The sequence below is a fragment of the Hibiscus syriacus genome, unplaced genomic scaffold (genome assembly GCF_006381635.1).
Source record: "Hibiscus syriacus cultivar Baekdansim isolate YM2019G1 unplaced genomic scaffold, ASM638163v2 tig00110847_pilon, whole genome shotgun sequence".
Taxonomy (NCBI): domain Eukaryota; kingdom Viridiplantae; phylum Streptophyta; class Magnoliopsida; order Malvales; family Malvaceae; genus Hibiscus; species Hibiscus syriacus.
The window spans coordinates 184,482-256,570 of record NW_024062888.1 but is presented as its reverse complement, the minus strand read 5'-3'; the positions used below and the strand labels follow the sequence as shown (position 1 = coordinate 256,570).

The following is a 72,089-nucleotide window of genomic DNA, read 5'->3' as shown; positions in this document are numbered from 1 at the left end:
AATATACCTTTAATGACACACGAACGATTACACACGATAATTTATGACTTGCAAAACATGTGTGTCATAAAAAAATGTAATGTTTCTTAAAATCTGAATGATTTATGACTTACAATAATGTGTGTCATATTTAATAGTCATAATCCAAAAAATTTGCAAAAACACGGAGTACACTTTTATTTGTGTGTCATCTGTAAAATTCGTCTTTTAATTTTTCCCCCCAATAATTTTAATCATTTCCCGCTTCTTCCCCCTCAATCATCAGTTCACACTTTTGCATTCATGTTACCAAGAAACAGAATATTGAGAGATCAGATGGAGAATGCTTCTTCCCCAAACCCTACCCCTCCAAAATCCAATCGAAAACACCCAAAATCATCTAAGGAGGACCAATTGGCTCGCTTCAAAGGGGTCAGTACTCTTTCTTGTCTTTTTAATTTGATGGTATTTCAACGAAATACTGGAAATTCTTTGGTGTCCTGACTTTGCTTGGAGAAAACCGCAACATTGTGGAGATAAGTAAAAAGAAGATGAGTTGTTTCCCTTGCTTTAATCCTAATTCTAAAGATTCAAGGATCGACATTGACAATGGAAGTCGAACCACTTTTCGCCATTTCGCTGATTCCTCAGGTTTCCTTTTCATTTCCCTTTTTCTCATTACTTTTTCGTACAATCTTGCTTATCTATAAAATCTTTCTTCATTTTTGTAACCAGTTTCCTACGCTAAGAGAAGAAAGGCAATTCTAGAAGGTAATGCTAAGTATTCTAACACCAAATTTCTCGGGAAACTTTCTTCTTTCCCAGTGGTTTTGATTATTAGTTTGTTCGAAATTTTGGTAACAGAGCATAAGAAAGGAAATGATCAGGGACATGGCTCCAAAGACAATAGGGCGCGTAGAAGAATGCTTCTTCTCCAAACCCTACCCCTCCAAAATCCAATCGAAAACACCCAAAATCATCTAAGGAGGACCAATTGGCTCGCTTCAAAGGGGTCAATACTCTTTCTCGTCTTTTTAATTTGATGATATTTCAATGAAATACTGGAAATTCTTTGGTGTCCTGACTTTGCTTGGAGAAAACTGCAACATTGTGGAGATAAACAAAAAGAAGATGAGTTGTTTCCCTTGCTTTAATCCTCCTTCTAAAGATTCAAGGATCGACATTGACAATGGAAGTCGAACCACTTATCGCCATTCCGCTGATTCCTCAGGTTTCCTTTTCATTTCCCTTTTTCTCATTACTTTTCCGTACAATCTTGCTTATCTATAAAATCTTTCTTCATTTTTGTAACCAGTTTCCTACGCTACGAGAAGAAAGGCATTTCTAGAAGGTAATGCTAAGTATTCTAACACCAAATTTCTCGGGAAACTTTCTTCTTTCCCAGTGGTTTTGATTATTAGTTTGTTCGAAATTTTGTTAATAGAGCATAAGAAAGGAAATGATCAGGGACATGGCTCCAAAGGCAATAGGGCGCGTAGTTTCACATTCCGGGAGTTAGCAACGGCAACAAGGAATTTCAGGGAAACTAATTTGCTTGGGGACGGAGGATTCAGAAGAGTTTTCAAAGGAGAGATCTAATTATTTTGATATTTACGGACCTCAAGTACACTTTTTTTTGGCTCTTTCTTTTCATATTTTCTGTAGGGATTATATTGATCTGTTTTAGTATAATGGGGGAATGTGATGAAACTTAAAGCCTTCCCTTTGCACGCAAAACCAGAACTTGTTTTCAAGACGCCAGAAGCTGACAATACTTTGAATTTGCAAGTAAGTTTTTGGAAATCGACTTTATGTCAAAAGAAAAGAAAAAGAAACATAATTGAAGTTTGGGTCTTTTTTTGTTTTGGTACCAGGATGTTCAAGGTCTTGTTACTTGTGTTCTTTCCGATGGATTCATGCCTTCCTGGGTTTTTATTAAGGTATATAATTAGTATAATTTTATGTATTGAACTTTATACTGGTTTCCTTATTAATGTGTGGAACAAAGTCTTTGATTGTTTGGTTTTTTATAAGTTATATAAGAAAACGTTCTTATTTTATATTGTTTGCAGAATAAACCACTGATTCCAAAAGTTGTAATGCTTTATGCCCCTGGCTTGGATACAGCTTTGTACTTGGCACAATCCATGAAACTTTTTGGTTTGAAACAAAGTTATGGCAATCCTCGGCCGCTTTTAGCTTTTAGGTTTGTAATGACCTTGTTTCTGCATTCCTTGTCTATCGAAAATATGCTCGGTGTGAATTGCAATGCGGTGTGTTTATAAATATATTTTTTTATTGTAGTTGTGTATCCGATGGGATGCAGACAATAGACGCACTCCTGACGTGCAAGGTGAAGAGAAAGAGAAATGTGATCGATTCGGTGAAGGAAATAAGCCAGCCTGCTGAACAATGTGCAAAATCTATCTTTGAAGTTGAACGGTCCGCTTCTTTGCTTGCATGAGTTTCTTACTTGTATGGTGGAATTAGATTCTTTACAGGGTTAGTTGGTTTTCATTAGAGGATTGTCAGTCCCAACTTGTGTGACTAGAAAAGAAAAGCTTTGGGGACAGTAATAATGTGACATTTACTCATCTGGCGGTCTTAACTAACTTTCATGAGACAGAACAAAAGTATTTTAGCTGTTTTGCACTTGTTTATAGTGGTGTTATCAAATGGTTAAGATTCATATCCACTTTCGTACTCTGCATAGCTTAACCATTAGATTAACAAATTTTTCATCGTCACTCATTCTCATCCTTGTACCAGACTTTGCCTAAGTGTTGTACGGAATAAATCTTGCCAGAGCTTTCGGCATCCTTCAGTGGGATTCAATCTAGTTGATTCCTTTCAAGGGTGTTTTGAAGCTTGGGCTGTGTGTTATAGTGCAATATATAATATAATCTTTTACTTTGTAACATGCCCTAACTTGATTCCAACTGTTGTGCCCAAAAAAATATTAAATGATGGTACATTATATACTCTTGTATGATTTTTGGAAAGTTCTAGATCTGATATCATGCATTTGCTTTAGCCTGTAATGTGCTGTGGCCCTTTCCTTTCAAATGATGTAATTCGATGTTCTAGTCACCCCACTCAGTCTTTCAACTTGCAAAAATAACTTGAAGTAGTTGGAGTTACTCAGAAAAAGGCATATACGTTTATTCAAAAATAAGTCTATTGCCACTCTTACAATTATGGGGTCAAAGCTATCTTTTAATCAAAACAAGTGTTTTGAAATTTGGTTCAGAGCTTTTTGTATTTGCATGTCTCAGTCTATATGCTCATCTCTCTCATTTTTAGGAGAGCATGGAAAATAAAACGAATGGCAGCCTCTTTTTATTGCTTGCTTATTTCCATTGGCATTTGTTGATATTGTTTTCTTCCCTCTCAACCTTGATGCTTCTAAACCCTATAGACAACTATTGTTAAAGATGGTAGCTAAATTTAGGTGCACTAATGACTTCTAAACTTTTGCAGACAACATCTGAAACAAAGTTGAAGGTTGAACTAGTCTTTGGTTGATCAAACTTTTGTCCTCCCGAATTGCACAAGGCAGAGTTTGCAGTTCTAGTATGACTGGTTTTGACTTTCACTGTTGGTGCTTTCCCCTTAGTCCAAATCATCTATTTCATCAGTTGTGTTGATATTTGATTCTCAAGGATATTGTGTGGTCCCTTTGTTTCCAGCACAAGAAGTGGGAAAAGCATTAGGCACTGACCTGGGCATAATTAAGACACATAACCTTAGTTTCTGTTGTACTTTAGTAAATGTTTTGTGCAACAATTACATTTTTGCCGATTGCACTGCTTGCTCATATGTACTACATATATCACAACCCACCGCGTTTTCTTTAGTTTTTTTTTTCTGTTGGTATGCTATAGTCTGAACTATAGTTGTAGGTTAGCAATTAGAATTAGAGACCTCAGCAGCCCTCCTCTCCTCTCCCCCTGGATATTCTTGATGATTCCATGTAAGAGTAGTAGTTAAAAACATTATGTTGTTGTATTTGATATGAGGTAGCTTTTCAGTTTTCTCTATATATCAGTATGACATTTCTTTTTTGTGCTTTGTTTGCACTAATCTTGCCACACCATCTTCATGGTAAGTTGGGATTGTAGATGTTTGATATAGGACCAATGTTAACATTTCATATGGTGATGTGTTCTGCAAATTGCTTATATGATATGGAGCTTATTATGTACTGGTTGTGCAAAATTTTGACATCTTTGTTTTATTTTGCTTACCATTTATTGATATTGTTTTTGCATATTCTAAGCATCCTCATTTTGTTGTTGTCAATACAGGTTTGACAACACTGCCTATTTGCACATATCTGTGGCTTTTATCCAGATGCTCAAAGCTCTAAGTATGTGGAAACAAAGTGCATTATTGTATATATATAATCGTTATATGTTCTTTCTCAATGTCATATTTTCTTTGTTTTCTTTGACTAATCGTTTATTGTAAACTATTTGTAGTGTGAATATATTGTATACAAATGTATTGCTTATATATAATATGATATATATATTTAGTATTACGAGGCATTAAATGTGATTTAGTTTGATTATTTTTCAATCTACAATATATATAAATATATATATATAATTCACGAAATACAATCACGACACACGAATGTGTGTCATTTTCATTTATGACGGGGGCTTCAATGACACGCAATGTAAGTCATAAATGCGTGTCATAAATTTATGACACACAAATGTGTGTCATCTTCATTTATGATGGGGGCTTCAATGACGCGCAATGTAAGTCATAAATGCGTGTCATAAATGCACGTCATAAATTTATGACGCACAGTTGCGCGTCATCTTAAATTCATGTCGGTGGCTTCAATGACGGGCAAATGTGTGTCATCCGCACCCATAGATGACGCGCAATGTGCGTCATTAAAGGGGGTTTTTCTACTAGTGTCCTCCATATCCAAAGGTGAGTTTTCTTCAAATTGGTTTTTCCTTTAATTTATGGACTAGTTTTAAAACCTTAAGTGATGTGGAAGCTTAAGGAAGGTTTAAAGAGGATTAAAACTAAGTGATTTGTGAATTATTAGAGTTTGAAGAAAATGAGTTTTTGAGTGATAAGATGAAATATGAGTTTTTATTAAAGTTTAAAGGTATATTTTACTTGCCAAAGAGGTAAATAAGATATTACAAGCCTTGAAAGTGACTAAAAACATGTTTGAGATTTGGGTGTGATTTTAGTTTTTAAAGGGTTCTTTGGAGTTATTGGATGTTATAGAGGTATTTATGAATGTAAAACAATTGGTTTGAATGATGATGAGTTTAAGTTTATGTTTGGTGATAAAATTAAGGGATTTAGATGAAAATATGGTAAAAATCGAAGTGAAATGTGAAAAATCTGGGTAAGGTTATCGGTACTAGAAGAACAATATTAATACTATAGGTTTAAATTTGGGGAAATATGATGAACAATATCGATACTTATGCAAGTAGTATCGATACTGATGTGGGTATCGATACTATGGATTCCAAAATGCAAAAATGGTATCGATACTGAAAGGAAGTATCGGTACCATAATATAGAAGTATCGATACCAATATAGGGGTACCGATACTATTGAACCTGGAATTGTAAGATATGATGAATTTTAATAGAATTTGAGAATAATAATACTTTTAAGTATTATTAAAAGAATAAATGTTAGAATGTATACTAAGATTTGGATAATATGTGTAATAATGGATGTTTGTGTAGATCATAATCAAACTCTAGAGTCAAGAAAGAAAAAGGGTAATGATAAAGTTGCCGAATAGCTGGGCATATTAGGTGAGTGCATTTATTGTACTTATAAAAATTGAGGAAGACTCGTGATGAGTTAACCTTGAATGTTTTGTTAAATGTATTTTTACTGTATTTTGTTATATTGCTATAATGTGTATGTAAATGATATTATGAATACGTTTTAGAGTATTAACTGCTATAAAATTAACTAATGAAAGTTAAATGCATAACGGTGCAATTTGGCATAAAAGGTGTCACAAATGAAAGTTAAATGCATAACGGTGCATTTTCGGCATAAAATGTGCTACTCATGGTATTTATAAAAGATGAATAACCATTTCGGCACTTCGGTGCAATACATGTACATTACTTTCTCATTTAACATACAATGGGCAAAACAAAAGATAAATGGGAAAAATACGGATAAATAGATATGTTGGGCATACTAATAATAGTTTTGATGACTATATGAAAGAATTTGGTTTAACTAAGATGGTTTTAAATGATTCTTATGAAAAATATACGATTTATTTCGTATTGTTGATAGTCGTGCTATACATGTATATGAATTACAATTCCTTTACATTATTATGCCTTACTAAGTATATACTTAGCATGTGTTGATTTCACATATAGGAAAAAAGCAACGACTAGCCGAGTAAGGAGTGCATCAGAGATCATCAATCCAAGGTTGTCTCATCAGTAACTATTAGAGAATTATGTCTACTTTTGATAATTAGATGACATGTATTTTAAATTATGAAAATGCTCTGAAATGTAATAAAGTTAAAATCTTTGTAATATGTTACAAAGAATGTTTTATTATTATATTAAAATGTTTTGTTTTATTTTCAAAACAAAACTTAATGGTATTTACCAATAAGTAAATGTTTTTAAAAGTCATGTGACACCTATAACTTGTGTACGGAAACATATACGGGAAATAGGTTTTACATGTAACATGTTAGATTTATGAAGCTCAAATGACAACCAAAAAAGTTTGCCAAGAGGGGGGAATTGGCTTTTTGAGAATTTTAGGGACTAAGGAGAATTAAAGGGATAGAAAATTATTGCACAAGCATTTATAGTGGTTCGACTTTCTCAACCAAAGTCTACATCCACTACCTAAGCTCATCACTTAGGATTTTCTAATAAATCTACTAATTTGTTCTTTCTTTTTCAAAGATCAAGAGTAACCTTTACAACTCCCTAGCTTTTCAAAGGCTTAACTAGAACCAAAACCCCTTTACAAAAGAAAAAAAATGTAAACAAAGAAACCTCTAAAAAGGAAGGTGTTTACAAATTAAAGCTCACAAAAACACAAATATTTATAAAAGAAAGGAAATAAATAGTGAAATGCTCTTCTCTTGCGTTTGATTGCTTGGATAGGTGTTCTAACCCTTCTTCAAGTGTCTTGAACTTGTATTTATATGTTGGAATAAGGTTGTGGTTGTTTCTAGCCATTGGGGATGATTTGGAGTCGTTGAGGATGGAATTTCATGCAAAATAAAGTTACCCAATACAGGGAGTATCAGTACTCCTTTTGTGGGTATCGATACTTCCTTTGTTATTTTTAAATAAAACTAGCCGTTGGGCCTGAAGATATCAATACTATCCTTTGTGGTATCGATACTACTATGTAAAGTAGTATTGTTACCCCTTTGGGTATCGATACCTTTTTGCATTATGGAATTTGAGCATGCTAGTAGTATCGATACTACCTAGAGAGTATCAATACTTCTCTTACCTTTGGTATCGGTACCATATGAATAAATGTTGGTACTTTGTACGTGAAAATCAGTTTTGTACTCAAATTCTAGTTTATTTGACTTTGAATTATTTTTAAAAGCTTTTGAAAACTTTGAACAAATTCAATTAAGACCAAAAACATTTTGTTTTAATTTGTTCTATCAAAATATTATAAAACATGGTTCAACAATCTCCCACTTTTTGATATAACAAAACATTTGAATTTTTTTGGCAAACCCCCCCTTAGTAAAACATTTAATGAAAAAGAGACATATTTTAGAAAATGTTAAATCTCCCCTGTTTTCATAGAGAAATTGAATTTTTCAAACCATATTTCTCCCTCTTTTTGTTATATAAAAAATAATTCATCTTTAAAGTTCAAAAATAATAATAGAGAGTAAGTGGTAAATTTAACATTAAAATTATTTGAAAAATCAAAGATCCCCTTAATGAAAGCATTCCAAACAAATATTTGACTTTTAAAAGCTTGACTCTTAAAAAAAATTAAATTTTAACAAATATGAACAAACATGTTAGTAGCATAAGAAATTCAATATATCCAAGTATAATAAACTTTATGCAATATCAATTGTTGAAATTAAGTGCATATGCATAAAGTTATCCAAAAATGTTATGCATTAGAAAAAAATGATATCAATTGTTAGAGAGATATCATTTTAAATAAGTTACATGCATAAACATTTAAAATTAAGGTCAAAAATTAAAATTTGAAAAGGCAAAGCATTTGAAAAATTGATATCAATTGTTAGAGAGATATCTTTTGCATTTAAAACCAATTTTGACCAAAGTTCATTATGATGGACTAAAAATTATGAAAAATAATTAAAACTTTAAAATATTCATCATAACATATTTTCAACATACATGAGATGAAAAAAAATTATTTAAAATCAAAGCTCATGCATGCTTAAACCTAAATGAGCAACCAATTAATCAAAGCAAAAGCGTTAAGCTTAGAGGTTACCCATTCATTTTCAAGTATGGCTAGAGCATTTGAATATCTTCATTTTTATCACCATTGCTCACACACTCCTATAAGAGACATTTAAGTAGATTTTGGTATCCAAATTTCTTTGGATCCTTGAACGTTAGTTTCAATGCCTCTTGTTCCTTTTGAAACCCATACTTGTCTAATTTTAAAAGATTTGCTTTTCTTTATAGGACAAACATGTTCCATATGACCATGAAAATGACAATGTGAGCATGTTGCCATTTTTAAACATAATGAGTTGTTTTTAGAAATTAATTCTTTTTCTTTTGTTAGCTCTCAAGCTTAACTTTCAAATCAAAATTTTCTTTTTTCTAAATCATTGATTTTGACTTTCGAAAGATCTAAATCATTTTTCAAAGATTCATTTTGTTTTTTAAAATTAACTTTTTCTTTCAAAACCAAATCATTTTCAACTTTACGTTTTGAAATTAATTTCTTATATTTGGAATTCATGGTCTCAAATTCCAAATAAAACTCATCATAGGCAACTTGTAACTCATCAAATGAATAATAATTTAATTCACTAGAGTTCGAACTTACTATTGAATCTTTATTGATGGCCATAAAGCATAGGTTGGTTACTTCATCTTCATCATTGGAGTTATCTACATCACTCCAAGTCGCCACAAATGCCTTCTTCTTAATTGATCCCTTATTCTTTAGGAGGGGACAATCATACTTGACATGCCCCATTCTTTGACATTCGAAGCACATCGGGGGACCCTTATTTTTGCTTGATTTATATTTCAGTTCTTTGGATGTCATGAATCTCTTGAAGAGCTTGGTCATCATTTCTTCTTCTTCATCATCATCATCCACCTCTTCATTTGTATCTTGATAGCTTTCATTGATGGATTTGAAGACAATGCATACCTCATTCTTCTTGTTATTCTTTTCTTCATCATCTTATTCTTCCTTTACCATCAACTCATAAGTGAGAAGAGAACCGATAAGCTTATTAAGAGTGAGTGACTTGAGGTTTTAGCTTTGATAATCACTGTCTTTTTTGATTGCCAAGACTTTGGAAGAGAGTATATCATCTTCCTTACAAGCTTCTCACTAGGGATTACTTCTCCAAATCCCTTGAGATCGTTGACAATTACGAAAAATCTATCCATCATAGCTTTGATGTTTTCATCCAATTTCATCTTAAAATTCTCATAGCTATGATTGAGAAGACTGATTTAGGTTTCCCTCACTTCATTGGTTCCTTCATAAGTGACTTGGAGCTTGTCCCAAATCTCCTTGGCATTTGAAAAAAAGAAGACTTTTCCATATTCATTCGGGCCTAATGCACAAAAGAGGATGTGCATAGCCTTAGCATTGAGTTGGAATTTCTTCTTCTCTCCATCACTCCAATAATCCATCTGACTGGTTGGAATGGAGTCTAGATCGTTGGCTTGAATGAAGAGCATCATCCTATTCTTCCAATAAGCATAGTTTGCTCCATTAAAATAAGGTTGCTTGTTGACCGTTTGAGAGTCTTTAATGTAGTAAGAGCCAGATGTCGAATCCATCTTCTCGGTTGCATCGGGAATTGATCGAGCTTCTTCTCGGATCGTCTCAAGGTTGTGAAGCCTTCTAATGAGTCAAGATCTGATACTAATTGTTAGGATTTATGAAACTCAAATGACAACAGAAAAAGTTTGCCAAGATGGGTGAATTGGTTTTTTAAGAATTTTAGGGAGTAGAGAGAATTAAAGGGATAGAAAATTGTTGCACAAGGATTTATAGTGGTTCGAAACCAAAGTCAACATCCACTACCTAAGCTCTTCACTTAGGATTTTTCAACAAATCCACTAATTTGTTCTTTCTTTTTCAAGGATCAAGAGTAATCTCCTAGCTTTTCAAAGGCTTAACTAGAACCAAAACCCTTTACAAAAGAAAAAAGTTGTAAACAAAGAAACCTCTAAAAAGGAAGGTGTTTACAAATAAAGCTCACAAAAACACAAATATTTACAAGAGAAAGAGTGAAAAGCTCTTCTCTTGTGTTTGATTGCTTGGATAAGTGTTCTAACCCTTCTTCAAGTGTCTTGAACTTGTATTTATATTGGAATAAGGTCATGGCCATTTCTAATCATTGGGGATTATTTGGAGCCATTGGGGATGAAATTTTGTGCAAAATAAAATTGTCCAGTTTAGGGAGTATCGGTACTACTTTTATGGGTATCGATACTTCCTTTGTTATTTTTAAATAAAACTAGTTTTTACTAGCCATTGGGCCTGACAGTATCGATATTATCCTTCATGGTATTGATGCTACTATGTAAAGTAGTATCGATACCCATTTGGGTATCGGTACCTATTTTGCATTCTGGAATTTGAGCAAGCTGGTAGTATTGATACTACCTAAAGAGTATCGATAATTCTCTTACCTTTGGTATTAGTACCATATGAACAATATCAGTATTATTCATATAGTACCGATACTGTAAGAACAATATCGATACTTTGTACGTGAAAATCAGTTTTGTGCTCAAATTCTAGTTTCTTGGACTTTGAATTATTTTTGAAAGCTTTTGAAAGCTTTGAACAAATTCAATTAAGTCTAAAAACATTTTGTCTTAATTTGTTATATCAAAATATTAAAAACATGGTTCAACATAACATCTTTTAATTATTATTTTATTAATATATGATTGGAATAAAAAAGAAAGGGGTAACACTGGTGACAATGTGTGGCTGTAAAGAAAGGGATGGATTGAAGAGACCAGTAAGAGTAAGGTCATGAGGGTGGGGTGAGAGATTTGTGATTTAGGGTTTATAAAATAATTTTTTGGGTATACTTTTAAATTTAATTTTATATTTTAATTATATGTTAATAAAATAATAATAAATATCATGTAAAAATTAATAAAACAACTTAGAGTGATTAAAACATTAGTAATTTGAAAGTTAAATAGTTAAATTGATTTTTTTAATTTTGGTGATCAAAATAAGAGTGAGAAGATAACTGAGTGACAAATAATGTAATTTACCCTTAAAATGCAATGATACCGAAACCTAAACTAAACATCATGTATGATTTTGAAAAAAATAAAGTTTAGATACCAAAAAGGAACATAAGTAATAGTTTAGGTATTAAACATGTAGTTTACCCTTATTGTTGTTATTATTATTCACTTTTTCCCCATAAAATGTTAGCCATTTAGGGGCTTTTCGTCGTCGTCTTCAAGTTTTTACTTCCCAGTATGAGTGAGCAAAACTCGACTCAACCAGAAAATTCGATTTTTTTTTTTCAATTTCGAGTTATTCGAGTCAACTCAAAATTTTTATTAGGTTTTCGAGTTTGAGTCGAGTTGAGATTTTGCCAACTCGAATAACCAAAATTTGACTTTTTATCTTTATTTTAGTGGCAAAGCCCTCATTAACACGAGTTAAAATCGAATTTAATATTAGATAATGAAAAAATATTTAATATATTTACAATAACCTTAATTAGTATAGTTACAAAATAAATCAGAGCATTTGCGATTTAAACATTTATAGTACATGCCAACAAAATTTCAAAATAACAAAATCACATAATGTTCAAATCGGTCTGATCTGATCTTCTTCAAAGGTATGTTGTCCTGACCTAGCTTTACTCTGCTGACTTCTTTGAACCTACGTGTGAAAACACTCACACGCTAAATCTTTGACTTAGTGAGGCATAAATGAGTATGATAAAACATTAAAACATTTGCTTAAATGTTTCAGGAGAAACATTGAATACGGAAAATAAGATACATTTCGTAAAAATAATATATATTGTTATGCATTGTTCAATTCATATTAACTTGTTTAACTAGCCCAACGCATATCACTGAGAACTCAAGGTATATGAGTGTTTTGAGGTTGTGCAATGTAATTGCAGTCGAAACTGCCGCGTAGAATTTGCACCAAAGTGCCACGTAGATTTGTCCCGAAGGACCACATAGAATTGTCCCGAAGGACCACATAGAATTGTCCCGAAGGACCACATAGAATTGTCCCGAATGACCACGTAGAATTATCCTGAAGGACCACATAGAATTGTCCCGAAGGACCACATAGAATCCCTCGACTCTTGGCATGTCAATTATACCTCTAATTCTCATAGCATATACTTTGGGCTTTAACCATATAAGTATTTCACACAAAATTATTCAAATTATCATTTATACATAGAACATATACTCATAGTAATTAAATCAAAACAGTGCTTTTGAAATACGATTTAAGTAAAACCATAAAAATTAATATAAATAACTATTCAAAATTCTATTCTAGTTAAACATCATTGGAAGTTGACTTATCACAAGTCTTCTTCCCTTGTATTAATACATTAAAGTAGTATACACTCACCTTTGTCTCACTTAAGCCCTAATCAAAAATCATTTTCACTTTCGCCCAATCTCTTTATTACGTCGATTCGTTCGGTACTTGCTTTTGATCGAAATCTACACATTAACATGACTAAGATGAAAACCGAAGCTCAATTAATTGTTAACCAATCAACATTTAAATAAACTAAATAAAACACCTAATTCACAATTTCAGGCTGAACAATATCGATACTCTACATCTAGTACAAATATTTCCCTTCTATGGTACTGATACCTACCTCAGTATCGATACCAAATTGCATTATGAAATTTCCTCTTCAATTAAAGTATTAGTACCTTAATATTGGTATCGATACCCCCAGTATCGATACCACCCCTTTAGTATCGATTATGTTCATCCAATTCATATAGTATCGATTGTTCTTCTAGTACCGATACCCTTGCCCATAATTCACTTATTTCATTTCAAATTTGACCAAAAACTCACCTAAATCTCATACTTTTAACTCCATTCATGCCCTTAAATTCAATAATACTTATCACAACCATCTTACATCAATAACATTCCCTTTAACATCCAAAATTTTCACTAGAACACTTAAAACAAAAATCACACCCATTCTTCAAACATGTTTTCAATCCTTTCTAATACCTCAAACACCTTATTCAGACCTTTGACAAGTCAAATATATCTTGAAAATCCAAATACTACTCAATTTTCATCAACTCCTTTAAAAACCCATTTTACAAAATACCATTAACTCATCAATCCCATAATTTCTAATTATCTTTAAGCTTTCTTAAGCTTCTATACCACCCAAAAACTCAAAATCAATTCAAAAATGTAAGAAACAACCAACTTCAAGATTACTCACCTTAGCAATTGAGTTCACAGTGGAAATGAAGAAGAAAAGATGAAGAAAACTTCTAGGCTTTTCTTTTCTTTTTCTCCTATTTCTTCACATGTTATAATAACATAAAAATGAATTTTAAATTCATTTCACCCCAAAAGACCATTTTGCCCTTCTATCATTCAATCTTTGATAATATATTCTAAACAAAAATTCCAAATCAATTCTTGAACATTTCAATTTATCAAAATCAAACCAATAAATTTAGAATTCTTACACTTTAGTCACTGACCCGATGTTTTGAGATATTACAATACAACCTTTGATAGATTTTCAGGTTTTGTTCTTATTCGAATTGCCTTTTTGTTATTTGCAAATGCTGACCACTAGTGTTTGTGCCAGTTCACCACGTCTATTTTCCGTTATGATCATTTTCCATGCTAAAATTCTTGGTGCGTTCTTCTAATATTCATATGATATCATTTGTTTTGTGATAATATTCTGTTATGGTTTTGAACAGGGACTCGATTAAAGTTGCAAATTAAGTGCAATGATCGCTTTAGCGCTGTCAGAATTTGTCTGCAAGTTAAGCCAATCGGCCTCGGCTTGGAATTACAGCCTGTTGTTGGAATAAGCAGGAAGCAATTTTCTCTTTTATATGTGCTGCCGCAGTTGCTATGGTAAGCTTGTTATGCCTTGTAATGAGGCACAAATCAGTTTGTTTAAAGAAGAAACATGGGAATGGGCGAAAGAATGCATTTAGAGTGTGTTTATCTTTGATCAGTATCAAATTCAAAACTATGTGTGTGTGTTCTACTAGCATAAACAGATACACATCCCGAAATAGATTTAGTGGAAGAGATCAAAACCTGTACCGGCTCTTCCCTTGTCTTCAATGGTTAAGTGCTTTGTCACTCAACTTTGACAATCGAGAGCGTTGGTAGGCAAAAGACATCAAAGGGAAAAAAATATCAAAACTTGTTTGAAAATGATTATATGTTTATGTGTCTGTGTTCTTCTACAAGCATAAACAGATATAAATCCTGAAATAGATTTAGTGAAAGAGATCAAAACCTGTACCGGTCCTTCCCTTGTCTTCACTGATTAACTGTTTTGTCACTCAACTTTGACAAGGTTTGAGAGGGTTGGTAGGCAAAAGAAATCAAAGGGAAAAAAGATCAAAACTTGTGTCTGAAAATCTAATCTGTTTATGTTTGTGTTCGGCTGTTCGCTTCTTTAAACATGCTAAAAGTTGGTGTTTGGATGAAGTTGGTACTGAATTTTTTATTTCCTTTTTCTGCAGAGTGCAACATGTAGCGCATCTGGGCAAACTCAGACTGTTAGGCACCAACAATCACCCAAGCTCCTGTCCATTGTAATAACTAACACACAAATTTTCAATACTTTGCTTAAAGTTCATTAGATGTATTCCTTTTTGTGTTTTTCAAGTGGACCTATAGCCACCAACCTTAAGCTGAATGATGGTTAAGAAAGTTATGGAGGGCTAGGTGCTTTTGTTGGAATAATAGAAGACATGGACCACATGGTGATAGGCATTGATCATTCTCGTTCTTTTTGACACTTGGTCATTCTACAATCTGCATCCAAACTTGCATGATCATATGCTCCGTCTACATTTGTAGGATAGGATGATTGTTATTTTAGTACTTGAGAATTCGTATGCTACCCTTTACTAGTAGCATTGAACAACGTTCCATTTAAGTTTTACTAGCTTCACATGGTGTCCCATGATTATTCAGGATCACTGTGAGTTCCAAGCAACTTTATGCTATCTTTTAAATATCTGTAATTTTATGTACTATTTTAGTTGATAAATACAAAGCCGCAGCGGCTAGGGATAGAATCCTGGCTCTGGCGCTGTGTAACTAATTTACTTTCGGTGAGATATAACTATAAGCTGCTCACCGGAAGTTCATGGATTCGGCACACTCTTTTCTTGTTCGAGTATAAGTCTGTAATTTTACCAGAAAATGTACCATTTAAGATTGCTTACATGGCTTATAAAAATTGCAGCTAAGGAGAAGTCACCAGAACTGGATGACGGCGGTTCTGGATTTCCTCCCCGTGAAGATGATGGTGGTGGAGGCGATGGAGGTGGTGGAGGAGGCAACTGGTCCGGTGGATTCTTCCTTTTTTGGATTTCTTGCATTTCTAGGATTCTTAAAGGATAAAGAAAGCGAAGAAGATTATCGGGACAGTCGAAGGAGATGGAGAGACTGCAAATTGATAATGTTGTGGAACCATTTGCATATAGATTTTAATTTGTTTTCCTTTTGATAATGAATAATCTAATTCATCTTGAAATAGAATTTGTAGTTAACTAGCCTTCTTCTCCTTTTTAGGTAGAACATATGAAAAGGGTAATAAGAATAGAAAATTTGTTCATCAAATGATTTACATTTCATAAATCACTTTCTGATATAATATATGTACCAAAGTAGGGCTTTGTATTTAAAACCTAATTTTCCTTTTAATGAAATATATTTTTTATTTTGATATTAACTTATATATGATTAGGGTTCTAAATGAGTACAGTTTAGCTCGAGTATTGTTGAGTTTGATTTGACTCAAAAAGTTTTTGTAAACCTGTAAATTTTCTCCCTTTATTAAAAGATTTACAGCAATCCGGAGACGTAGGCATAATTGGCTGAACTCCGTTATCAATTTCGGGTATTATTTTTCCATTTGTATTTCACATTCTCACTAATCTGGTTATAGGGAAATTACTCGTACTCGGTTATTTCCCAACAACTGGTATCATGAGCTTTTGGTTGTGAATTTTGTCAATTTTTCTGTGAGGTTACTATTCATGTGAATAGTGAATTTTGAATAGTGAAATTTGGTCGGCGATACGAATTTGTCGACGGAGGTGTTCTAATAACAGTGGTTCGCGGAAATTGTCACAAACGATCCAAAAGAAGCCAGATTCGAGTGGGAGCGATGGCTTTGAGAAACGAAGTTGATGAGCTTAAGAGGGAGTTGCTCATATGCAAGGGAGATGCTCATATGCAAGGGAGCAATGAGTGAATGGGATGCGCTCAAGACCTTCTTGGAAGGACTTAGACCAGGGACGATGCTCGGGAGAGAGCAAGGAGATGCCCAGAGACTTTCGAAGGCCATAACTGTAGCCGGAAAGCTGACTGAGCTTGCAGGTGACAAGCCAAGTAGCGATGTGTTGTCTAGGCCCATGCCCAGAGATAGTGACAACAAAGGGGGAGACCAGGAAAAGGTGCAGCAGGGAGATGGTAGAGAAAGTGTTGAAAACATTTTGATGTTTCAATATAACAAATTAAGTATAAATGAATTTTAAGATTATACACATGATTTTTTAAGTATTATCGATTTAATTACTCGAATATCAAATTATTACTCCAAGTCTTCAAGATCAATTTCAAACCTTACTAAATGTGTAAAATTGAGTTTTATACTTAATATATTTTTGAAACAATTTTCACAGTATTTTGAACCAAAATCAAGCCTAAAATTAATTTTTCAGAGTGATGCACCGATGCACCAATCCATGCATCGATGCACCATGGAAAAAATCGAACATCGAATGCATTTCATGCACGATGCACATACTATGCATCGATGCACTCAGAGTTTTATGAAAACATCGAATGCATTTGATGCATCGATGCACCAGCCATGCATCGATGCACTCAGGCTATTTTGAAACATCGAATGCATTTTATGCATCGATGCACTCTTAGTGCACCGATGCACTAAGGGTTCAACGGTCAAAATATTTGAATTTTACACTTGATGCACAGATGCACCTAGTGTATGCATCGATGCACTGATGCTCCCAACTGATTTTATTAATTGTTTTCACACTTAAACAGCTATATTGACTCCACTAATCATCCCCAACGTTCAGAATCGATTCAAGGAGTATTTAAACAAGCTTAGAAGCCATTGATCAACAAGAGAAAACAATAAGAAAGCACAAGAAACAAGAATCAAGAGAGAATCAAAGAGAAAATATCAAACCTCAAGTTTGAGCATTTCAAACCTATTTTTTATTCAATATTCATTTTTCTTTCAAGAACACTAATTGTACTCAATTGTATTCATTTTTTTTGTGTTCTTTTCTTTGTTCTAAGAATTGTACAAACAATCTACCTTGTGAGGATTTCCTTGTAAGTTTGCAAATTTGTAATATTTTTCTTTGAGAAAGAGTGTTCTCAAGAATTGGGGTATATTCTTGAGAGAGTTGTAAGGTTATCTCTTTGGCCCCAAAAGAAAGAACAAATTAGTGAATTTGTTGGAAAATCCTTAGTGTGGATAGCTAAGGTAGTGGACGTAGACTTTGGTTGAGAAAGTCAAACCACTCTAAATCGTTGTGCAAATCTTTTCAATTTTCTACAAAAGCTTCCACCAAAATTTTAATTGTCAATTCACCCCCTCTTGGTCGATTCCGTCGATCGATTAACTTAACAATTGGTATCAGAGCCTCACTCATTTGAAGGTTTAATCACCTCTTGAGTTGATTCGGGAAGAGTTACATCAATTATGAAGTCATCAATGTCCTCTACTTTAAATGTCGACTCCGGTCTCGATTCGATGCCCGTCAACAAGCCTCATTTCTTCAATGGAGCTAACTATGCCTATTGGAAGAATATGACGATGTATTTCATTCAAGCAAGTGACATGGGAGCATGGAATGTTGTAGAAGACGGATATATCAAGCCTCTCACTCATCCAAGATTGTGGAGTGAAAGAAAGACAAGAATGTTCCAGCTCAATTCCAAAGCCATCCATATCATATTTTGTGTTCTTGGACCAGATGAATATGAAAGAGTCTCATCTTGTACAACCGCCAAAGAAATATGGGATAAACTACAAGTCACTCATGAAGGTACCGACAAGGTAAAAGAATATAAAATTAGTCTTCTAACACATAGCTATGAAAATTTCAGGATGAAACTAAATGAAGATATCAAAGCTATGACGAATAGTTTCTCAACAATTGTCAATGGTCTCAAATCATATGGAGAGATAATTTCAAACGAAAAGCTTGTGAGGAAGTTAGTTTATTCACTTCCAAAATTGTGGCAATCCAAGGAGACGGAAATCATCGAGGATAAGAACCTAAAGTCCTTAACTCTTGAAGAGCTAATCGGTTCCCTCCTCACTCATGAAATGATGCTTGAAGATGAGGTGTACCTCGATAAGATTGACGAGACACCAAAAGAGAAGGAGAAGAATAAAAACATTGGAGTTGCTCTCAAATCCGTAAAAGATGAGAGTGATTCGGATGAAGATGAAGATGACGAGGAAATGACATTGTTTGCCAAACGGTTCAGAAAAATGATGAGACCTTACCGAGGAAGAAAATTCAAACGAAATGAAGGCCTAAAAAATGAACCAAAAGAGAAGGACCCTATCATTTTCTATGAATGCAAAAAACCGAGGCATGTCAAATATGATTGCCCATAATTGAAGAGAAAGGGTCAATCAAAGAATAAGCACAAAGCTCATGTAGCTACATGGAGCGATGAAGAAGGTTCCGATGAAGAGGAACAAGAAGTAGCAAACTTGTTCTTGATGGCATTCGGGGAAGATTCTAAGGTAACCTCTAACTCATTTGAATTAGATGATTTATCTGATGATGAGTTATTAGAGGAATATAATGGGTTGACTTCGGATTATGAGAAGTTGTTTTCAAAATATAAAAATGATGTCTCAAAATTGAAAAATGAAAATAAGCTCATATCCAAGACCAACAATGATTTTGAAAGTAAAATCAAAGATTTGCAAATCAAACTAGAAGAGTTTGAAAAGAAAAATTCGGATTTGCAAAATTTACTTTCAAAGGTCAATGATGATCATCAAAAGAAAATTGATGATCTTAAAGCTTCTTTTGATAAAGTTGGAACAAAACGTTTTGAAAATGGATAAAATTCAAAATCCAACTTTGTTAGAAAAAGTTTTAAAAACTACAATCATAGAGGTCCCCGAAGAACCTCTAATAAAAAAAATTGTTAGAAGTATATGGGTTCCTAAAGGACTCATTACTACTAAAGATAAGGATATCCTACACAAATGGATACCTAAGGGGACTAGGATTTTGGAAACTAATGAATATGGACCCAAAAGAATTTGGGTACAAAAAATTAGAAATTAATCTATGTTTATAGGAAAAGGAGTATTGCTATAAGACACGGGAAACAAATTCAAACTCATGGTACCTTGATAGTGGATGATCAAGACACATGACCGGTGACAAAAGCCGGTTCATAGAGCTTAACGCCAAAAATGGAGGAGAAGTGACTTTTGGTGATAATTCAAAAGGTCACATTGAAGGTATAGGTACAATAGGCAATACCTCTTCCATACAAATTAAGAATGTTTTATATGTGAATGGATTAAAGCATAATCTCTTGAGTATTAGTCAATTATGTGATAAGGGATTCAATGTCATATTTGAAACTAATGGTTGTAAAGTTATTGACATTTCATATAATCGGATTATGCTTGTTGGTCATAGAATAGGAAACATTTACATGGTGCATTTAGATTCTATTGATATGACTAATTTATGCCTAGTTGCTAAGGATGAGCATGATAGTTGGTTATGGCATAGGAGACTAGGACATGCTAGTATGAGCGTTTTGCAACGGCTAATTCAAGGTGATTTAGTTCGAGGGTTGCCTAAACTAAAATTTGATAATGATAAAATCTGTGATGCTTGTGCTAAAGGAAAACAGAAGCGAGTTTCTTTTAAATCCATTAACGATGTAGCAACTAGTAGAGTATTACAATTGATCCACTTAGATCTTTTTGGCCATCTAGAACTACTAGCTTGGGTGGAAAACAATATGCATTTGTCTTGGTAGATGACTATTCTAGATATACTTGGGTTCTATTCTTAAGTACTAAAGATGAAGCATTAGAAAAATTCATCACGTTTTCAAAAGTAATCCAAAACAAAAAAGGTTACCCTATAACTAGTGTTAAGATTGATCATGGAACTGAATTTAAAAATCTTGGATTTACTGAATTTTGTAATTCAAATGGTATTAGCCATAATTTTTCAGCACCTAGAACCCCTCAACAAAATGGAGTTGTTGAGAGGAAAAATCGAACTTTAGAAGAAATGGCTAGAACCATGCTTTGTGAAAACAATTTTCCAAAATAATTTTGGGCGGAAGCCACAAATACCGCTTGTTATGTTATTAATCGAGTAATGATTAAGCCTATTTTAAAGAAAACTCCATATGAACTTTTTAAAAATAAAAAGCCTAACATTAGCTATTTTCATCCTTTTGGATGTAAATGTTTTGTTTTAAACAACGTAAAGACAATCTTGGCAAATTTGATGCTAAAAGTGATGAAGGAATTTTTCTGGGTTATTCCTTAAATTCTAAAGCTTACGAGTATTTAATAAAAGAACTTTGGTTGTAGAAGAGTCTATACATGTTGTTTTCGATGATAATCTCCTTCGAGGAAGGATTCTTGTTTGAATGATGATGTAGGTGTTATAAATACAAATGACGTTAGACATGGCGTTAGAGAACCATCATCAAATGAAGAAATGAAAGATGAGAAAACTCATGATCCTCTCGAGAATCCAACCATTGAAGAAATGGAAGTATCTTACCCAAGAGAGTACAACTATGTCAAGGATGGTGAAATTATAGGTGATCCATCCAAAGGGGTAACAACTTGATCTTCTCTTAGAAATTTGTAATTATGTTGCATTTATCTCATGCATAGAGCCTAAGAATATTAAATAAGCATTAAAAGATGAACATTGGATTATGGCTATGCAAGAAGAGTTAAATCAATTTGAGAGAAGTAAAGTTTGGACATTAGTTGAAAGGCCTAATAATAAATCTACTATAGGTACTAGATGGGTATTTAGAAATAAGCTTGATGAGAGTGGTAATATAGTGAGAAACAAGGCTAAACTTGTTGCTCAAGGGTATACTCAAGAAGAAGGCATAGACTATGATGAAACATAAGCTCTCGTAGTTAGGATGAAAGTAATTAGAATGTTATTAGCATTTGCATGCTTTCATGAATTTAAATTATATCAAATGGATGTTAAAAGTGCATTTTTAAATTGTTTTATGAAAGAAGAAGTGTATGTGGAACAACCTCCAGGTTTTGAAGATTCAAAATTTCCAGATCATGCTCTTAAATTGACAAAAGCGCTTTACGGTTTAAAACATGCTCATAGAGCTTGGTATGAAAGATTGTCAAAATTTTTAATTGAAAAAGGTTTTTCAAAAGGGAAGGTTGACACTACATTGTTTTTAAAGCATAAAGGTAAATATTTATTAGTAGTTCAAATTTATGTTGATGATATAATATTTGGTTCTACTAATGATGTTCTTTGCCAAGAATTTTCTAAGCTAATGCAAAGTGAATTTGAGATGAGCATGATGGGGTAGCTCTCATTTTTCTTGGGACTCCAAATCAAGCAAAGAAAAGTTGGCATCTTCATCAATCAAGCTAAGTACGTCAAAGACATGCTGAAGAAGTTTGGAATAGAAAATAGGAAACCGCATGACACTCCAATGAGCTCATCAACAAAGCTTGACATAGATGAAGGAGGTAAATGTGTGGATGTTAAATTATATAGGTCAATGATTGGTTCTTTGCTTTATCTAACTGCAAGTAGAATGGACATTATGTTTAGTGTTTGCTTATGTACTAGATTTTAATCATGCCCTAAGGAATCACATTTACTAACTGTTAAGAGAATCTTTAGATACCTTAAGGACACTCCTAATTTAGGACTTTGGTATCTTAGAGACTCTAATTTTAGCTTGCATGGCTTCTCTGATGCGGATTATGGAGGATGCAAATTAGATAGGAAAAACACCTCCAGTACTTGCCAATTCCTTGAAAATATGTTGATTTCTTGGTTTTCAAAGAAACAAAATTGTGTTGCATTATCTACCACTGAAGCGGAATATATTTTAGTCGGTAGTTGTTGTGCACAAGTTTTATGGATGAAACAACAACTTTTTGATTATGGAATTGAAGTAGGTACCATTCCTATCAAGTGTGACAATACTAGTGCTATTTGTCTCACTAAAAATCCCATCCAACACTCTAGAACTAAGCATATTGAAATAAGACATCACTTCATTAGAGACCATGTCGTTAAGATATAGTTCTAGAATTTGTTGATACTTTGCATCAATTAGCGGTTATCTTTACAAAACCTTTAGACAAAGAAAGATTTTGGACACTTAGGAGATAATTAGGTTTAACTGACCTATCTTCACTTAGTGTTTAAAATAATTTTAACATTTTTAAGAATAAATGAAAAATGCTTATAATAGTAATTTTTGATTACATTCATTGTTATTAGTTAGGGGGAGTTTATGTTCTTTGGTGAAAATTAATTTTATGTTCAAATGTTATTTAAGGATTAATTTGATTGATTGAACATGATTAATTTTCAATATACGAGTTGCCAATACCACTAGAGCTAATTAATTTAGAATTCTGAGTGTTTTAAAACGGATTTTTGACATTTTTGTGCTTCATGCATCGATACACTTAACAGTGCATCGATGCATCCCTTTGAATGTGCATCGATACACCATGAAGGTGCACCGATGCACGCCTTGAATGTGCATCGATGTACAATGCCATGCATCGATGCATCCGTCGGGTTTTAGGTATTAAAACCCTATTTCTCATCTAAAATCTCCTCTCTTGCTCCAAAATCAACATTTTTTATCAGAATTCATCATCATTTCATCTCTATATCCTGCTACTATCATTAAATCGTGCAACACAACATCTCATTCTCTTCAATCCAAAATTTTCAAGGTATTTTTCTAAAAACTTATGGTTTATCATATTTTGATCTTAGGACTAATTCTAGGATGAACATTATATCGGGCATTGATTGTTTGCTGATTTTAAACTAGATTTTACAACCAATTTCATCAAAAACTCACAAATTTTCAAAGAATTTTTGAATTTTCGAAATTAAAAAAAATGAGAAATCTGAATTTAATTTTTAAATAAGATATTTTTGATTTAATTATGTTGTTTTCATGAAAAACTATACATATTATAAATTTTCAAACATTGATTTCTAAATAGTTTTTCAAAACTATGCCCATTAGGATTTGATTTAGAGAACCTTGAATTATTGAGGACTCAATTGAGTTTTGGGATTGATTAAATTGCATACATGTGTTTCAATTTTCATGTTATATTCTTTTTTTTCGATTCCTACACCATGTCTAATCCCAAACGACCTAGAACTTCATCGAGTCGTTCTCGTTCAAACCAACCTCCTAATCTCGTTCCTCCTCCACCTACATCTATTATAGGATCCTATAGAATCCGGGAAGAGCGTATTCCTTCTCTTCAAGCCATAATTGATATTGACTTCGAATAACTTCCAATTCTCAAAACATTGAAGTTTGATAAAATGTTTCACCTCAAACCTATCGTATATCATCAGTTAGTCCGCATTTTCTACTCTAATGCGGTATGCATTCAAAACCAGACTCAGTGTGAAACTATATCAATCAGATCCTACCTTTTAGGACAATATACTAATATTGACCTTGAGACTATAGCTTTACATTTTGGGTTAGATGACAATGGTATTTTTAATGAGAATGAAACTGTGGATTATCCCTATGTTCCAAATGCTAGTGTTAGTACTCTACATTCTCATCACGATCGTTTTCTTCATTTGATGATCTATTGGTGGTTTAGATCATCCGGAGGTAGATACTCCACTCTTCGTGCTAGGGATTTATGGTGGATGCACTGTCTCAAGAATAAAAACAAAATAAATATGCCCTACATTATTTTTAGTCAACTAGTGGATATCATAAACATTGTTCCTTCAAAACATGTCAAAACATTAGTTTATGGATGTCTTCTTAGTAACCTTTTTATCAAACTCGGTCTAAATGTCTCTCTTGACAATCCTATTCCTCTCCAAAATCAAATCAATCTCACCTCGTTGAAGAAAGCGGATTGGAAACAAGACGAGGAAACAGGTCTTTGGGTCTTTCGACCCGGTAAGCAAACTCCAGAGCGAGTTCTTCATGAGCTGCTCCTAGCTCCTCTCGTGCTCCTTCTCCTCTGGCACCGACTGTTGACGATGATCCCGAATTTCAAAAACTTATGCAAGATATCGATGATCATGTACCAGACGATGAGCCTACACCGGAACCAGCACAACAATAAGATCAAATGCCACCCTATTTTCGATCTTTCTTAGAGTCGTTTGATCTGAGGTTTGCCTCCATGGAGTCTCATATTACTGAGTTTCAGTGGGAGATGCGTGAACGTATGGATGCTCTCACTCTTGAAGTTCGAGCTCATTATCCTTGTCCTCCCGATCCTCCGATGGAGTGAATTTGTTTTCTTGTTATGTTTTCTTGGATTTTCAAACTTGGATTGATTTTGATGTTTCTGGATGTTTAAATTTGATGGTTGTTGGATGTTTGAACTTATTTGTTGCTTTATGGATTTTTGAACTATATATATATATATATATATTTGGTTTGGTTGAATTTTCTTATTTTTGCATCATTAGACATATATAACCAACTATGTCATTTCACATTTGATTATGAATATTGATTATGAAACTAATGGTTAATCTCTCTTTTGATCTTTGATCTTAGCAGCTTAAGCTATATATATAATCAATTGGCTATATATCTTTGATCTATTTTTAAGACTTTTTGATTTAACAAAAAGGGGGAGAAGTATTAAGTGTTAAAATGTTTTAAAGGGGAGAAGTGTTAAAGTAAGGGGGAGTAATTTCAAACTTAATTTTTCAAAATTTATTAAAGTAAGGGGGAGTAATTTCAAACTTAATTTTTCAAAATTTATTTTCAAAGAAAATCTTAAAATTACACACATGTTTTGTTATATCAAAAAGGGGGAGATTGTTGAAAACATTTTGATGTTTCGATATAACAAATTAAGTATAAATGAATTTTAAGATTTTACAAATGGTATTCTAAGTATATTCGATTTAATTACTCGAATATCAAATTATTACTCCAAGTCTTCAAGATCAATTTCAAACCTTACTAAATGTGTAAAATTTTGTTTTATACTTAATATATTTTTGAAACAATTTTCACAAAGTATTTTGAACCAAAATCAAGCCTAAAATCAATTTTTCAGAGTGATGCATCGATGCACCATGGAATAAATCGAATATCGAAAGCATTTCATGCACCGATGCACATACTATGCATCGATGCACTCAAAGTTTTATGAAAACATCGAATGCATTTGATGCATCGATGCACCAGCCATGCATCGATGCACTCATGCTATTTTGAAACATCGAATGCATTTTATGCATTGATGCACTCTTAGTGCACTGATGCACTAAGGGTCCAACAGTCAAAATATTTGAATTTTACACTTGATGCACCGATGCACCTAGTGTATGCATCGATTCACTGATGCTCCCAACTGATTTTATTAATTGTTTTCACACTTAAACGGCTATATTGACTCCACTAATCATCCCCAACGTTCAGAATCAATTTAAGGAGTATTTAAACAAGCTTAGAAGCCATTTATAAACAAGAGAAAACAATAAGAAAACACAAGAAACAAGGATCAAGAGAGAATCAAAGAGAAAACATCAAACCTCAAGTTTAAAATTTCAAGCCTATTTTTTATTCAATATTCATTTTGCTTTCAAGAAAACTACTTGTACTCAATTATATTCATTTTTTAGTTTTATTTTCTTTGTTCTAAGAATTGTGCAAACAATCTACCTTGTGAGGACTTCCTTGTAAGTTTGCAAATTTGTAATCTTCTCTTTGAGAAAGAGTGTTCTCAAGAATTGGGGTATATTCTTGAGGGAGTTGTAAGGTTATCTCTTTGGCCTCAAAAGAAAGAACAAATTAGTGAATTTGTTGGAAAATCCTTAGTGTGGATAGCTAAGGTAGTGGACGTAGACTTTGGTTGACAAATTCGAACCACTCTAAATCGCTGTGCAAATCTTTTCAATTTTTGCAAAAGCTTCCACCAAAATTTTATTTGCCAATTCACCCCCTCTCGGCTGATTCCGTCAATTGATTAACTCAACAGAAAGCTCTTCGAATAGCCAAGGAGAGCCATAGACTGTTCGTAGCCAATGAAAGCCATCGGGAAAGAATGACAAGGCTATGTCCGGTGCGAAGAAAAATGTGAGCAAAGAAAATTGAAGTGTTACTTTTGTGATGGTCCTCATTTGATTAGATGATGTCCCGAGAAGCGTCGCCTTACAACCATCATGAAGAGGATGGAAGAAGGAGAAGTAGTATGAATTGGTGTGGTTGTAAGGGTTAAAGCTACCAAGCCAAGGAAAAGACTTGGTCCGATTGATGGGATCAATACGGCCAAGCAAGGAACGAGTCGAGACAAGGCAGTTGGTGTGAAGACAGCCGAACCCAGAAAAAAAGTCAGATGTGATTGTGAGTGTCCAAGCAATCAACTCAGGAGCAAGACTTGGTGAGGCTACATATTCCAAAGTAACCAATCAAGGGGCAGGCATGGTGCGACTACAAGTTCTCAAGTAGTCAGCCTAGGATCAAAACGTGACGAGACTGCAGGTGTCAAAGTAGTCAAGCACAAGAAGGGACCCGGTGTGATAGCAAGTGTAACATCCTCAATATCGGGTTAGTGACTAGATTGAAAAATTTTAGAATTTGTGATTAAAGTAGGATAATTTAATAATTCAATGATTTATTAGAAATATATAATGAAGGTTATTTAGTAATTATGGAATGAATTGAAGGGTAAATGGTCAATTGACAAGTAAGATTTTTATTCTTCCTTTATAAGAAAAGGAAACCACGTAGAAAGGGAGAGATTTCTCCAGAGTTCTCTTCTTCTCCTTTCTTCTTCACGTGGAAGCCAAGAGCAAAGGTAAGTTTAATTTAGTTATTGATTTCTTGAAATTTTAAGTTGGATTTGAGTATTTAGGGGTTATATAAGTTTAAGGAAAGCTTATATAAGTTTAAAACACCAAGAAGAGAGAATTAAAAATGATTTCTATTAAGAGTTTATAAATGAAATTTTATTATAAAAAGGTTTTTGAAGTTCTAAGGATGAATTTGACTTGTCAAGGGTCTAATTAAGAAGTTAAAAGCAATATAATTGAATTTGTAACATTTTGAAAATTTAGTGTAATTCTTGAATTACATATGGAGAATAGAATTTTGATGTTAAAGAGGGGATTAATGAATATAAATGAGTTTGAATATGAGTATGTAAGTTAAGAATAAGAAATGGGATTCTATATGAAGTTATTAAGCTGAAAATAGTGGATTTTCGGGCATAAATTGGAATTTTGGGCTAGTGTGCATCGGTACGCATTCATCATGTACCGATGCATCAAGGGTAAATTTCTAGAAATTGTTCAGTGTGTATCAATGCATAGGAAGTGCATCGATGCACCCCTTAAAAATGGAAACATCGAATGCAATTAGTGCATCGATGCATAAGGAGTGCATCGATGCACATGTTAAGGGATGCATCGATACACTGTAGAATGCATCGATGCACTTCAAGGAGAAATTGAAATAGACATTTCTTTTGGTCTAAGAAATGATAGATTATAGTATATCAATAGGATACTGATATGTATCAATGTATGATTATGTAGATATCGAACATGAACAAGTTCCGGAACGATTATCAAGTTAAGATTCGATCGAAAGAGAGGAAATCATAAAAGTGGATTGGAACTTAGTGAGGCCAATGTGAGTGCATACAAGTTAGTTTATGATGTTTAATGGAAATAAGACTTGCGACGAGTCTATTTCCTATATTAGAATGCATGAATTTATAATCATATGCATATGTTTGATTTGGGTACATGTGATATATATTAAAGTATGTATTAAATGATTTGTGTGAATACATGTATTGTAATAAGTTATAGGAATTAATATGAATGATCTATATGATTTCATGGGAATGTGAAATAGGTTATATGATATGTGACCATACATGTTACATAGTATACGTGATCAATTATAAGAATTAATATAATAGATTTATATGACTACATGAGAAAGGTGATGAGTTAAGTAAGATTAGACTATAGAGAAATATGAGAATAATATATTAGTGAAGGGAATTGAGTATAACTGATGACACCAAACCATAAGATAAGTATTTACTTATAGGATAATATGATATTATATGAATATATTTATAAGGAAGAATTGGGTGTTATATGATTTAGGTATGGAAATGATCTATGTGTAAGTAAATTACGTGATTATGTGACTATGTGTGAAATGGAGTAAACTAGGTAATTATAAGGTATGTGAGTACATGGTTATGGAACAAAGTATGTAATAATACAATGTTATTTGAGTACTTAACAATAAGTCATAAGATTACAGGCATATGTAACGTAAGTTATAAGATAAGAAAATATGGGCTTACATGTATTTGCGGATATATATATATATATATATATATATATATATATATATATATATATATATATATATATATGTTTATGTAAAACCATGCAAAGTGATATGAGAAGGGAACTACATAATTATGTGATCATATGAGAATGAAATAAAGAGCTATGTGATATATGCCATGAGATATATGAAAGAGAAAGTATATGTGATAATTGAAAGTGAATCATATGGTTATATGAAGATGTTCTACGTGCAAGTGATCTACGTGTATGTGTGATTTACATGGAAATGAACTACTTGACTACGTGTGATCTTATAAAAATGTAATAATGAGACTATGTGTATATGTGAATGTGTGATAACATAAATATTAATGCCCATGTTATGTGTTATGAGAGCTAGAGGTATAGTTGGCATGCCAAGAGTCGAGGGTCTACGCGGTCCTTCGGGACATATATGTATTCTTTGGAACATGTATGAGGTCTTTTGAGACACATATTTGGTCTTATGATTCTTAAGGAATTTTCTACGTGGTCCGTAGGGACATTTTATATAGCACTTCGGTGCAATTCTACGCTGCAATTCTACGTGGCACTTCGGTGCATTTATACGAGCTGTGGTGATAGCATTTGTGCACAACCTCTATAGACTCACATATCTATAGTTCTCACATGTGTAAATGGGCTAATAAAGAGATAACAATAACCATATTACATGTGACTTATATGCTTTTGTGCTATGAATTATATTACATGTTTTATGATTATATTTGGATTGTATGAATAAATGAGTCATATGTTGGTTAAAATGATAGGTATAAGAGGATATGTTTAAGGGATATAAATGATAATAATATTGATAGTAAAATAAGGCTAATGATGGAAATGATGAGTGATGAGTATATGTGCGTATATTCTTACATGTAATGATATATTGTATAGGTGTTATAGGTATTTTTTACATGAATAAGGATATGAGTGATATTATATGATAGTAGTGATTGTTACGGCATTATTACAAGTTATCGTTTACATTATATGTTTATTGCCTCACTAAGTCATAGACTTAGTGTGTGATTGTTTCACACGTAGGTTACAGAAGCGAGAAGAGAAGCGAAGAAGAGCAAGATAGGTCAACATCTCCCTTACAAAATTTTAGATCAGAAAATAGATTAGTTAAATGTGTTTGGTTATTTTGAATATAGTTGACACGTACTAGTTGATTGAGTTAAATATGCTCTAATCGATTTTGGTTATTTTGGTCAATTTATGTAAATAAACCGTTTTTATTTTAATGAAAGTTTTAAATTTTCTTTGAATTTTGTCAAGATTCAAAGTTTGAAAAGTCAATGTGACACCTCAGACTCGTATTCGGGTCGGGTACGGGTCTGTGGGTGTTACAGCAAGAGATAAATTCGTCAAGCCGAGGGTGCAGAGTGAGCAATTCCGCTCATAGTAGCCAGGATGGAGGCGTGGTCTAAGTTGAGGCGTCAAAGGCATAAAGGGACACTTAGGAGTATGTGAGCCGATTCAGAAGACTCATGTTCAAAGTCCCAAGTTTGACTAAAGAAGATGGGTTCTTCACCTTCATGTTCGGATTGAAGCCATGGGCGAAGAGAGTGTTGGAGCGAAGGGAAGTCAAGGAGTTGTCTAAAGCCTTGACAACCGCTGAGTCCATCAAAGAATTTGGAGTCAAGAAGAACAAGACTTCCAAAGCAAAGCCAAAAGTCGAGGATGGCGACAAGGAATTCAGTGATGAAGGCAGGTCAGAGGATGAGGAATATTGTTCCTCGAGTGGCAGAGAAAATCCACTCAATGATGAACCAGATGGTTAGTCTTGGGAAGATGTGTGCAGTCTTGGCATAAGTTTGAGTGTCAAAGATGCTAAGTCGAGGGTAAGAGTCGAGCAAACGAGGGGGAGCAGACTTAATATGCCGGAAGTGTTGCAAAATTACCAAATGGTAGTCAAGTCATCCAAGGTGACGGATGAGCCCAAGATCGAGTTTTCCGGAGAAGAGGACGAACCCAGGATCGAAGAGGCATTGAGAGTTGGCTCAATAAGGTTCATTTCCGCCAAGGCGAGTAGAAGCCAAGTGCAAGAAGAGTTGTATGTGTCCAAGGAGTTTGCCGAGCTTGTTCGTGCAGAGAACATAGCTTCAGAGACCATGTTAAGAGAAGGTTCAAAGCCAGGGGCTTGTCGAGGATGTTCAAGTGAGGAAAAATCCTTCAAAGACTAGTGGACAAGAGTCGAAGGGGGCCAAGACGTTGAGGGACAAGGCAACCACGGAGAAACTGCCCAATAACAAGTGGGTTTACAAGGCGGTGACTACAAACAAACTGAAGTTGTGTTCAGCTTCAGTTGGCATGCTAGAGTAACAAGACCACAAATATTGTTGCATCGATCGAGGTGTGAAGACAGATTAAAATCAATCTTCAAGTGGGAGATTGTTGAAAAATCAAGCATAAGTCAAGCATGAACAAAAAACTTTCAATAATTTTGGCTGGGAATTAATGCACCGATTTCGGTGCTATTTTTGTTGAAAATGGAAATGAGAATATTGTAACTTTAGTCATTTCATTTTTTAGGGTATTTACAAGATTAGTCCCTAAGCTTCAACTATAAATACCCTAACCCATTTAGCTTCAAAATCATCCCCAAATCATTCTAGCTCTCTCTCAAGTGTTTTTGTAAACACCTATAAATTTTCTCCCTTTATTAAAATATTTGTAGCAATCCGGAAACGTAGGCATAATTGGTTGAACTCCGTTATCAATTTCAGGTATTATTTTTCCGCTTTTATTTCCCATTCTCACTAATTTGGTTATAGAGAAATTACTCGTACTCGGTTATTTCCCAACAATTGAGAGACTGCAAATTGATAATGTTGTGGAACCATTTGCATATAGATTTTAATGATGTTTTCCTTTTGATAATGAATAACCTAATTCATCTTGAAATAGAATTTGTAGTTAACTAGCCTTCTTCTTCTCCTTTTCAGTTAGAACATATGAAAAGGGTAATAAAGAATAGAAATTTGTTCATCAAATGATTTACATTTCATAAATCACTTTCTGATATAATATATGTACCAAAGTAGGGCTTTGTATTTAAAACCTAATTTTCCTTTTAATGAAATATTTTTTTATTTTGATATTAACTTATATATGATTAGGGTTCTAAATGAACCGAGTTTAGCTCGAGTATTGTTGAGTTTGATTTGACTCAAAAAGTTAAAATTGAGATCGACTCGACTCGACTGGAAGCTTGTGAGTTTAAAATTATCAAGCTTGACTCAAACTTGAAATAAAAAAAATTGAAGCTCGACTTGAAAGCTCGTGAGCTTAAAATTTTCAAGCTTGACTTAGAACCAAAAATTGAAGCTTGACTCGAACTCCAAAAAAACTTGAACTTGAAACATTCCGACTCGACTGGAAGCTTGTGAGTTTAAAATTATCAAGCTTGACTCAAACTTGAAATAAAAAAAATTGAAGCTCGACTTGAAAGCTCGTGAGCTTAAAATTTTCAAGCTTGACTTAGAACCAAAAATTGAAGCTTGACTCGAACTCCAAAAAAACTTGAACTTGAAACATTCTTAGACTTTACTCGATTGAAGCTTAAACTCGAGCTTGGTTTTCGAACATAAACATTAAGTACATAAAAGTATTGTATTGTATTAGAAAACAACATATATATGTTAATATTATTAATAATTTAATTTTAAAAATTAAAAATTTAATATATTATTTTTTCAAGTTGACCGCGAGTTTTTTAGACGAATATCAAGTAGCTCATTTCGGCTCGTTAAAAAATTGAATCCATTCAATTCAAGTGTTAAACTAAACTTTAACAGAATTGAATTTTAGTAACTTACAATATGTTTCATCTCATTTACCGCCTTATAAGATGGATTTTAAAAACCTTTAAACTAAAATTTGGGAGCTCATGTCATTTTGTTAAACAAATTTAATTCGAATTTTATAATACTTATTTGTCCATTAAAAAATGCGTATTTTTTTATTGAAGGAATATGCATTTTTTAACTTTAATTTTTCATATGTATGAACGAATTGATTTCTTTCAATTTTATTGTAATATGGTATGACAAAAATTTCACTGATGAGATCAAATTTCTTAGTTCTCATTTTATCTGCAAAGAAATGACACAAGTGTCCAATTGATTATTCTGTATTTCATAAGGGCTTTTTAGAACAATAAGCCAAAATTTATCAAACTTCAGTAGCAGGATCTATTTACAGGAAAAATACGAAATTGAAAGAAAAGTAAATTAGTACAGATAATCTCAAAATTAACAGAATTTATAAGCAAAATTTAAAATTTCCAAAAAGAACTCGTAAAACCCGAAGGCCATAAACCAGCCACTCCACCCTAAATCAAAGCAGAACCAGTGGCCGTATTATTTTATCCACTGAAGCCTTCGTCTTCTACAATGGCAAGAACAGCCTGCAATAGTCTTTTTTTTCTCTAACACTTTTTCCGAGCAAAGCCTCCATTTTCACCAAAACTCTTCAATTCGTAACCGCTTTGAATGGGTCCAAAACGAGATTATACTCTTCCAAAGTAACCATGAGCTTAAGAGCCGGCATTGTTGGTCTTCCCAACGTCGGAAAATCAACTCTCTTCAATGCTGTTGTAAGTTTCACTCAATTTAGAACTTTGGGGTTTATTTATTTTTTTCTTCATTAGAACTGATAAGATTGATTTTGAAGAGTGAATTATTGAATTTTGAATGAAATATTGTAGGTTGAAAATGGGAAAGCACAAGCTGCTAATTTCCCGTTTTGTACAATAGAGCCGAACGTTGGGATTGTTGCGGTTCCGGATCCTCGGCTTCATGTTCTTTCTAAGCTCAGCAAGTCTCAAAGAGCTGTCCCTGCTTCTATTGAGTTTGTTGACATTGCTGGTCTCGTTAAAGGTGCTAGTCAAGGGGAGGTAAGACTTCTAATACTATTTTATCTTTTTTTCAGATTATGTTGCAATTTGGTTCTTAATTTCGTACATGTTATTTATTTGTAGGGATTAGGAAATAAATTCTTATCGCATATCCGTGAAGTAGACTCCATTCTTCAGGTTCTTCTCTATTCTTTTCCACCATTCAGTTGTAATCTATTCTGCATTTGCATATGCTTAACTGGTTGCTTTTCTTATTTGTCTTTAAGTTGACGATGATGTCATTTAAATGGAGTTTTCCTAATAGAAAACACAGGATAAATAATGGAAGGCATACACATGCTAGCTTGACCATCATTTTGCTAACTGAAATTAATGGAGTTCCCTTTTCGTAGTCTTTTCTGAGAGTAGTTGGTTAGCTCTTTAGCTTATGAACAAATACAAGCTATTCTCTGTGTTAATCATTACCTCACTTGTGGCATTAAATCTCTGGTTCCTGCATTTATAATACTTATCCATTTCTGAATGTATCTTTCAATCTCAGTAGAGCTGTATAACCTATGGAGCACGGACGCAATTCATGCACAACAGGATATGGACATAGAACTTTCCAGAAGAATAGGACGCATATATCAGGCAGGACAGTTAAGACAGGATAATAAAAAGGAATTTATACAATAATATAAATAAAAATGTAAAATTGATGCTTTTCAATCAAAATATAAGATGCAAATAGCCATTCAATTTTTGAAAAACAATTCTGAATTTTAAAACTTGAACTGTAAGAAACTCATCGGGACCAAATAGCTCAACCTTAAAGACCATAAATTATCAGTTACACCATAAGAGAATTCATTTCATGCTTGTTTCATTCTGCACTGAATCAGCCTTTTTCCCTCACATTCTCAATCCGTGTAATCTATTTACGTTGATACTTTGCTTAAAACTCTCTCACGGTCATCATATAACTCTCGTTCTTGTTTCCCTATGTTATTTTTCACCTTTTTCATTTCATGACCTCCTTAGGACATGAGCATTCACAATTTGTTGATTTTGTATTTGGGAGCAAAAAGAAAACTCTTCACCATGTGTCCTGCTGAGTCTTGACTATTATTTGATCGTGTCTGATTCTTTTTGTTATATCCTCACATATCTGATGCATACTTTTCCGTGTTTGTCACTCATGCAAGACACTTGGACAACCCCTGACACTAGCGTCCAGGCTTCATAGGCTAAAACCCTTAAACGGTGAACTTCCTTCAAATTATCTTAGTTGGAAGTTTAAACCGGTACTGCCTTATTGATATTTTTCCCTTTTTCCAGTCTCTTTTTAAGTCAGCATCATTATGCACGAACAAAGAAAATTTTCAAGAAACATGGAAGAGTTTTTTTTTTCAACGATAAATACTGTTTTCCCATATTAGTTCCTTCCATTTTTTGAATGTTTAGAATAAAGATCTTAGTGGAAAAGCAGACAAAGAGGTCCTTTTGATTTGAGGGCAACTGGGCAAGGGATCATATTATTTATTGAGCCATTCCAGTATTCTAGTTGTTTAAAATTATAAGGAGATCATTCCTTTATCCTTATACAGGAGACTAATCATATATTTAAGAATTAAGGAACCCAACTAAAAACTCCCCACCCTGAACAGTCTTTTATTCTTTTTAGTTGAATATGAAAGTACTCATTTTGAGAATTTGTTGATTTTTATGCTTTATCATTGTCCAATCAAAAGCTCAGCTATGTTGTCATTAACTTTATTTTTTGAAATCAATGCTGATTTTATTATATTTTTCAGGTTGTACGCTGTTTTGAGGATAATGACATTGTTCATGTGAATGGAAAAGTTGATCCCAAGTCAGATATTGATGTTATCAATTTGGAACTTGTTTTCTCAGATTTAGATCAGGTATGCTTGATGGAGCTTTAATACAGCTTCTGCATTGTTTTCAAAAAAGTGTGGATTCTGATTTAATAGTCTGGAACACATTATCATCATATGAGTGCATCAAAACATCTCTTACAATGTCTAATCTTTCTGCATTGTTTGTGTGGTGTCTAATTTACATGTTAAGAGAAAACTTTAAGAAGATTTTACTCAATTACTGCTCCTCTCATGCACTTGGGATGATATTGATTCGAAGAGATCTCTATCTCAAAATTGACCCCTCTTTTAGCAAATAATGGTTGCATACTTTGCTTAATTTATGTATTTATTTGAGAATCCTAGTTACATCTGATTGATAAAACACAATCCTGTGTTAATGGCTTATGGTGATGTGAATCAAATTACTATTTGTGTTTTTTGCATATCCATTGTATCATCCATACAGCTAAACTATTTGCGTAGCCATCCCATATTGCATCCTGTAAATGATATGCATGCATACGTTTCACTTCAATGTCAGTTTTTCCAACATTTGGTCTAACATTAACTTTATGTAATATCATATCCTTGTCCATGCTTGGGCTTCTTACCATGCAGAAATATTTGTTTACACATTTATCTGTGAATTCAAATTAATAATTTGCTGTTCATGTGTTATGTTTTACTCATGCACTAACAGACGATAAATTTGTTTAACTGTTCTTTCTCAAGGAATATTATATCTTAAATAGGTTTACTTGATTGCATTTTTCCCCTATAACCTTTACGAATCCTCTATGGCCATATGACATTCCTTTGGCAGCCTAAACCAAAATGGGGATGTATTGAAGTATTGTATCTTGTATAACAACTGCAGATTGAGAAAAGATTGGAGAAGCTTAAAAAGGGAAAGGCGAAGGATTCACAATCTAAAGTAAAGGTGAAGCTATTTTCCCTCTTCTAGTTTTACTATTAGTCGCCTCTTATCTTTTGCCCGTCGGTCTCTATATTCTATTCTCCGATATGGTTTTTGTTTGTGTTAGCATTGACTTTCTTAAATTTATGTTTTCTTAGGAGGAAGCAGAAAAGTATGCCTTGGAAAAGATTCAGCAGGCACTTATGGATGGAAAGCCAGCACGATCCGTTGCACTAAACTACTACGAAAAGGATGCTGTGAAACATCTTTGCTTGCTGACTATGAAACCAATCATATATGTGGCCAATGTAGCAGAATCAGATCTTGCCGAGCCTGAAAATAATCCCCATGTTAACGATGTGAAGAATCTTGCTTCGGAATTGCAATCTGGAATTGTAACAATATCTGCACAGGTTTGGTGATACTTTTGAAAAGCATAGTATAGGGAGAGTAATATAGACCTTTGCCTCCTCTCTCCCTGATGTGCTTGAGCCCGTTGGCTGACATCGATGCCTGTCAACTTTTACTAAGATAAAAAATTTATCTTCATTTAACGCCTGTTGTCGATTGATGTTTTATAGCCGGTATTCTATCCTGCAGAGGAACTAAGGAAGCTTAACATTTCAGGTTGAATCAGAGCTCACTGAACTTCCATCAGAAGAACGAACAGAATTCTTGAAATCTCTTGGTGTCAGTGAAAGTGGACTTGGAAACCTTATTAGAGAAACATATAGTCTTCTAGGGCTACGTACGTATTTTACATCTGGGGAGAAGGTGAAAAGACAGAATTAGTTTGACAGTTTTTATTTGATCCTGTGAAGGTATATTTCAGCTTGAATCCTTAGTTGTTGCATTAGTTGAAAGCGCTGTTCTTAATGCTGCAGGAATCAAAAGCATGGACAATACTTGCAGGTAGCTTTAGTAGTGCTAGTGTTTGATCCGTACCCTGTGGAGGCAGTCTTATCTTTATCTTGAATCTTAAATACGTGTTCCACTGTTTTTTTTTTCTTGATCAGGAATGACTGCTCCTCAAGCTGCCGGAGTCATTCACTCTGATTTTGAGAAAGGCTTCATTCGTGCTGAGACGGTAAGCATCAACAGTAATTTTGTGGATTGCATCCCATATATATTCTGATTTTCAACTCTACGTGGCTGAATGGATGCATTCTTTTTCCTTTTCCTGCTATTTGGTTTTATCCCACCCGTTGTCTTGACTGATGTTTTAGCTCCAAAAAGGTAAATTCAATCGTTTTGCTTGGCAATGTTCGAAAAACTGGATCAGAGGTCAACATGTTGAAACCACCTGTTATCGGTTCAACTGGTTAGATCTGTTAAAATGATTAATTGTCTAGGATAGAATTCAAAGATTAGAAAACTAGTTTTAATATGAAATAAATATTAAAATAGTGAATAGTAGTTAAACCTTTATATTTTATTGGTACAAACTTCAATTAAGGGGTTATAGGTTAAAATCACATATAATAATGTTTAGCACCGATTTTTTTCCTTCAGATTTGTACTCTTTTTTAACGGTTCAACTGATTTTTAGCCAATACGAAAATTGAATGGTAGGATGATATGTGCTTGATAGGATGCGTCACCGCTTTCTGTTCTGATTCGCCAGCCTGGTCCAGTTTTTTTTTTTTAAACAATGAAACCTGTCTGTATCACTGCAGTGAGCTACTTTCCCTGCAGTCGGCAGCAAACTCTATAGAACACTATTCTATTGAAAGACGTGGAATTAATTAGATGCTGATCTAAATAAGTAAGTGCTGATGTTACGGGGCCATCTGCTTGTGTTAAAAGTGCAGAATTCTTCAGTATATGTCGAAGAATAAAAACGAAGAAGAAACAATGTTTTACATTTCCGAGACATGATTCTTTAATCTGAACCTAAGCAACTTTTATCTTTTTAAACATCTGATTCTTTCCAAGTTATATGAAAATTCAGACGTGCATTCACATGCATTTTGTTTCACCTTAAGATGTTCAATCAAACACTGAATCGTTATTCAGTGGATGTTTGATCATTGATCATGAGATGAAATATATGCTTTGTTCTTTCAGTAACCACCTCTTATGAACTACTTTCTTGTTCTTAATAGGTATCCTATGATGATTTTGTCGCAGCTGGTTCACTAGCAGCAGCAAGAGAGAAAGGACTTGTAAGTTGTTTCATTGTTATTAGCATATAAACTTAAAATCCGTAATAATTTTCCTGAATGGTATGCTCTTAATACCTAGCATGAGCTTCACTTCTGCTATCAGGAAAGTAAGATTGTTTTGCATGCATTTATTTTAAATGGTGAAACTCTTCCTTGGCCCCTCTCTATGTTGCCATGATTCTCCTTTTTTTCGTAAAATATCCGTATCCAATGCACAACTGGAGATGGGTATGGGTATTCGACCCTTCAAGACCCTGCAATACACGTGAAATCTCGGAAAATGTTAAAGCATACCTGTGACTCATACATACATATACCTGACACTCGCATCTAAATCTGAGTAGCAATAAGTTCCAATAGCCCTATCCAACAAAACCCAAACTTGTATTTATTTTCATCTTTTCCCTGATTAACCTTTATTGTCGCGCATATTTAAGCTATCCTCATTACGAAATTTTCTTCACCTCTCTTGGATATAATGCTCAGTATATTTTTCACTACGAAATTTTCTTCACCTCTCTTGGATATAATGCTCAGTATATTTTTCACTGTCGACGCTGATATTGAACTTTCTGCAGTTGAGATCTGAGGGTAAAGATTACGTAGTTCAAGAAGGAGACGTAATGCTGTTTCGCTTCAACGTTTGATGGCCGTTCTTCCAAAGCTGAAGGCAAATTCAGCATCATTTTTCCTATCAAAGCAGTGAACAACAAGTGTAAAACTCTGGCTTTATATCCTACAGTGGTCTAAGAGACTAAGACCGTGTTCAGCGTCAGGAAAATAGTATAGGGATTGATATTATTCTTTCATCATAGCCAAACTAATAGATATTTTTTGGAGATTTTGCTTGACTAATTGTTTGTCTGTAATTCAAAAGTAAAACAAAGGTAAACCCGAGATTCAATCTAGTTGGTTCTTACATTCAAAGTCTACAACTTATCACAATTTGTAGTTTTTTTAAATAAAAAAAAGGGGAAATCTCATTTTTTATCTCAAGGTTGTACTTCTATTTAAACATATGCATTATACTTATAAACATTTGTAGTATCTTTAAACGAAAAATATATACGGATTTTGTACAAAAAGAAAAAAATACATGCCACACTAATCAAAGACTCCTGTAAATACAAACACAAATGGGTAGCAACACATTTGCATGAACTTTTTTTTTCAATCACTCAATACATATAAGAGACTGCTGGGACCGTCAAATTGCATCAAGCATTAGTTTGCATAAAGTTCAACATTACATTATGCTAGTCTCGAGCGACAAAAGTCACCCTTTATACCACAGCACAACAATCTAGATGCTCACATATCTTAGCCAACTTATAAGAGAAATCACAGATGTTAAAATTTTCACAGCTTCCTCATAAGAAGAAATATCCTCTGGTCAAGTTCGAAGTGAGAGACATGAGAAGCTTCTCCCCTGAGCAGCATTAGAAGCCCACCATATGAAACATAGAGCTCCCTGATAATAAGATCAGATATTGAATTCTAAGAACAAGGAGACTACAACAGTGCAAAGAGATCGGATCATGTAATATAGTGAAATAGCAACAAGTTCAGTCCTCTTGGATATCGAGTCAGAGTGCAACCGTGCTGCAATAATGGTGGAACATACAAGATACAAGTGGGACACAAAAGGTAATGGCTAAGAATGTTAATAATCATACGCTTTAAGTCCTTTCCCCGATGCATCATCTGATATCTTGTATAGCTTCCCATGCATGACATACTCGTACTTATCTACAAGAGTCTTCCTCCCCTGGCAAACAAGTCCAATTTCTTAGGCACATTGCAATGATAATTCGTGTAAAGATAGAGGTTCCTTTACATGTATGCATGAAACATAAATGTAGATAAACAGCAAGATAGAGTCAATGTGCCATAGCAAACTCAATTTATGCTGATTTTCTAATTTACTTCAACTGCGATAATGTTTTCTAGTTACAACAAGCATGATCACAAACGAGGGAAAATCTAGGATTTTGGTGTCCTAGAAACATACTTTTTGAATAGCTCTAACTACAGCCAAAATGATCAAACTTTCATCTAGGAATCACATCAGACATACAAAACATGTCCTAGAACCAAATTGGAACCGAAACACAGTTCAAAGTGCACACGATATATGCTAAAACCTGAACACCAGTCACTTTCAACAAGATAGTATTTTGTCGCAGCAAAGAAATTAAAGAGTGTTAAACGTTAAACTACAACTGCAAGAAGAGTACCGGAGTGAAATAGCCAGTGTCGGGTGTTCCATCCAAATTCAACGTGTGAGCTAAAGCCATCGTGAACTTGTCACCAACATGCATAGGATATACCTCTGTATTCACATCTAGGTGCATGAACATGTCACAGTTCTGGCTCCGTGCTTCGATTCGAGTAACTGCACAATTTTCAAACATGTAAATGGGAAATACTAATATTAGACTTAAGTGAAGCAAAATTTAAGCTTGGGCAATTAAAACTGCTTTATATCTACTACTACCGTCGGTAAAACATTCCAAACATGCACTTCTGTTCCTACATAAAGAATACCCAGAATATTCAAGCTTGGCCATATATATTTATCCAAATGACATAAGAGATTACAACAAAACTCGCCCATCTGTACAAGTACAATAACACCTAAATGTTCATCTAGCTTTACATTACTACCAGGTAACAAGAAAATAATCCAAACTCCATAGCCAAAACTCACAATAGAAAACTTCAATGCTTAAAAAATAAACTTTTCACAACAACGACAAGTTCACAGAACATGGATATACTCGGAACATATTGCAAACAAAAAAGGGGAAAACCCAGATGAATGAAAGAAAATCGAAGGAAAGATTAGAGATTTGACCTTTATCGAACTTTTTACCATCTGGGTCAAGCTTATCAACAACAAAAATATCCTCGAAAAGTATTATGCTTGACATCTTCTTCACTCTCCCGACACAAAATTCACAGCAGAAACTATTCCAAGGAGTTTCAGCGATCAAAATGTGGCTATGTAAAAGAGGACGGGAGGGTTAAGTTTATACAGAGCCGGAAAGCATGCAACACCCTTAATATTTGGGCCGGATCTTAGTAGCCCATTCGAATTAGAGCCTGTTTGGTGATACATTAAACGTTTTACGTAAATTGAAAAATAAAATGTTCAATTTTTTTACTACATGTTTGATAACTCACTAATTTTTTTTTAGATATATGTGTCTAAACAATATTTATTTTTATAATATAACATTTTACTTTTAAAAAAATCTATTTATTATTAATTTTTTAAATTTAATTAATTTTTATAAATAATTATATTATAAAAATAACTAAAATATTTAGAATTTAGTTAATTAATAACTTTCAGTGATATTTATTATTTTAAATAAAATTGAATTAGTATTATAATTTTATAAATATTTTTATTTTAGCATATTTTAAAATTGTTGTTCATATATTTGAATTTAAGTGATGAGTTTTAGTAGTTTTATTTGAAAGTTTATAAAAGTTTTGAGAAAAAATACAAAAATATTTATTATATTTGATTATATGGATAGGTTTATAGTTATCACATAAATTGATGTCGGAGTTAACTACGATATTTGTTTTTGGTAAAACAGAATGTATTCGAGGGTGAAATATAAACGGATATTATTATATGTCTCGTTAGAAATTCCTCTAAACTTTGTCGAGAAAAAAAAGTACATCTAATAATACGAAGAGGATAAACACAAGGAAAAAAGAAGGCAGCACCAAGCTGCTCCGAAGTACAGGAGCAAAACCAAGGGCTAAGGGATGAATATCTCATCATGCAGGAGCTTAGTCACCACCTCAGGGTTGTATCGGAGACAGTAGGGACATTCAACAGCCCCGCGAATGACAGCTTCTATCCGAGGAATAATGCCGTCGAACACGTTCATCATTAGTCATCGCTTTATTCTAACACATAAGTCATATGAAGGTTTTAATTTTCGCCAAGCCTCAAAACTTATGCATGGCTTTCCAAACGACACTAGATGGCGCGACCGTAGGACCACCCCGAATGAGATAAGCCGACTTGATTGAAAGTTCCAAATCATTAGAACCTTGCCACCCAACGGAATCCGACAAAGTAAACATAAAAGGTAACATATACATCTTCCATTGAAAATTAAAAGCTATACATGCTGCATTTATATACGAAGTAACCTATCAGTAACATATATATCTAACTAACTAAACAACTAGCTAGATAAACTATCTAACTATCTAACTAACTAGCTAGATAAACTATCTAACTAACTAACAACTAGCTAGATAAACTATCTAACTAACTAAACAACTAGCTAGATAAACTATCTTCAACAATATTAGATTCAGTCAGTACTTAAATTATTAGTATAGAGGTTTGTAAAAAAAATTACATGTTTAGTCAGTATTAATTTAACGACTGAATGATGTAAAAGAATGAAAGGATTTTAATTACTTTCTAAAAGATATTTTATTTAATTTTTAATAATTTTATATGTTTCCCACCATATTTATTTAATCTCCCCCTCACTGAATCAAGTGTCCAGAAATAGAGGAAATAAAACAGTAACATTAGCTTATTAAGAAGAAAAAAAAATTCAAAGCCACTGCCCACTGGTCTTTTAGTTGATGTCAGGATATCCTTGGGTCGACCCTTATCCATTCTTCACTATTCCCGTTAAAAGGTGGGTCTTTGATCTGTTTTAATTTTCCTGTCAACTGCGACAAGGTAAGTAAGAGAAGAAATGGTACTGCACTGGTGCCCGTCCATTTCGATTCCGATTCCCAAGCCCTTGTTAACCTTAACCCATCGTCGCAATCCCAAGCCAAAATTCAGTTGCTTTGTTGTCCCCAATATTTGGGTTGACGATATTGCTCAACTCGCCCAGAACAAGGTGCTGGTGGCGGCTGCCGCCTCGGCAGCAATCGGGCAGCTCTCAAAGCCATTCACTTCTGTTATTCTTTATGGGAAAGATTTTGATTTCAAGACTGCTTTTCAAGCTGGAGGTTTCCCATCTACCCATTCCTCCGTAATGCTTCTTTCTCTTTGGTAACACTTCATTTCTTCTTTCACTTTGCTTCTCCTAACCATTTCCTGATTCGGCCCTCATCTTTATCTTTTATTTGGCTTGTTTAATGGACAGTCTGTCGTGGCTGCTGCAACTTCTCTTGCTCTTGAAAGGTATTTGCTCTTGTATAGTCATTCAGATCTCTGCTTGCTTGTATTTTAGTTTTGCGCTTCTAGAATCAAACAGTTCTTTCGAACGAGCTCTTTATATCTATATATGTGATTTGCAGGGGGTTCTCTGATTCGATTTTCGGGGTGACGCTGGTCTACGCTGGCCTTGTCATGTATGATGCTCAGGTATGCACATGCTCTCTGTTCTCGTTTTTGTCTTGTTTTTAATGAATGTTTTAGTTCTGCCCCACTGGGAATTGCTCTTACATCTTTCAATGATGATGTTTTTAATGAATGTTTGCTCCTGTTTCATGTGGATTCTTGTCAGTAGCAATGTAATATTCTCGTAAACTAGTTTCATGAAATAAATATTTTTTAGCAAAATTTTATTTGAAGGTGGCTGCATAACTCTAAAAAGTGTTTTATTTCCGATTCCAAAAAGTTGAATCCTTTTGACTTTGAAAGTATTGTGAACTTAGAGCGTTTATCTTGTAACATGGTATTACAGCTAGGTTTATTATGTCTTTTTATTTGTGTTTTCTTAATGTTCTTCCATATTCTTGCTTTGTTCTTATAGCATATCTTATTTTAATTTGTTCCTTTTTATTGTGTGTAAGCTATTGGGTTCTAATCATGTTGCTAATTAGTGTAAATTTTAATTTTGTGCTTCACTGAGGTTATAGTTTATATGCCACTTCTAATCAAAACTCTAATCATGTTGCTAATTAGTGTTTACTTATGTCCTTTCCATGTTAGTTCTTATAGCTTGATTCTTGATTAATTACATGAATTTAGAGAAACTATCTATCTGGAATTCATCATGCTTTGGCCAAACACTTTACTATTTAATCAAAGCCAAAACAAATTATATATCTCCTAGTATCACTTGAAGTGGTGAATGAATCCTATATGGATCACTTATTGATCTTCCCATGTTTTATGCCATGCCCCAAAACACGATATTGTTGGCATCTTAATTTGCAAGCTGTTCGAATCAGATCAAAGTATGACCATCCATGTACAAGATGGCTTGGTATTATAGAATTTGAGTGTGATTATGTGACTGGAACATAAGAAAGTTTATGTGGAAATCAGTTTGACAATTACCAAACGGAGTTCTCAAAGCGCTTTAGGTTTTGTGAACATCTACGGAAAACAAACACCCATTTATTAATGAATTAGATCCCAAGTATTCTGTATAGTTAAATTATGAGATCAGTTGCTTGCATAGTATTGCTAAAGCGTTGCCTTGGCTTAATGATAACCAAGAATAGTTTAGGAATTAGGCTATGATGGATAAAGATCTCATAGTTCATATTACTTTACAATTTCCTTGGAAAGTTGTTATATTTCATTGGCTGTATTCGATTAGTACATTATAACTTTGTATCCATGTGCTAATCAAGGAAAACCCTAATGAATGCAGTAATAGAGAATGGTACGGATTATTAACTGTATATCCCTTACACAATCTTATCATTTCTAGGACATATAACTTTCAAGACTTTAGTCTTTTACGAAAATTGAAGAGTTTGAGTAACATCAATGGTTGTTATCATCCAATAATTTTAGTGACATGGTGCTATTCTATAATGGATAAGGTGCATTCAATAGTTGTTTAGGCTTCCATAGCCATCCACCTCTTCTTTTCTTCTGGTATTTCTTGACATGTGCCAAAGTCGATTAATTAGTTTGTAATGGGTTGGTTGAAGATTTTCAACCTGGTAGAGTGGTATGGCAAGCAGTGCTTGGAAAAGTTTGGGAGTGATGTGTTGGAGAAGGAGATCAATGGCTGGCAGATCTAGTTGACCTGGTTGGTGATCATTGTTGCATGAAAGGAAATAGAGAAGCAGTTGGAAAATAAAACCATAACAAAAAGCAAAATTTGATAAAACACTAAAGCCCTACTACTTTGAAAGCAAATAAAATACTAATTAGTATATAACAATGTGATTAACCTATATATATAATTGGTACCTCTAGCTTATAGGCACTGATTACGGTTTACCTAATTACTTATCTGAATGGTTGTTTTTTGTTGTTGTTTTTAATGCATTCAAGAAAAACTAGGTCATCAATTGCTTGCTTATTTCTATAGATATCACCTTAACCAATGATCATTTTGGTTGAAAGGCATTTATGATCTGAATAGCTATATAATGATTTTAAACTCAACTAGGTTGCTAATCCTCCGACATTTCTTCAACTACGGGGATGTATCTGTGTCTAGTCTAAACTCACGTCTGACCTTTTTTAGAAACTAGGAATTGTAGAACAATGAAAGGGAAGATCAACATCACAGGGTTCTTAAAGGGGTCACAGTAATTAAGGTCGATTGCATTACACAGACAAATCACACTGTCTTGTTGATCAATCTGTGAGTGAAGAGTGCAGAAGTAAATAGAGAAAATTTTGCCACTGCAGGAGCCTTTCTTCCAAGTTCCATTCTCTCTTGCTGGTGGTCTGTTTTTGCGAGTGCAGCCGGCTTCATTCTCACTTTCTGGTGGTCCAATTGCTTTTGCTTGAGTTGCTCTTCTGTTAGGCTATTGCCTGTCGTATATTGCTCTCATTTGTCGTTGATTTAAAATGATTGTTCCAAACTGTACTATTGCGGCAATGCATGATGATTGCTGCTTGTATATTCATAATATTCAACATACTCACACAAATATATATATATATATATATATATATATTAGTAAAGCTGAATGATCTTGTTTGGCATGTGTGTATACGATATGACATTGTTATCCGTTGGTAAAATATTGTTAACATGTATGGCTGAATGTGAAGTACTCTATGGATCTTGGTTTTGTAGGGGGTGAGAAGAGAAGTTGGGAATCATGCAAAAGTGCTGAATGCAATATTAGCCAAGAGATGGGTTAGTTCAGTTGTCTACGAGGACAGAGATAGTTCGATCGATTCTTGTGAAGAAACCTCCGAACCTGCTGGAAATTTTGAGGGGTTTGGTCCTGCATTATCCAAGAAATCTAGCTCTTTAGCTTCAAAAACTGTGAATGCTTCGCTATTAATCGCTTCTGAGAAAGAAAAAAGGCAAACTTTTGAGTTTGCAGCAGATGATTTTGAAGTTCTAGATCACATTCGATTAAAAGAATCAATCGGACACACGGAGGTTGAAGTTGTAGCGGGGGCATTATTAGGTTTTCTTGTAAGCTTGGCAGTCTATTCCATAATTATGTGATGTTATGTTTATATCATATGCTTTGCACAATGTATCTTTTACCTTTATAATTTGGGGGATTGAAAAATAAATAAAAATTAATTTTTTTAGTAAATCGGGTACATAATACAGCTCAGGGGTGTTTACAGATTGATGATATGTATGTCAGTTTGTTGGGATTGATGAAGCTCGATTAAACAATCGAAAATGTACTAAGAGGTTGTGAATTGACAATTTAAGATTTAGGAAGTAAGGAGTATAAAGATAATGAAATTTGCACAATGATTTATAGTGGTTCGACTTCTGAACTAAGTCTATATCCACTACCTAAGCTCTTTACCTAGGATTTTCCAACAAATCTACTAATTTGTTCTTTCTTTTTCAATGATCAAGAGTAACATTTATAACTCCCTATTTTTTCAATTGACTAAGATAGAACCAAAACCCCTTTATCAGAAGGAAAAAGATGAAAACAATAAAACCCTTACAAAATAGGTGTTTATAAATTGAAGCTCACAAAAACACAACTATTTAAAAGAGAATGAAAATAAAGAGTGAAAAGTTATTCTCTTGTGTTTGATTGCATGGATAAGTGTTCTTACCCTTCTTTAAGTGTTCTTACCCTTCTTTAAGTGTCATCAACTTGTTTTTATAGGTTAGAATGTGTTTATGACCGTTTCTAGCTGTTGGGGATGATTTTTCTACAAAATAAAACTGCAAAGGACATGGAGTATCGATACTCCTTTAATGAGTATCGATACTTTCTTTATAATATTTAATTAAACTAACTGTTACTAGCCGTTGGGCTTGACCAATATCAATACTATGATCACGGTATCGATACTACTGTGTAAAATAGTATCGATACCTATTTTACATTATGGAATTTGAGCTATTTGGAAAACACATAGTAGTATCGATACTACCTTTAGAGTATCGATACTTCTCTTACATTTGGTATCGATACTATGTGAACAGTATCGATACTGTTCATGCAATATTGATATTGTAAGAACAATATCAGTATTACTTACCTAGAAAAACAATGCTCAAATTCTATTTTAATGGACTTTGAATTATTTTTGAAATTTTTTGAAATTTTTTGAAAACTTTGAACAAATTCAATTCAAGTCCAAAAATATTTTGCCATAATTTGTTAAATCAAAACATTATAAAACATGGTTCAACAATCTCCCCCTTTTTATATAACAGAACATTTGAAAAATTGTTTTGAAAAAACTTCCCCTTAATAAAACATTAATGAAAAAGAGACATATTTTGGAAAATATTAAAACTCCTCCTTTTTTATTATTGAAATTGAATTTTTCAAACTCATATTTCTCCCCCTTTTCCTTATATTAAAAATAATTCAAATTTAAAGTTTAAAAATAACAATGGAGAGTAAGTGGTAAATTTGACATTAAAATCATTTGGAAAATCAAGGCCCCCCCAATAAAAGCATTCCAAACAAAAATTTGACTTTAAAAAAATTTAACACTTAAAAAAATTGAATTTCAACAAAGATGAACAAGCATGTTAGTAGCATATGAAATTCAATATATCCAAGTTTAAAATACTTTATGCAATACTAAATGTTGTATTTAAGTGCATATACATAAATCTATCCAAAAATGTTATGTATTTGAAAAAATTGATATCAATTGTTAGATAGATATCATTTGCTATAAACCACATGCATAAACATTTAATTTTAGGTCAAAAATTAAAATTTGTAAAATCAAAGCATTTGAAAATTTGATATCAATTGTTAGAGAGATATCATTTGCATTTAAAACCAATTTTAACCAAAATTCATTATGATGAACTAAAAATTATGAAAAATCATTAAAACTTTAAAATGTTCATCATAATACACTTTTCAATATACATGAGATGAAAAACAATTCATAATCATTTAAGATCAAAACTTATGCATGCATAAAACTAAATGAACAACCAATTAATCAAAACAAAAGCATTAAGCTTAGAGGTTACCCATTCCTTTTCAAGTGTGACTAGAGCATCTCAATTTCTTCACTTTTTCACCATTGCTCCCACGCACCTAGAAGAGAAGTTTATTTGGATTTTGGTATCCAAATTACTTTAGATCTTTGGATGTTAGTTTCAATACCCCTTGTTCCTTTTGGAATCCATACTTGTTTAATTTTAAAACGTTTTCCTTTCTTTAAAGGACAAGTATGTTCCAAATGACCATGAAAATGACAATGTGAGCATTTTGCCATTTTTAAACATAATGAGTTGTTTTTTGAAATTAATTCTTTTTAATTTCTTTTTTTTGTTAAGCTCTCAAGTTTAACTTTCAAATCAAAATTTTCTTTATCTAAATCATTGATTTTGATGTTTGAAAGGACTAAACCATTTTTTCAAAGTCTCATTTTGTTTTTCAAAATCAACTTTTACTTTCAAAATCAAATCATTTTCAACTTTAAATTTTGAAATTAATTTCTTATATTTGGAATTCATGGTCTCAAATTCCAAATACAACTCATTATAAGCATTTTGTAACTCATTAAAAGAATATGAATTTAATTCATTTGAGTTAGAATATACCTTTGAATCTTCTTCGATGGCCATGAGGCATAGGTTGACTACTTCATCTTCGTCATTGGAGTCATATTTATCACTCCAAGCATCCACAAATGCCTTCTTTTTTACTTAATCCATTATTTTTTAAAAAGGGACAATCATACTTGACATACCCTGTTCTTTGACAATTGAAGCCCACTAGGGGACTCTTCTTTTTACCTGATTCACGCGTCACTTCTTTAGAAGCCATAAATCTCTTGAATCTTTTGAAGAGCTTGACTATCTCTTGTTATTAATTATCTTCTTCATCCACCTCTTCACTTGAGTCTTGATTGCTCTCATTGGTGGATTTGAAGGCAATGCCTACCTCATTCTTCTTGTTTTTCTTTCCTTATTCTTATTCTTCATTTACCATCAACTCTTGAGTTAGAAGAGAACCAATAAGCTCATCAAGTGTGAGAGTCTTTAGGTTCTTTGTAATACCCTAAATTTTGACTAGTGACTCAAAATGTAAGTTTTAAAAGTTTAAGGGTTAAAGTATAAATTTTTTAAAAACCCAGGACCATAATTATAATTTTAAAAAGTTATAGATTTATTTCGTAAATGAAAAGTTTGGCCTAAAACGAGGATTTTTTTGGGAATCAGATTTTGTTGAGTTAATCGATCGACGATATAGCCAAAATGGGGTGAATTGGTAATAAAAATTTTGGTGGAAGTTTTAACAGAAAATTGAAAATATTTGCACATCGATTTAGAGTGGTTCAACTTTCTCAACCAAATTCTACGTCCACTACCTTAGCTATCCACACTAAGGATTTTCCACAAATTCACTAATTTGTCTTTCTTTTGAGGACAAAGAGTAACCTTACAACTCCCTCAAGAATTATACCCCAAATTCTTGAGAACACACTCTCCCAAAGAGAAAATTATAAATTCGCAAACTTTACAGAAAAACCTCACAAGATAGATTGTTTGCACAATTATAGAACAAGAAAAGAACACTCAAATATGAATACAATTGAGTACAAAGTGTGTTCTTGAAAGCAAAATGAATATTGAAGGAAAATAGGCTTGAATTTCTCAAACTTGAGGTTTGATGCTTTCTCTCTTTATTCTTTATCAATTCTTGTTGATCAATGGATTCAGAACTTGTTTAAATACACCTTAAATCAATTCTGAACGTTGGAGATCATTGGTGAAGTCAATAGAGTCATTGTTGTATGTTTTCCATTAAAAAAAATATGTTGGGAGCGTAGGGGTATCGGTACACCTTCAAAGGGTATCGGTACACCCAGTGTAAAATTCAAATATTTCGATCGTTATTTGACCAAGTGTATCGGTACCTCCCATGGGTATCGGTACACTAATTGTATTCGATGTTTCTCAGAGCCAATTATAACATGAGGGGTATCAGTACATTAGGTTGTGTATCGGTACCCTTATTACATTCAAAATTCAGGGGTATCAGTACATCTGAAGAGTGTATCGGTACACCCCTACTTAAAGCTCATTTTTGGCTCGATTAAGGTTCGAAATACTTTGCAAAAATTATTTCAAAAATATTTTAAGATTGAAACACAATTTTACTCTTAAGTAAGGATTAAATTTGACATTTGAAAACTTGGAGTAATATTTTGATATTCGATTAATTTAATAGAATATTATTTTTGAAATAAAATCTTAAAATTTATTTAAACTTTATTTGCTATATCGAAACATCAAAATGTTTTCAACAATCTCCCCCTTTTTTATATTAAACAACATTTTAGTAATTTTAAGATTTTCTTTTTGAAAATCATTTTTGAAATCAATTTTGAAAAATTACTCCCCCTTTTTGTTAAATCAAAAAGACTCTAAGTAAAACGTTTTTAAACAAGTTTTTAAGAAAAATAGCCAATTGATTTATATAGATATAGCTATAGTTGTTAAGATCACAATCAAGAGAATTTATTAACCATTAGCCATTAGTCCATAAACAATATTCATAAACAATGGGCAATGGTAATTGGACATATTTTAACTAAGATGTAAATGATGCATATTTTAAATTCAAATAACTAATAATCATTCGATAATCATTCAAACCAAAAACAAACAAATATATCTAAAATCTAAAACACAAAAATCCAAAATAAACAAGTTTAACATCCATCAAAATCATGGAAATGTTTTAACAATTAAGTTCTAATTCAACCCATGAAAACTAGCAAGAAAAGTTTAGTCATCCATTGGTGGGTCGGGAGGAGGAAAAGTTTAGCCATATCGAGTGTGAGTGTATTGAGTTTGTCGTCCATACCAATGAGTCGATGATTCATTGCTTCATTGTTAGATCACATCTCCCATTAATTCTCCAATTGTTAAGCCCCCATAGCGGTTAAGTGGGACTCTATGGATACAAACCTCATGTCAAATGTCTCCATGAACGATTAAAAATATGGAGGCATCTGACTCTCTTGCTAGACCGACTCGTCCTCAGCTAGGTTAACGGGATCATCAATATCCCAAAGAAGATCTTCAAGTTCTGGATCATCATCAGCCGGTGCGGGTGCCGCTTCTGAAGAACTAAAGCCCGGTGTTTTCTGGGTTGATCAAACCCATTGATTTTTATCCCCGCTCCATCCCAATTTACGCAAATTTTTGAGATTGTTTTGGCTTTTAAGAGGGATGGCTACATCAAGTTGGACCCTAAGCTTGGTTTTAATATGGTCATGCCTACCCCAGATCCGAAAGTCATGCCACAAGGTCCCATTACTAGGTCAAGGGCCAAACAATTCAGGGAAGTTCTCCCAACTAAGTGTCTTGAAGCTTTTGATTCATTTGATAACTTAACACCCTCCTATGTTATGTTATATAATGTTTTAATAGCTAAAGAATAACTTCGTATGAACACATCATGCACATTGATATTTAAGCATGTTAGGACAGTCTTATAATCATATTAAGCATGATTATTATATATACATCAAGGCAGCATCATTATAAATCATTTCATTAGTTTATATGCATTCATATTAGCTCTTAAGATTCATGCATAATCCTACACATATTATGAGATGATATAATTAGCTCATGGCCTTCAAACATAGCTCACATTGCCATAATCATACATGGCAGCAAGATATTTAGCTCATATCAGCTCAATATCATGGACTTACCTTGTTTCCTTACACATATAGGTACGTTGGAGTATGATGCACGTTGAGTTAGCTTGGTGAATGATTTGGACATCATATGCAGCTCACAAACAACTCACAAAGTACAAGGAAGCTCATGGAACACTAAGAAAAGCTCGATTCAGCTGGAAAAGTGATATCAATGGTAGCTGAATGTAGCTGAATATGTTATTATGGAGCTCACAAGGACTCGGCTAGGAAGCTTGTTCACAAACAACCTATTCTTGGTAAATAGCTCCACACTCAACCTAGCTTGGAAGGAGACACATGCATGCCCAAGATGGAACACTTGACCAGCCATCATTCCATGCACAAGGTTGCACCACAAGGTTCCCTAGAGCACCCATGTATGTTCCATATGACCAGCCCCATGTGCCTTGCGTGTGATATCATTTAGGTACCAAGATGAAAAGCCCTCTCTCTATTCGGCCAAGCATCACCTCCTATCCAATTTGGCGCCAACATGAAGAGACATAAGAGCTATTCGGCCAAGGGTTATTACCCTTCATTTAAACTGAACCATCATCTCTATTTTGTAATAAAGTTATGACTCAATAGAAAGGCACAAGGCTGGCTGAATCCCATTGTAACCATTCGGCCATGCCTCTTCATTTCCTATAAATAGGAAAGCAAATATCATTTGTACTCAGACCTTTTTTATTAATATAAGTGAGATTATTCTCTTCCTTAAGTCCTGGTGACTTTTATCGACTTATCAACTATTTTATACTTGTGGCGTCAACCCCTCTTTTCACCTTGATACTTCTGGTTCCTAGTTCCTATAACTAGTGGGTCAAAGTACTTAATACCACCCCTTGAAGAAGCAATATAAAGTCTGGGTCTTTGCTCTCTAAAGCATTGGTTCTTCTTTGAGACTTCTTCAAGATAATATCCTCACCACCATCCCTTTGTTTCATCGTCATAACCATAGCCATATCAACCATCTTCCATTTTCATCATTTATTATTTAAATAGCCTACCTATTTTACCCATACGTTTACCACCCTTAACCATCTGTTTTGAGTCATTCACTTATGCAGGTTGTTTTGATTCCTTTCTAGATCCATAATCAATTGATAAGGTACAAGTGCCTTACATCAAGTGGTAATCAGAGCTTTGGTGGAAGAAAGCAACGTGCAACAACAACAAAAACAAAAATACAAAAAGAAGTGCAAGTGAAAGAAAATAAAAAATCAGAAAAGAAATCAAAACACTCAAAAGAAGAAATTGAAAGCACTAAAAAATAAAAAAAAGAAAAGAAAAAGAAAAAGAAAGAAAATTGAAGAACTCATCAACAATTCTCATCACCAAGCCATTCAAGTAAGCCTTTTAAATTGATTGTGGTGATAGAAGGTTGTAAAGTGACTTTGTGTAAGTAACCCTTTTTGTTCTCTTCTTTATATTTCTAAGTTACCCTTTCATTATATTTTGTTTTTCCATTCCTACTAACCCTTTTACAGCCGACGCCAAACAAGTAAAAAATTTACTTGATACGGTTTTGAGTAAAGTTCTCTAGAACTTGGGACAAGAGAATCGAGAGGAAAAAGGCTGGAGCATGTGTGAGATCAGAAGAGGACAAGTAAAAGCCATTAAAGTCCTAGAGTGCAAACACGAGTGGATTGAGTGACATTTAAGTTTTCCTTGGAGTGACTTGTGAGGCTTTGTGAGAGTATATTCTGGTAAGGTCCCACACACATTTAGTTTTTCCTTATTTGCTAACATGTCTCTTCCATCCAACATATTTGTAGTCAAAAGGACTTTGAACATTCAAAGTCAAGAAGATGAACAAAGAGAGAATATCTTCCATACAAGATGTCACGTGGGAGATAAAGTTTGTCTCGTGATCATTGATGGAGGAAGTTGTACAAACGTAGCAAGTACTCACATGGTGGAAAAGTTGGGTCACAAGACTTCCAAGCATCCTCATCCTTACAAACTTCAGTGGCTCAATGATGTGGGTGAAGCCATGGTAACCAAACAAGTTGTTGTACCTTTCTCAATTGGAAGATACAAAGATGAAGTCCTTTGTGACGTGGTGCCCATGAGTGCAAGCCACCTTATACTAGGGCGTCCTTGGCAGTATGATAAGAAGGCTACCCATGACGGATTCTCTAACAAGTACCCTTTCCAGCATCTAGGAAAGAAAATCATATTGGCACCCTTGTTACCAAGCCAAGTTCATGAATGTCAAGTGACCCTCAAGTCACGCATAGAAGAATGAGAGAAAGAAAAGAAGGCCAAAGAAATTCATACTCCGAAAATGAATATATATGCCAGCAGAGGAGATGTTCGGAAACATTTATCAACTAAGAAGGCTATACTTATACTTATGTATAAGGAAAGTTTTCTACTTACTAACCCTCCTAAAGGCTTGCCTTCTTTTATTTCTAATCTTTTGTAGGAATTTGAGGATATGTTTCCTGAAGAAATTCCCGATGGATTGCCACCAATTAGAGGAATTAAACATCAAATTGATTTCATTCTTGGAACCACTATCCATAATAGACCAACATACATGAGTAATCCCGAGAAAACAAAGGAATTACAAAGACAAATCAAAGAACTCCTAGACAAAGGTTACATTCGGGAAAGTTTAAGCCCTTGTGATGTACCCGTTTTGTTGGTGCCAAAGAAAGATGGAACTTGGAGAATGTGCGTAGATTGTAGGGCTGTGAACTAGATCACTATCAAATATAGACACCCTATACCTCGATTGGATGACATGCTTGATGAACTCAGTAGAGTCAGCATCTTCTCCAAAATTGACTTGAAAAGTGGCTACCATCATATTAGAATGAAAGAAGGTGACGAGTGGAAAACTGTATTCAAGACTAAACAAGGTTTGTATAAATGGTTAGTCATGCCTTTTGGCTTAACCAATGCCCCTAGTACCTTTATGCGTTTGATGAACCATGTCCTTCGGCCTTACATTGGTAAGTTTTGTGTTGTTTATTTTGATGATATTTTGATATACAGTAAGTCTTTGAAAGATCATGTTGAACATTTATGTTCCATTCTTAGCACTTTGAGAGAAGATCACTTATATGCTAATCTCAAGAAGTGTGCTTTTTGTACTAATCAAGTTACTTTCTTAGGCTTCATTGTAAGTTCACAGGGGTTATCAGTGGATCCAGAAAAGATTAAGGCAATACAATAATGGCCAAAGTCGATCAATGTCAGCCAAGTCCAGAGTTTCCATGAATTAGCCAGTTTTTATAGAAGGTTCGTACCAAATTTTAGTTCTATTGTCGCCCCCTTAACAGGGATCATTAAGAAGAATTTGAACTTCTCTTGGGGAAAAGAACAAGATGAAACATTCAATGAACTCAAGGGTGATTGTTTAACAAAGGCTCCACTATTAGCATTGCCAAACTTTCAGAAAACATTTGAAGTTGAATGTGATGCCTCCGGAATTGGGATTGGTGCTGTTTTAAGTCAAGAAGGAAAGCTCATCGCCTACTTTAATGAAAAACTAAATGGTGCAACTTTGAACTATCCAACATATGACAAGGAGATGTACGCTCTCATTCAAACCTTGGAGACTTGGCAACACTACTTATTGCCAAAAGAATTTATGATACACACTGATCATGAGGCATTAAAGCATATCAAAGGGCAACACAAACTCAAAATGAGACATGCTGAATGGGTCGAATTCCTTGAGTCTTTTCTTATGTCATACACTATAAGAAATGAAAGGACAATATTGTGGCAGATGCTCTTTCACGCAGTTTGTCTTACTAAACACTTTGGATTCCAAACTTCTTGGTTTTTCATTCATTAAGGAACATTATGCTACTAATTTGGACTTTGGAGAAAAGTAAAAGTTATGTGAAACAGGTGCTCATGATAAATATTATCGGCATAACAGATATCTTTTCAAAGAAGGATGGCTATATTCCACAAGGTTCCATAAGAGAAGTGCTAACCAAAGAAGCGTATGAAGAAGGACTTATGGGACATTTTGGTGTTGAAAAGACACTTAGTGTTTTGAAGGAACACCTCTTTTGGCCAAAGATGAAAAGGTATGTTGAAAAGGTATGTGAAAGGTGTTTAGTATGTAAAAGGGCAAAATCAAGAGTCATGCCTCATGGATTATACATGCCCTTGCCGATACCAACTATGCCATGGATATATATCTCAATGGACTTTGTTTTGGGATTACCAAAAACAAAGAGTGAAAAGGATTCAATATTTGTGGTGGTTGATCGATTTTCCAAAATGGCTCATTTTATACCATGCCACAAGACCGATGATGCCATTCATGTTACTAACTTATTCTTCCGAGAAGTGGTAAGGTTACATGGACTTCATTGAACCATTATGTCGGATAGAGATGTTAAATTCTTAAGCAATTTTTAGAGAACTTTGTGGAGCAAAATTGGCACAAAACTACTATTCTCTACTACATGCCATCCTCAAACAGATGGACAAACTGAAGTAGTTAATAGAGTTTTATCAACACTACTAAGATCCATCATCAAGAAGAACATCAAGACTTGTGAAGAATGCCTACCACACATGGAGTTTGTATACAACCGAACCATTCACTCGGCAACCAAATATTATCCATTTGAGGTAGTGTATGGTTTCAATCCTTTAACTCCTTTGGACTTACTTCCTTTACCTTGTGATCAATTAGTGAACAAAGATGGAAAGAACAAAGCAGAATTTGTTAAAAGGCTCCATCAACAAGTCTAGGACAATATTGAAAGGAGAACGAGACAATATGAACAACAAGCAAACAAAGAAAGGAAGAAGGTAACTTTTGACGTAGGAGATTGGGTTTGGGTACACTTTAGGAAGAAAAGATTCCCAAACTAAAGGAAGTCTAAACTACTACCCCGAGGATATGGCCCATTTCAGATTATAGAAAAGATCAACGACAATGCCTATAAACTCGAGTTGCCTAGTGAGTTTGGTGGCATTAGTGCTTCATTCAACATCACCGACTTATCACCCTTTGAGGATGGACACGATTTGGGGATAAATCACTTCAAAGAAGGGGGTGATATGGTCACGCCTACCCCAGATCCAAAAGTCATGCCACAAGGTCCCATTACTAGGTCAAGGGCCAAACAATTCAGGGAAGTTCTCCTAACTAAGTGTCTTGAAGCTTTTGATTCATTTGATAACTTAACACCCTCCTATGTTATGTTATATAATGTTTTAATAGCTAAAGAATAACTTAGTATGAACACAACATGCACATTGATATTTAAGCATGTTAGGATAGTCTTATAATCATATTAAGCATGATTATTATATGTACATCAAGGCAATATCATTATAAATCATTTAATTAGTTTATATGCATTCATATTAGCACTTAAGCTTCATGCATAATCCTACACATATTATGAGATGATATAATTAGCTCATGGCCTTCAAACATAGCTCACATTACCTTAATCATACATGATAGCAAGGTATTTAGCTCATATCAGCTCAATATCATGGACTTACCTTGTTTCCTTGCACATATAGGTACGTTGGAGTATGATGCACATTGAGTTAGCTTGGTGAATGATTTGGACGTCATATGCACCTTACAAATAGCTCACAAAGTACAAGGTAACTCATGGAACACTAAGGAAAGCTCGATTCAGCTGGAGGAGCTTAAGTCTAGCTAAACTTAGCTAGTTAGACTATTTGGAGCTGAGTTTCCAAAAGTGATATCAATGGTAGCTGAATGTAGCTGAACATATTATTATGGAGCTCACAAGGACTCAGCTAGGAAGCTTGTTCACAAACAGCCCATGCTTGGTAAATAGCTCCACACTCAAGCTAGCTTGGAAGGAGACACATGCACGCCCAAGATGGAACACTTGACCAGCCATCATTCCATGCACAAGGTTGCACCACAAGGTTCCCTAGAGCACCCATGTGCGTGCCATATGACCAGTCCCATGTGCCTTGCGTGTGATATCATTTAGGCACCAAGATGAAGAGCCCTCTCTCTATTCGGCCAAGCATCACCTCCTATCCAATTTTGCGCCAACATGAAAAAACATAAGAGCTATTCGGCCAAGGGTTATTACCCTTCATTTAAACTGAACCATCATCTCTATTTTGTAATAAAATTATGACTCAATAGAAAGGCACAAGGCTGGCTGAATCCCCTTGTAACCATTCGGCCATGCCTCTTCATTTCCTATAAATAGGAAAGTAAATATCATTTGTACTCAGACATTTTTTATTAATATAAGTGAGATTATTCTCTTCCTTAAGTCCTGGTGACTTTTATCGACTTATCAAGTATTTTATACTTGTGACGTCAACCCCTCTTTTTACCTTGATACTTATGGTTCCTAGTTCCTATAACTAGTGGGTCAAAGTACTTAATACCACCCCTTGAAGAAGCAATATAAAGTCTGGGTCTTTCTCTCTATAGAATTGTTCTTCTTTGAGACTTCTTCAAGATACTATCCTCACCACCATCCCTTTGTTTCATCGCCATAACCATAGCCATATCAACCATCTTCCGCTTCCATCATTTATTATTTAAATAGCCTACCTATTTCACCCATACGTTTACCACCTTAACCATCTGTTTTAAGCCAGTCACTTATGCAGGTTGTTTTGCTTTCTTCCTAGATCCACAATCAATTGATAAGGTACAAGTGCCTTAAACCAGGTTTTGATAAACAAATTACTAAGAAGACAACCGTAAACTAAGATTTCTACGTGTTTAGATGGGACGTTGTTTACGGTTTCAACTAGTTCAGCAAAATTAATATGTGGTAGGTTTATTTTCTTATTATTTTGGATAATGTATCCACCAAAGGTAAAGTGCTCTATGAGTAGAGTATCTACCTCCAGATGGTCTAAACCACCAAGAAGAGATCAAGTGAAGAAAATGATCGTGGTGATCTGACAATGTACTCGCACTAGCCTTGGCTTTATAACGGGTAGCCACAATTTCTCTCTCGTTATCTAAGCCCTCATTATCTAAACCAAATATCCTAGCGATTGAGTTTGATTCAATATGAATGTATTAGCCTAGGAGATAAGACAGAATACTAACAGTGGCAGTTTGAGACTCGTTTTGGACAAAAACCGCATTGGAATAGAAAATGCAGACGAGTTGGTGATAAACGACATGTGCAAGCTGAAAAAGTTTATCAAATTTCCAAGTTTTAAGGGTAGAAAGATATTTAAATTTCATATCGATCATTGCTTGAATAGAATGAATTAGTTCTTCGAGGATGTTATAAGACTCAAATAGGTCAACAAACCTAGTGTAGAGACTTTCCCGACGACCAAGATCATTAAAACAAGAAATTTAGATAGTCATTTGGGTTTGGATTGAGAGGTGGAATAAGAGGTTGGTTTGGAGGTTGGTTTGACTAACTAGACGAAGTCTTAGGTCGTTTAGAATGAGACATGGTTTAAATCGGAATGGGATAAGGATACATACAATTTGAAAACACATGTATGCAACAATATCAATCCCAAAACTCAATATGAGTCATCAATATTCAAGGTTCTCTAAAACTAATCCTAATGGGAAATTTTGAAAACTATTTGAAAAACTAAGTTTGAAAATCATTATATAGTTTTCAAAACAACATAATTAAATCAAAACAACAATTTAAAAACAAAACATTTTTTTATTTCGATTTTTTAAAAAAAATGAAGAAATATTGTGTTTTTGATGAAATTAGTTTTAGAATCTAGTTTACAATCAAAATATAAGCAATGCCCGATATCTATTTCAAACTAGAACTAACTAAAACTAGTCATATGTTTAAAAATCAATAAAATAGTGGTTTTAGAAAGATTACCTTAAAAATTCAGATTTAAGTGGAATGTGATGTTATTTGCACGATTTTGATGATGTTAGCAGGATTAGAAGTTGAAAAACGAGTGAATTTCCAGTTGATTTCTTTGAAAATGAGCAAATGGAGAGTAAGGGTGAGAGAGTAGTGAACGAGATGGAGAGTGTTTAAAAGGGTTTTGGGCAAAAATGATAATTTTAGGGATTTTAAAGCCTAAACCCAACAGGGGGTATCGATATTCCTCGGGGGTATCGATACACATTCAAGGAATGTATCGGTACACATTCAAGGTATATTGATATATAGGAAGGGGTATCGATACCTTATGCACAAAAATGTCAAAATATGTTTTTAAGCACTTAGAATGCTAAATTAATCAGTTCTAGTGGTATTGACAACTCATATTTTGAAAATTAACAATGTTCAATCAATAAAATCTATCCTTAAAATTTTATTTGAACATTTTATTAATTTTCACTAAAAATCTTAAACTCCCCCTAACTATTAGCATAAAATGCACTCAAAAATGTTATTTTTATAAGCATTTTTCATTTGCTAATTAAATGTACTAAACTTATTTTAAACACTAAGTCAAGGTAGGTCAGTTAAACCTAATTCTCTCCTAAGTGTCCAAAATCTTTCTTTATCTAAAAGTTTTGTAAAAAATCAGCTATTTGATGCAAAGTATCAACAAATTCTAGAACTATATCTCCTTTAGTGATATGATCTCTAATGAAATGATGTCTTATTTCAATGTGTTTAGTTCTAGAGTGTTGGATATGATTTTTAGTGAGACAAATAGCACTAGTATTGTCACACTTGATAGGAATGATACCAACTTCAATTCCATAGTCTAAAAGTTGTTGTTTCATCCATAAAACTTATACGCAACAACTACCCGCTGAAATGTATTCCACTTCAGTGGTAGATAATGTAACACTATTTTGTTTCTTTGAAAACCAAGAAATCATCATATTTCCTAGGAATTAACAAGTATAGGAGGTTCTTTTCCTATCAATTTTGCATCCTCCATAATCCGTATCAGAGAAGGCATACAAGCTAAAGCTAGTGTCTATAAGATACCAAAGTCCTAAACTATGAGTGTCCTTAAGGTATCTAAAGATTCTCTTAATGGCTTTTAGATGTGATTCTTTAGGACATGATTGAAATCTAGCACATAAGCAAACACTAAACATAATGTACGGTCTACTAGCGGTTAGATAAAACAAAGAGCCAATCATAGACCTATAAAGTTTAACATCTACACATTTACCTCCTTCATCTTTGTCAAGCTTTGTAGATGAGCTCATTGGAGTGGCTTAGGGTTTCACATTCTCCAATCCATACTTTTTGAGCATATCTCGAACGTACTTTGCTTGATTAATGAAGATGTCATCTTTTCTTTGCTTGATTTGAAGACCCAAGAAAAATGAAAGCTCACCCATCATGCTCATCTCAAATTTACTCTGCATTAGCTTAGAAAATTCTTGGGAAAGAGAATCATTAGTAGAACCAAATATTATATCATCAACATAAATTTTAACTACTAATAAATCTTTACCTTTTCGCTTTAAAAACAATGTAGTGTTAACCTTCCCTTTTGAAAAACCTTTTTCAATTAAAAAGTTTGACAATCTTTCATACCAAGCTCTAGGAGCTTGTTTTAAACCATATAAAGCTTTTGTCAACTTAAAAACATGATTTGAAAATTTTGAATCTTCAAAACCAGGAGGTTGTTCCACATACACTTCTTCTTTTATAAAATCATTTAAAAATGCACTTTTAACGTCCATTTGATAAAGTTTAAATTCATTGAAACGTGAAAATGCTAATAACACTCTTATAGCTTCATCCTAACTACGGGAACATATGTTTCATCATAGTCTATGCCCTCTTATTGAGTATAGCCTTGAGCAACAAGTCTAGCCTTGTTCCTCACTATATTACCTCTATCATCTAGTTTGTTCCTAAACACTCATTTAGTACCTACAATAGATTTATTACTAGGCCTTTCAACTAATGTTCATACTTTACTTCTCTCAAATTGATTTAACTCTTCTTACATAGACATAATCCAATTTTCATCATCTAATGCTTCTTGAATATTCTTAGGCTTTATGCATGAGATAAATGCAACATAATTACATACGTTCCTAAGAGAAGATCGATTAGTTACCCCTTTGGATGGATCACCTAAAATCTCACCATCATTGACATGGTTGAATTCTCTTGGGTGTGTGATTTCCCTTTCTTTAATGGTTAGACTCTTGAAGGAATCTTGAGTTCCCTCATCCTTCACTTCTTCCTTTGATGATGGTTCTCCAACGTCATATCCAACGTCATGTGTATTTACAATACCTACGTCATCATCAACATAAGGATCCTTCCTCGGAATAGGATTATCATCAAAAACCACATGTATAGACTCTTCTACCACTAAAGTTCTTTTATTAAATACCCAATAAGCTTTAGAATTTAAGGAATAACCCAGAAAAATTCCTTCATCACTTTTAGCATCAAATTTGCCAAGGTTATCTTAACCGTTGTTTAAAACAAAACATTTACATCCAAATGGATGAAAATAACTAATGTTAGGCTTTTTGTTTTTGAAAAGTTCATATGGAATTTTCTTTAAAATAGGCCTAATCATTACTCGATTTATAACATAACAAGCGATATTTATGGCTTCCACCCAAAAATATTTTGGCAAATTGTTTTCACAAAGCATGGTTCTAGCCATTTCCTCTAAAGTTCGATTTTTCCTCTCAACAACTCTATTTTGTTAAGGGGTTCTAGGTGCTGAAAAATTATGGCTAATTCCATTATAATTACAAAACTCAGTAAATCCAAGATTTTCAAATTCAGTATCATGATCACTCCTAACACTATAAATGGAGTAACCTTTTTCATTTTGGATTACTTTTGAAAACATGATGAAATTTTCTAATGTTTCATCTTTAGTACTTAAGAATAGAACACAAGTATATCTAGAATAGTCATATACCAATACAAAAAATATTGTTTTCCACCCAAGCTAACAATCCTAATTGGCCCAAAAAGATCTATATGGATCAATTGTAATACTCTACTAGTTGATACATCATTAATGGATTTAAAGGAAACTTTCTTTTGTTTTCCTTTTGATCATGCATTACGGATTTTATCTTTATCAAATTTTAGCTTTGGTAATCCTCTTACTAAATCTCCTTGAATTAGTCTTTGTAAAACACTCATGCTATTGTGTCCTAGTGTCCTATGCCATAACCAACTATCATGTTCATCCTTAGCAACTAGGCAAAAATTAGTCATATTAATAGAATCTAAATGTACCATGTATATGTTTCCTATTCTATGACCAATAAGCATAATCCGGTTAGATGCAATGTGAATGACTTTACAACCATTTGATTCAAACAAGACATTGTATCCTTTATCACATAATTGACTAATACTCAATATATTATTCTTTAACCCATTCACATATAATACTTTTTCTATTTGTATGGAAGAGGTATTACCTATAGTACCTATACCTTCAATGTAACCTTTTGAGTTGTCACCAAAGGTTATCACTCCTCTATTTTTGTCGTTAAGCTCTATAAACTGGCTCTTGTCTCCGGTCATGTGTCTTGAGCATCCACTATCAAGGAACCATGAATTTGAACTTGTATTTTGTGCCTTGTAGCAATGCTCCTTTTTGCTACAAACATAGATTAATTTTTTATTTTTGGTACCCAAATTCTTTTGGGTCCATATTCATTAGTCCCTAAAATCCTAGTCCCCTTGGATATCCATTTATTTAGGATATCCTTATCTTTAGTAGTATTGAGTCCTTTAGGAACCTATATACTTCTAACGATTTTTCTATTAGAGGTTCTTTGGGGACCTCTATGATTGTAGTTTTTAAAACTCTTTCTAATATAGTTTGATTTTGAACCTTCTCATTTTTCAAAACGTTTTGGTCCAACTTTATTGAAAGAAGCTTTAAGATCATCAATTTTATTGTGATGATAATCATGGACTCTTGAAAGTAAATTATACAAATCAAAATTTTTCTTTTCAAAATCTTTGATTTTGATTTGCAATTCTTTAATTTTACTTTCAAGATCATTGTTGGTCTTGGATATGAGATCTTTTTTTGGTTTTCAGTTTTGAAATATCTTTCTTGTATTTCGAAAATAATTTCTCATAATTCGAAGCCAACCCATTGTATTCCTCTAATAACTCATCATAAGAATAATCTTCTAATTCAAATGAGTTAGAGGTTACCTGAGAATATTCCCTGGTGGCCATCAAGCACAAGTTTACAACTTCTTGTTCCTCTTCATTGGATGATTTATCATCGGTCCAAGCAGCCACGTGTGCATTTTGTTTCTTCTTTGAAAGACTCTTCTTCTTCAAATCTGGGCAATTATATTTCATATGCCCATGATTTTTGTACTCATAGAAAATGATTGGGTCATTGTCTTTTGGTTCATTTTTGAAGCCTTCATTTCTTTTGGATTTTCCTCTGTTGTGTTAGAGTATGCCCAAAGACCAATCATATGATGATTGTAAAGTATGTGTTTAACATAAACTGAAAGATAGTAAAGTCCATATAATAACATTATTAAAAGATCCATAGTCAAGTATTATTATAGGCGTGGACAATAATAATACAATTAAGACTAACATGTTATTGATTGATGACAAACAGTTGTCATTGACATAGAGATGTCAGAATTGATACATGATTATATTGTTAGAGAACAATGTATTGGATTAACCCATCATGAGCATATGTCTTGGATTATTATGTAATGGTCATAACATTGCTCATGGTGATGACTATATGTATGATCCTCAGACTTGAGATCAATATCATCCCAACATATATTGTTGTATATTTTGATACAGTTAAACATGCTTCGTAACTGGTGGCACTATAAAGACTGTTATTGAATATATCTTAATATATGTAGTGGGGTGTATATGGTTAAAATAGGATTTGTGCTTCCTATATAATTGGAAATATATCACAGGCCACTTGATTGAGTGAGATTAAAAATGCCTGGCCATGCTCGAATAAGTTGATATGTGATATCATAAATTATTCGTTAATTATAGTCTACTCTAGATATCAAGAAACAATAGATGGGCTATACAAGTGTGACTATTCTAAGACTTGTGGCTATTCTAGATATAAAGGACAAAAGGATGTAATACATAAAAGAGTTAATCACGAAGATGATATGTCGAATCATAATTTCTTGTAACTTAGGTAACAATGATATATTGCTAGATGTCACTCATTGTATGTAATATTAGAATTGTTCTAATAATTACTACTAACGTTACAAGAACCTACAGGGTCAAACCCTAGGATTGAAATGAGCAAAGATGTACAATTTATTGTATGTTACTAAAATATATATATAGTTAAGATATGTATATTTGATATACATATGATTTTAATTATCCTGAATATAGTAAGTAAGCATTAAAAGAATGTAATTTAGATTACAACTCTATTAATTGATATATATAATTCAGAATAATTAAATAAGTTTTTAAATAAACATTAAAGATTGTAATTTAGATTATAAGTCTTTAATGTATATATAATTTGAATTAGTTAAATAAAATTTTATTTATTAATTCAAAATAACTTTAAAACCCTAAGATGTTAGGGTAATTGATATATTTAGAAGGAGGCAAGGTCTAGCAGTCGTTTTCACTTCAGCAGTTTTCTCAAAACAGATTTTGGGAAAAAGAAAACTTTGCTCTCAATCGGGTGAACTAAGTAGAGGCCGAGACGTGTTTTCGTGGAGGGTTTCGATTTGAACAGTTCATGAACACTCTGTAAGTATTCGCATCTCTTCCTCCCAATTTCAGTTTTACGTACTTGGATCATTGGTGAGACCATCGAGTTTTATTTCGTTGTGCCGTGGGGTGCGCCGACAGTCCCAACATGTTGGGCTTCATTAATTTTCTGAAACGTTTGGCAAACAATTCCATTTCTTCATCATTGTCATCATCAGAAGAATCACTCTCATCTTTTGTGGATTTGGGAGCGACACCGATATTCTTCATTCTCTCCGTCTCCTTCTTTGTATCGTCCTTCTTTTCAAGGTCTACCTCATCTTGAATCATCATTTAATGCGTGAGGAGACAACCAATAAGCTCATCGAGAGATAAATACTTTAGGTCTTTAGCTTTGATAATCGTCGTCTTCTTTGATTGCCAAGCTTTTGGAAGAGAATAAATTATCTTCCTTACAAGCTTCTCATTTGGAATGATTTCTCCATATGCTTTGAGACCATTGACAATCATAGAAAATCTATTCGTCATAGCTTTGATATCTTCTCATGGATTCATCCTGAAATTTTCATAGCTATGAGTAATAAGACTGATTTTAGATTCTTTTACCTCGTTTGTGCCTTCATGTGTGACTTGTTGTTTATCACATATCTCATTGGCGGTTGTGCAAGATAAAACTTTCCCGTATTAATCTGGTTCAAGTGCATAGAAAAGAATATAGATAGCCTTTGAGTTGAGCTGGAACATTCTCGTCTCTTCTTCACTCCATAAGTTTGGATATCTGGATGGTTCAAAGTATCTGTTCATCACGATTTTACATGCTCCCATGTCACTAGCTTGAATGAAGTATCTCATCCTATTCTTCCAATAAGCATAGTTAGCTCCATTGAAGAAAGGAGGCTTGTTGACTGGCTGAGAATCAAGAACGAAGTCGAAGGTTAAGTAGAGGCCATTGATGACTTGAATATCGATATAAATCTTCCCGAATTGACTCAAGAGGTGGTAAAACCTTCAAATGTGTGTAGCTCTAATACCAATTGTTGAGTTAATTGATCGACGAAATAGCCAATAGGGGGTGAATTGACAATAAAAATTTTGGTGGAAGCTTTGACAGAAAATTGAAAATATTTGCACAATGATTTAGAGTGGTTCGACTTTCTCAACCAAAGTCTACGTCCACTACCTTAGCTATCCACACTAAGGATTTTCCACAAATTCACTAATTTGTCTTTCTTTTGAGGACAAAGAGTAACCTTACAACTCCCTCAAGAATTATACCCCAAATTCTTGAGAACACTCTCTCCCAAAGGGAAAATTACAAATTTGCAAATTTTACAGAAAAACCTCACAAGGTAGATTGTTTGCAAAATTCTAGAACAAGAAAAGAACACTCAAATATGAATACAATTGAGTACAAAGTGTGTTCTTGAAAGTAAAATGAATATTGAAGGAAAATAGGCTTGAATTTTGAAACTTGAGGTTTGATGCTTTCTCTCTTGATTCTTTCTCAATTCTTGTTGATCAATGGCTTCAGAACTTGTTTAAATACACCTTGAATCAATTCTAAACGTTGGAGATCATTGGTGAAGTTAATAGAGTCGTTGTTGTATGTTTTCCATTTAAAAATCTGTTGGGAGCATAGGGGTATCGGTACACCTTCAAAGGGTATCGGTACACCCAGTGTAAAATTAAAATATTTCGACCGTTATTTGACCAAGTGTATCGGTACCTCCCATGGGTATCAATACACTAATTGCATTCGGTGTTTCTCGGAGCCAATTATAATATTAGGGGTATCAGTACATTAGGCTATGTATCGATACCCTTATTACATTCAAAATTCAGGGGTATCAATACATCCGAATAGTGTATCGGTACACCCCTACTTAAAACTCATTTTTGGCTTGATTAAGGTTCTAAATAATTTGTAAAACTTGTTTAAAAAATATATTAAGATTGAAACACACTTTTACACTTAAGTAAGGATTAAAGTTGACATTTGAAAACTTGGAGTAATATTTTTGATATTCGATTAATTTAATTGAATATTATTTTGAAATAAAATCTTAAAATTTATTTACACTTTATTTGTTATATCGAAACATCAAAATGTTTTCAACATATTTTCAGTACAGGAGTTGTGTTAAAAGCTATAAAATGATAAAGTTCAGTATTGAAATCAAATAATCAGATCAAACCAGAACTTTACAAAAATTTGAAGGATGTTAGAAAATGATTGTAAATATTATTTTAATATTTTAGATCAGAGAAATTTGGCTCAGAACAGTTTACTTTTTCAAATTTGACTAAACAGTGAAATTTTAGTGGCTAAAATGAAATTTTGGAAAATTTGATGGTCAAAAAAGGGAATTGAGAGATGAGATTTTTTTACACCCGTTTATGAATATTAAAATAGAATTAAAGGAGTTGCATGAAGGTAAAAATAAGGATTAATTAAGGGTAATTTACACTTTTGGATTAAATTGAATTAAATATTAAATTTAATTAGTTTTTAAAAGTTAAATTTAGGAGATAATTGCTTATAATTTTCAAGAAATCAGTTTCTTTCTTCCAGCAAGTTGCCGAACCTCCATAGCCAAAGGTGATTTTGCTTTTTTTTTTTTTTTAATTTTTGATCCATTTTTATTAAGATTTTAAGTTAGATTATTATGGATAAAATAACCTACATGAAATTCTCTTTCATTTGGCATAAAAATCTTCATGTTTTATGTTTAAGTTGGTGAGATGTGGATGAAAGGGAAGTGTGATTCTTATGATTTAAGGTTGATTTTTGATGTTAGAAGTGTTGTGAAGTTGAAATCAAGCATGAAAGTTGTTAAAAATCAAGTGTAAGACTATATTTATGGTTCAACCATAGGGTTATGTTTAGGAAAGTGTTGTGTTTGATTTATATTTGATATGGAAATGAGTTGAAATGGTTGTAAATGTTATGTGAATGATGAAATTGAGCTTGAATCAAGTTTAGGGATTATTTTGAAAAGAATAAAATATTCGGACAAAGGGGAAATTAGGAAAAATATTGAAAAATTCCCTATGATTCAGAATTGATATTAGAATTGTTATAAATGACTTAGAGATCAATTTGGATCAATTTGGAACCTTGAAAGTGAAAAGGGCTAGTTTACAAGTTTTAAGGATTTTGGGACATTATTGTATAAATGTGAAATTTGAAGTATTTAATAATAATATTTAGTATTAAGATGCTGGAAAATTAAGTTGCAAAGTTGGTTGGAACCAAATTTCAAGTTAGGTAAAAGTTAGGGGTGTAATTCGAAAAATCCAAGAAATATAGGGACTTGATTTCAAGTTTTTAAATGTGAAAGTACCATTTGGGTAAAATAATACATTGCTGGAAATTTTATTTATGTGCTGATTTTTTAGTTTAAATGTTGAGTTGGGATCGAATTCAAGTTTATCCAGTTGGATGTTAAAATTGAAAAGTTTCAGAAAGTTAAGGATGAAATTGCAAGTTTTTAAATATTTAAGTGTTCATTTGAATATTTTATTAAGGTGCTGGAAATTTGTGTGATTAATATGACATGACCATAATAGTGAAAGGCTATTATGAATTTAATGGGAAGTTAAGGTGAATTCTAGAAAGAATTCATAATTAGTGGGTTGATTGTGCAATTAACAAAAGTTGAAGGGTTGATAATGGAAATATATATATATTGGAATTTAAGGAAAATATTTTGAGAAGTTTGAAAGTTACGATGGAAGTATGATTTAGTTTTATATCGATTTAAGTATCAGATTTATTTCTATCGAATTTTATATTTAAGTTTAGACTATGTTAGTTTGATGCTAACATATAGTTTGAATATTTTATGTTATTATATAATGTTGTCAGATCGGTAAATTTAGTGATTAAAGTCACTTAAAGGGAAGGAAAAATTATGTGATCGAGAAGACTATCGTGGAGAAGGTTCGATAGCAAGGTAAAGATGAGTGCATTTAATTTGTGGTTTATTATCATACAAATATTGGCTTGCAATGAGCTAGTGATGGAGTTACTACGGTAATAAGCGACTCCTAATGTTATGTGAATTTTGATTCTAGCCTAAAGGTTCATTTATTAAGCTTGCAAAATTATGAAATTAAGCTAAGGATGCTAATTAAGGAATGTTGTCTAGAAATTAGAATTCGAATAGTGAGTTTAGAAATTCACCATAAATTATACATAATTGATTAGAGGTTGAGCTCTATACCATTAGATTCATATTAATCAATATAGCTTCGTTTGAAATACACCGTGACTGATTTCAAGGTATACACAAAAATATATGAAATTTTAATCAGTGATAGGTCAGAAAACTGGGCAGCAAATTCTTACGAAACAACTTCTATCAGTTAACTTTGAAAATTCGTTATAAATTTACAAGTGGAACTAGAAAAAGTACCTTATATGGTTAGATTTTTATTCGAGTCTAATTTTCATTAGGGCAAACATAATAATTTTTCAGTATATTAATTAATACATAATAATATTTGTTTGAAGGTAGTGCAAACTGCCAGAATATATAATTTTGATAAATTGTATATTGAAAGTAGTGGAAGGTAAATGATTTAAATCTAAAGCTTAGTGAGACTCATATTTTGTTTTAAATAATAATAATAATAAAGTGTTAAAGTGAGTACAATTTTTTATTTGATTATTATAGTCGAGGACTACTTGCGATAAGTCAACCTCATTTTATTTTCCAGTATGATTTATAAATTTATGTGATTAACGAAAAAAGTTTTTTTTTTAAATTCAAAAAGGAATTAATAAATGAAACAAAATTCTTAAGCGTTTAAGTTCAGAAAAGGTCAGTCGAGTTGATGCGATATTTGTGGCTCGTATTACGAGCCATAAATGAGCTATGAGTGTTACATTTATTGGTATTAGAGTAACAAGTTTAGTCGATTATTGGCCTAAACCGAGCTTATGTTATGTTAGAAATATGTACATGCCAATAGGATGTCAAAATTACTAATCTGGTATGGTTTTATGATTTTATAAATGATTATACTTCTTACAAATGATATAGAAAAGTATGTTTTAGAGAGTTACGAACCAGGGTAAGAATGTATATAGTATTAAAAATAGAATTAAGACTAAAACGGATTCAATTGGATCTGGTGAGACTTTAGTATCTTACCCTAGTATGGTTAGAGTTGTAAAGATTTTCCTCTATTCTTTGGAGATATACCCTATTGTTTAATAAGGTAGCTGGATTATAGGAAACTATCAGAAAGTTTGAAAAGTATATAAGAAAAATCGATATTAAAGAGACACTGGGATTATTGAAATTACCAATGATTTTGGAATGTCTATAGGTAAGTAAATTGTTTGTTACAGTTTAAAAAAAGTTAAGTTTTAGCGAAGCAGATGGTAATTATGTTATTCTTCGAAAGGATCAAAAAAGGGAGATTGAAAAAGAGTAATTGTTGATTTGTAGGACTTGAAAGATTTCACTATTATGGTAATT

General features: G+C 33.3%; 2 protein-coding genes, 1 long non-coding RNA gene and 1 pseudogene across 3 annotated transcripts; 3 read left to right on the top strand and 1 right to left on the bottom strand.

Annotated features, from left to right (window-relative positions):
- The first annotated feature begins 16,541 nt into the window (after positions 1 to 16,541).
- LOC120143451 lies at positions 16,542 to 32,040 on the top strand. Its single transcript, XR_005517939.1, has 3 exons — positions 16,542 to 16,551; positions 30,489 to 30,496; positions 31,948 to 32,040. It is a non-coding gene; the product is annotated as an uncharacterized LOC120143451 (long non-coding RNA).
- A 1,383-nt stretch (positions 32,041 to 33,423) lies between these two features.
- Positions 33,424 to 39,852, top strand: LOC120143463 (annotated as a pseudogene).
- Positions 39,853 to 40,058: 206 nt separating this feature from the next.
- LOC120143465 (DNA-directed RNA polymerases II, IV and V subunit 8B-like) lies at positions 40,059 to 41,931 on the bottom strand. Its single transcript, XM_039157780.1, has 4 exons — positions 41,795 to 41,931; positions 41,175 to 41,332; positions 40,614 to 40,705; positions 40,059 to 40,408 (listed from the first exon to the last, which is right to left on the bottom strand). Exons 1-4 carry the CDS (start codon positions 41,868 to 41,870, stop codon positions 40,297 to 40,299), a joined length of 438 nt encoding a protein of 145 aa, XP_039013711.1. The 5' UTR covers positions 41,871 to 41,931; the 3' UTR covers positions 40,059 to 40,296.
- A 1,694-nt stretch (positions 41,932 to 43,625) lies between these two features.
- Positions 43,626 to 47,408, top strand: LOC120143464 (uncharacterized membrane protein YuiD-like). The gene is made up of 4 exons (XM_039157779.1): positions 43,626 to 43,967; positions 44,082 to 44,119; positions 44,236 to 44,302; positions 46,935 to 47,408. The coding sequence occupies exons 1-4, from the start codon at positions 43,683 to 43,685 to the stop codon at positions 47,316 to 47,318; spliced, it is 774 nt and encodes a 257-aa protein (XP_039013710.1). The 5' UTR covers positions 43,626 to 43,682; the 3' UTR covers positions 47,319 to 47,408.
- Positions 47,409 to 72,089: the final 24,681 nt, after the last annotated feature.

Coding starts and splice junctions, on each gene's coding strand:
- LOC120143465 (XM_039157780.1), bottom strand. CDS start 41,870: ATGTCAAGCATAATACTTTTCGAGGATATTTTTGTTGTTGATAAGCTT. Junction 41,333..41,794: donor TGGTAAAAAGTTCGATAAAG/GTCAAATCTCTA, acceptor AAAATTGTGCAG/TTACTCGAATCGAAGCACGG. Junction 40,706..41,174: donor ACACTGGCTATTTCACTCCG/GTACTCTTCTTG, acceptor CTTGTTTGCCAG/GGGAGGAAGACTCTTGTAGA.
- LOC120143464 (XM_039157779.1), top strand. CDS start 43,683: ATGGTACTGCACTGGTGCCCGTCCATTTCGATTCCGATTCCCAAGCCC. Junction 43,968..44,081: donor TCCCATCTACCCATTCCTCC/GTAATGCTTCTT, acceptor TTTAATGGACAG/TCTGTCGTGGCTGCTGCAAC. Junction 44,120..44,235: donor ACTTCTCTTGCTCTTGAAAG/GTATTTGCTCTT, acceptor TGTGATTTGCAG/GGGGTTCTCTGATTCGATTT.